Source organism: Apium graveolens, chromosome 2, assembly GCF_009905375.1.
Source record: "Apium graveolens cultivar Ventura chromosome 2, ASM990537v1, whole genome shotgun sequence".
Taxonomy (NCBI): Eukaryota; Viridiplantae; Streptophyta; class Magnoliopsida; order Apiales; family Apiaceae; genus Apium; species Apium graveolens.
Genome location: NC_133648.1, coordinates 68,801,258 through 68,873,346, shown reverse-complemented (window position 1 = coordinate 68,873,346; position 72,089 = coordinate 68,801,258). Strand labels below are relative to the sequence as shown.

Genomic DNA, 72,089 nt, shown 5'->3' with positions numbered 1-72,089 from the left:
CTCGACTGGGTCAGCTTATTCCTTGGAACTCTGAGAGCTTAGCGACTTAAAGGTCCTGAAAGAATTTCTCACCGCATTGTTTCCTCAGGGTGGTGGTTGGGGATAATAGTCTAAGTTCTGTCTAGAAAGGTCCATAAATTGTCGTATAGGAGTACCGTCTCGGGTCTCCTTTCCTTACTCGACTTCTGTTTCCTTAGTCTGAACATTCCCTCCTCCTCCCCATAATCGGGGTCATCCTACATGTTTTAAATCCTCATTTTCCACTTCATTATGTTATGGGTTCCTTCTATCTTGATGGCGACCTCCCTGACTATCACGTTCAGGGTTTGCTCTAAATCTTATTCCTCAAACTAGCTTTCATCTAAGATCTCATCTTTAAGCTCTTGAACATTTGGAACCCAAATTCTGTAGGAATACCTCATTATTCCCTTATCATCTTTCTCGGTATTAATCATTTATCTAATTGTTGGCTCTCTGCCTTCATTCATCACTTTTTCTGGCACAATATGTTCTTTTCTGATAATTCGGACTGTATTGCAATCTCAAACAGCTTTTTGGTACCGGCTTCGGTTACGTTCACTTCTATTTCCATTTTCTCAAAATCTCTACTCAACTCTCTTAGAGACAATATCATCTTGAGTTTCTCCTTTCTACTAAGGGCGTTAGCCACCATATTGGCTTTACCTAGCTGATAAATAATCTCATAATCATAATCCTTGATTAGCTCTAACCACCTCCTCTGGCGCATGTTGAGCTCTTCCTGCGTGAAAATGTACTAGAGCACTTATGGCTTATGTAAATCTCGCACTTCTCTCCATACAAGTAGTGCCTCAAATCGTTAGGGCAAAACTATTGCCACGAGCCCAAGCTCATGGGTGGGGATATCGAATTTTATATTCCCTTAATTGTCTTGATGCTTACGCGATTACCTTGACATGCTGTATAAGAAGCACCCTAATTCCTTATGTGAAGCGTCACTACACAACACAAAATCTCCTTTTCCATCCGGCAACGCCATCATAGGGGCCGTTACCAATCTTTGCTTCAGTTCTTAAAATCTGTTCTCGCATTTCTCTGTCCATTCGAACTTCTCAGTCTTATGAGTAGCCACGTTAAAGGGGCTACTATCTTTACAAACTTGAACGAACCTCCGGTAGTGACCGTCCAATCCTACCTCTGGTAGTCGCCCTAACCATGGTTATCAATTCCTCAGTGGTCCTTTATTCATTCTTGTCAGGATCCTCCACGGGATCCTCCTCAGCAACATTCCCTTCTAGGACAACATCCTCAACCGCTACATCCTCAATATGAACATCATCCGGTGCCTTGTTAGGACGCTCTATCGGATCCACAATCTGATCTCCAATAAGTAATAAAAAATCATCACGCTGTTGCTCCTCAACCTCAGGGTTCGGAGTCCCGCTACCATATACGATAACGAACTACGCTTCTATCACGATATTTATAAGGGTTCCCATAAGGGTTTTAACTATCAGTACTACGTCAGGTAGTCCGACTATGAACTTGGCAAGAGTCCTTATTATCTTAGTGAACTTATTATTTTAACGTCACATCATCTCTGAGGTTTATAACGCTTAGCTCTGATACCATTTCTGTAACACCCCCAAATCCGGGGTCGGGGATTCGGGTTGTCACGAGTTCCATTTCCCTTATCAATACTTAATCTTAACAGTCAACCAACTACTGCGTACTGTGACCCCCCAATATACACACACACACCACAAGTTATAGTCTCAGAGATGAATACCAAAAATAACACAAGTCATTTTATTCCACAATTATAAACCATTTCACCTTAAAAAGGGTTTCTAAATAGTTTACATTTCCTTGCCATTATTACAATTCATAAATATACATAAGTCCGGTACAACAAAAGTTGAAAGGCTAGCCTATTGGTATTTCCTACCTCAGCTACAACGACATCAACGCCTACAGGAAATTGCGGAACGTTTCCTATCCGCTCACGAATTGGGAGTTTGGTCATGTTCATCTTGTCTATCTGTTGTTGTGTGATGAAAGAAGAAAGCAAGGGTGAGCAACAAGCCCACCGAAATGATATGTATAATAATTAACAATATATGAGCATTCTCATAGTACTCATGAAAGTCTTGGTCAAAAGAAATGAACCAAGTTTGATATCTTAATACGATGAAGTCGCAAAATATTCAGTATATATATACATATATACTTTTCAAAATCTTGGAAGTCCTCTTCCATGCAAAATATACATAGAGTTCCAGTGTATAACTGTATAAAAATATCGTTGCAAGGTGATCTCATATATCTAACCTTGTCTCAACATTTTTCTGAAAATCTTTGTCATGCATCAGATAATCATTAACCAGATATAAGTTGAAAAGATGAAGTTATAATAGTTATAATAGTTTCAAAAGTTCATCACATAGATGAGACTACAAGACAAGATTTGAATAGATTCAATCTTTGAATATCATTATAAATAATGAAGTTACGAGATACTTCATTAAGTCCCGATATATATATACACCTATATATATACATTTCATACACTCCTTGAAAACCTCTGTTATGAAAATTATAAACAGAGTTGCAATATCCAATGAATTTGGAAAGGAGAAAACCTTGGCATAAACCTGATATCTTGCTGATCAGGCAAATATACCAATAAGTAACATTTTCTACTGTAGATGGATGAATTCCTCGCCGGTCATCACCCTGGCCACATTAGGACCTCGCGCTAGACCGTTACCCGGCCACTCACGCCTGGATGGACTGTCACCCAGCCTCTTACACCTTCATAGACCGTACCCCGGCCTTTCCCTTATGCCGACTCAATCAGATGGACTTACTTCCCGAACATTGGGCAAGTAATCAAATTGTTTTCTCAAAACAGCAACCATGTTGCGAATATAAAATACACCACAGAGCCGGATCCCTTAGATTTTTGAGCGAGTATTCAAGTCCCCTTTGAAAGGAAGAGCTTAAATTTGAAAACGAGTTTTGGGATCCGCTCTAACTTTTAAAATCATTTTGAAAACTCGAAAACATTTTTAAGAATGTTTGGAGTAATGCTGATTTAATAAAATAAATCAGTCCCAATATATTAGAAAATATCTGAATATTATAATTTAAATAATATTCCCATAAGGATAATCCTTATAAAAATAATTGAAGTAAAAGTTTTAAAACTCATAATTGAAATGGATAATAATCACCAAAGATATACTTATACGAAAGTACGATCTTTATTTGAATAATCGAAAATAAGTTTGATTATCGAAACATTATTCTTTAATAAAATAAAGAATATTAATTAGTAAATAAACGGAGTCATAAGTCCTCGAATAAATATTCAACTAATATTCATTAATTAAAATAAATGGAGTCTTAAGTCCTCGAATGAATATTCAAAATAATATTCATTAAATAATATATATATATATATATAAATAAAATAAAGTTATCGAATAAAACTTATTCGATTAATAGTTTTGAAAACTATATCAATATATATATATAAATATGTATATATATATATAATATACTCGGGAACATCGACTCCCGGTTTTAGAAAATGTTCACCCTTGGGTCCCCTATACTAAGGGTATACGCAACTACTGCTTATCTCTAGCATAGGTATTATGCAACTAATAAGCATTTGAATCAACAGATATATATCAAGATTACGAAACAGACATGCATATATACCATATCACATGCTCCAATATATCGCAAGATTTGCTAATTAACCATCATGCATCTATCACAAGATAATGCATATACATATGTATACATCACAACAACAGTATAACGGGTAGAAAACGTGCCTGAGTGTTCCGGGGTAGACTTAAGCTTAGAGTGGGTCCGATAACCTATGAACAACAACATAAGTCGGAATTAAACCCCGGTCGCTTAAGAAACTAGACTTTAACCAATTGAACCCTAACGTTCACTTATGGTAACTTATACGCTTAACGAATCACATAAGTCATTCGAGTACCCTCGGCTCCACCATTTTTAATAAATTAACCATTAAGAATTTTAAGGCGATTCTTTCGCGAGTAATCTACCAACTGCCTAATCCACTTTACATAATTGTTTCATACTCCAATTAGTCATTTAAGGGCCTTAACCAAGGTTTCAAAGTAAGGAGAGGGGTAATGGTTCGTTCGCGAAACGCCGTTACTTAAAACGGTCGTTTCTGCTAAACCGTACATCGGATTCAAGCGAACCACATATCAAAATGAAGTTCATAACATGAACTATCTAAACCTGGCAATGGTCAACACCTAACAGTGAGTTCACGGGTCCTGATGTTAAGAACAAAAATAGTCTAAGGTAAATCGGGCATTACGACGGCTATGTTTACGCGATTACCAAATTTTATACCACTCCAATCAATATCAAACCACCACCAATCATCACCATTCCACCATCATTCAACCTCAATACAATATCATTCAACCATAACTCAATATCTCAACTTATTCATCTAAACCAAGTCAAAAATGTGACCAAGAACTTTAAATCCAACAAGTATCACTCCTAACTCCAAAATCAACAAAACGACTTACTAAACAAAGCTCTAAACATGATTACACACCCATTACACTAACCCATCATCTAAACATTAGGAAATCCAAACAACAAAACTTAATACTAAGATCATGAAGAGTTATACCTTCCTTGAAGCTTTTAATCCATGAAAGATCCTTGGAATGCCCATTGAAGCCTTAATCTATCCTCCTACAAGCTTGATCTTTCAAAGAAATCAAGAACACAAAAATTAATTTCAAGAAAGTACTATTCACCATCTTCTTGAATGATTTATAGGAAATGCTAGGAAAGGATTTTGAAGCTAAGATTCCTAGGAAGTATGTAACTTAACTAGGAGAAGCTAGGATAATTACCTTGTAAATTAGCAAGTGTAGGAGTTTGGACTTCCCATTTCTTAAGAAAGAAGCCGAGAGCTTCTTGAAGAAAATGGGAGTCAAATTGTGTTTTTTGTGTTTTTGATTTGTTTGGCTTGGCTGATCCACTTTTGTTTTGATTTATTACCTTTTAACCATGGTGAATTTTTGTGTGGTTTATAATCAACCAACCTTCCTTCCTTTTTGTCATGCTTATGTCATCCTCCCATGTCATCCACCCACACTTTTCCTCTTCTTGTTGGTGTGGTGACATCATCATCAGTAACCTCTTTGATTAGCTCCTAATTACTTGGCTAATGACCGCTGATCTGTTATACGGTTCACTTAACTTTCGTTTTCGTTTATCGTTTGAGGGATCATACCCGGGATCTTATTACTTGGGTCTCCTTAACCTTTCTCAATACATTATATTCCTTTTATGATCCTCTCTTATAATCCTTGAATTTAAATCCTTTTAATCATGTTACCTTATACTCAATTCTTTCGGTATCTGGTGGAATTTCGGGAAAAATCAAAGTGTTTGGATTTGGATTCTGACGATCTTTACATACACTTATATACCACATAGAGTACTAATAATATCTCAGAAGAACAATAAAAGAACCCCTACATAGTGTGGCATGAAAAGTTTTCCTATTCAGCATAATCAGCAAATTCACTATTCATAAGGGTTTCAAAAAAATTCCAAAAATTGGGGTTATTACAGTAACCTTAATCTGTAATTCATACTTGTAACACTTAATGTCTGTAAAATGTAAATGGAGCAGACTGGAGCATTTTTCCCAAAATAGTGTCAAGCCTAAGAATTCTATCTAGAAGAAGATCAAGAAGGTCATGCCTCAGAAGAATTATGAAGAAGCTTGGAGTTGAATAATTCTATTTAGTGTTATAGAGAAGTCATTCGAGAACTCAGAAAGACCTATCGAGAACTCAGGAATTGCCTATCGAGAACTCAGGAATTGTCTATCGAGAACTCAGGAAATGCTATTGGAGATATCGATAAGTCAGATACCCATTCGAGAACTCAGAGATATCGACAAGTATACATTCATTAGAGAACTCTGAGTTATCGATAAGCCAAAGTCCATTAGAGAACTCTGAGTTATCGATAAACCAAAATTCACTCGAGAACTCAGAGTTGTCGATAAGTCAAGTCAACAATGAAGTTTCAGAGATATCGACAAGCCAACATGCCTATCGAAATGTCGAGTTCTCAACAGCTTAATTGGAGATCTCGAAGTGAAGAAATTTCTCTAAGTACGGAATTGCAGAACAGTTCAATATCCAAGGTTGCAAATCAATAAACAATTCACACAGCTGGATTGACAAGTCTACAAAAAGCAGCTTGAGAAATGTGCAAGATCAATGGCAAAGATTAACTGACAGAGAAGATTAAAGTAAACACGGGATGCTAAAGATATGCTAAGCCAGAAATGGAAAATTTGCTTTTCTATAAATATAAATGACAAGTGACAGTTTAGAAAATCTAATAGCATGTTTATTATCCTCTGTGTAAACCAGCAGTTAACTGAGTTATAAAGTTAACACTGGTCCTCTAGTCAGTTGTAACAATCTAGATAGAAAATCTTGTATTCTCTCTCAAGAAAGGAGCTTAAGTTCTAAAACAAGAACTTAGAGATTTTGTAGCAAAACATTGCTTGATTTTTAATATAAAATTAAGTGAGTTTTGAAGATCTTTGTTTTACATATTTATATTGTTAGTTATGTTTAACATCTATTCTACTAAATCATTGATAACAACCAACTGCTAAAGCCAAAGTCGATCAAAAGGTAAACATTTAAGCCAAAACACATTCACCCCCCCCCCCTCTGTGTTGTATTCATACCTAACAAGCGGTTTCAGAGAAAAATCTGAAAGTAAACAGATTAGATCTTGAAAAAATGAATACACAGAAAATCAGTAGTATCAAGATTCCTCCCTTTGATAAGGCCAACTACACTTTATGGAAAAAGAAAATGTTGCTGTTTATAAGAATGGCCAATCACCTTTACATTCAGATCCTCAAGAATGGGCCCTTCACTCCTATGGTTAGAGTTGATGAAACCACAGATGGTGACATGGTTATTCCAGCTCATTTTGCTCCCAAGGATCCCTCTGAGTATACTGATATTGAAAGAGGGGAAGTTTCCCTAGATAGTGCTTTGCAACTGATACTAATTGAGTCACTTGACAATGTAATGTATAATAACATTATCAACTATGACACTGCTAAACAGATCTGGGAAAAGATTGAGATACTCTGTGAAGGAACTGAGGAGGTTAGGTCAAATCAAAGAAGGATATTGATTTCTCAGTATGAGGGTTTTATGGCTAAACCAAAGGAGGGTATTACTGATGTGTTTGAAAGGTTTAATAAGCTAATAAATGACTTGCAGCTTCATGATAAATTTTATGATGTTGAAGAAGTGAATTTGAAGTTCTTTCTTACTCTCCCTGATCATTTGGAACAAAAGATCTCTGCAATCAGAGAAGGAAGGGATTTGAGTAGAATCATACTGGAAGTGCTCTATGGGGTTCTGAAAACATATGAACTTGAAATGATTCAAAAGAAATCATTAAGGGCTGGTCAAGGATATGTACTTGAGGCTCAAGTGCACTGATTGTGAATGATGTCCAGACCTCTAATGATGAGCAAAGATCCCAAACTCCAGAAATTTCTACAAGTGAGAAAAGAGTCAATGACACTAAAGAGGAAGTCATACTGGAATTTGATGAAGAAGATGAGTTCTACACTCTTGATGAGCTTGATGAGCTAGACAAATCAATGGCTTACTTGGCTAGAAAATTCCCTAACATTAGAGTGAAGAAACCAAGATTTTTCAAGAGCAAATGACAGTCCTTCAACAAAGACAGCAGCTGGAAAGGAAAAGGGAAGTACACTCCTGATAGCAAAACTGGCTACAAAACTGGATCTGTTGATAGATCAAACATAAGGTGCTTTAACTGTGATGAGTTGGGCCATTTTGCTACCGAATATAGGAAACCCAAGAAGGCAAAGAAAGACAAAGCCTATCTTGAATTGGAAGCAAAGTATGATGCTCTTCTAAAGAAGCAACAAGGGAAAGCTTATATTGCTGAGGGCAAGAGCTGGGATGATTCAGATAATGATGAGGATGAAGAAGTTGGAAACTATACACTCATGGCCTTCGAGCAAGGAGACTCTTCATCATATAAATCACAGGTACTAACTCTTACCACAATTGATTTAAATGTGAGTCAATATAAGGAAACTGTTGAAAAGATGAGCACAGAAATGTTCCACATTCATACAAGCATGGTTGCTGCAAATGAAGAAGTTAGCAGATTGAAAAAGATCAATGAAAAACTTGATAGTGAAAAACAAGAGACTGAATTGTTGCTGGTTGAGCTTGATACTGCTAAACAAGAAAATGCATACTTAAAGAACAAATTAAAGTGTGCAACTGAAATTAAAGCAGTATTGAGAGAAAGGTTGGAGAAGAATGAAGTGAAACTAAAATCCTTCAAAAATGCTTCTGAGTTGATTGGCCAATATCATGAAAAGAACAAGCCATGTGCAAATATTGCCATTGGTCTTGATTATAAGGGTTTTAACAACAAAAAGAAGTCTGTCAGTGACAAAGGAAAATCAACTGAAACTGAGGATGTTCCAATTATTTTGAAGAAAGTTGAATCACCTTTGTTCAAGGCATGTGAGGTGAACTTCAGTGAAGAGGAGTTGATCATCAAATAGGAGATAGCTGATGAGGACAAGGAAAAGAAAAATGATGAGACAACTCAGTCTTCAATCTCTGTTAAAACACCAAAAGCCAATCAAGAAACTAAGGAGCCTGTGAAGAAAATTAAAGTTGAACAGGTCAAAAAGAAAAAGAAGAATAGAAATGGAAAGATTGGGATAAACAAAAGCAATAATTTTTCTTATGATACAGATGCTCCTAGAAAGAGGTGTGAAAAATTGTGGATCAATGAATCACCTAACTCATCTTTGTAGAAAGATTGTTAGCAATCCACCTGAAGGAGTCTGCAAGTACAATGAAGCTAAGGCTAATGATCCATATTCCTTCTGTGACAAGTTTGACTACATTTCCTGCAACATGAAAGTGATGAAGAGTTGCCACAAATTGAGAATTGACCTCATAGAATCAAAAATTGGTTTGATATCTGAAAGGGAAAATGCTCAACAGTCTATGAATTCCATTTTATCTCAAAATTCTCATTCTACTTCTGTAAAATCAGTTAACAAGAAGAAAGTGCCCAACACAGCTTGGGTAGCTAAACACACTTAATCCTCATTGTGTGCAGGGCAAAGGAAAGAAGGTCATATGGATCATTGATAGTGGATGTTCCAGGCATATGACAGGTGATAAGGCCATGCTATCATAATTTGAGGAGATGGCTGGCCCCTTGGTGACCTTTGGAGACAACAGCAAAGGCTTCACAATGGGATATGGCAAGATTGTTTCTGGAAATATTGTCATTGAAGATGTAGCACTAGTTGCTGGATTAGAAGTAAATCTTCTAAGTGTTAGTCAATTTGCAGACAGAGGTTTTCAAGTTGTTTTCAACAAAGAAGATTGTGCTTTTATTAGAAAAAAGACTGGTGAAATTGCTCTTAAAGGAGTAAGAAAGGGAAGCTTGTTTGTTGTAGACTTAGACTCAACAAATAAGGATGGAGTGTATTGTTTCTACACCAAGGCATCAGAAGAGCAAAGCAAATTATGGCATAAGAAGCTATCTCACTTGAATTTCAAAGCAATCAACACCTTAGTCAAGAAGGAGCTAGTGAGAGACATGCCCAATCTGGAATTTGCTCAACTGGAAGTTTCTGAAGCTTGTCAGAAAGGAAAAATGAAAAGATCAAGTCACAAGTCAAAATCTGTGAATTCTATAATTGCACCTCTGCAACTTATTCACATGGACTTATTTGGTCCAGTAAATGTCTTGTCCATTTCAAGGAACAAATATGCCCTTGTCATGGTTGATGATTTTTCAAGATACACTTGGGTTGAGTTCATGTACTCTAAAGATGAAACTCCAACCATTATAATTGAGCACATCAAGAAAATTGAGAAGCAAGCTGAAGGAAAAGTTAGTGTGAAAAGATTGAGGAGTGATAATGGAACAGAATTCAGAAACTCAACATTAAGTGAATTCTGCAAAAGCAAAGGCATTGTTCAAGAATTTTCAGCAGCTAGAACACCTCAACAGAATGGAGTAGTTGAAAGGAAAAATAGAACATTGGTTAAAGCTGCTAGAACCTTGCTACAAGATGCTCAGTTGCCAACTAGTTTTTGGGAAGAGGCTGTTAATACTGCATGCTACACTCAAAATAGATATCTCATCAACAAAGCTCATGGTAAATCACCTTACTCAATCATGTCTAACAGGAAGCCTACAGTGAAGCATCTACATGTGTTTGGAAGCAAGTGTTATATTCTAAAAGACAACTCTGAATATGTGGGAAAATTTGACTCCAAAGTTTTTGAAGCAATTTTTCTGGGATATTCATTGGAAAGAACAGCCTACAAAGTTTATGTGATTGATCAAAAGAAAATTATGGAAAGCACGGATGTGACTTTTGATGATGACAAGTGTCTAGGCTTGGAATGCCTTGATGTAAATGATGTTGAAGCCCTTGCATTTGAGAATCTAACCATTGATAGTGATTCTGATGAGGAAGATGAAGTTGTGGCACAACAAGTGACAAATGAAGAGACCTCTGAACAAAATCATGGGAATGAAAGCTCTCTTCAGACAGCAGAATTTGATGGCACAAACTCAGGGGGAGAAGAAGAGAATGGAAATGACAGTCATGGTAATACTGAAGAAAATGATGAAGGCACTAGTCAACAGACACACACTAGAAAATGGGATAGGAGTCATATAGTAGAAGCTATTATTGGTGATCCATCAGCTGGTGTGAGAACTAGAAGTGCAACTGCTAATGAATGCCTACATGCATGTTTTCTATCTCAAGTAGAGCCCAAGAAAACTGAAGAAGCCCTATTGGATCCTGATTGGATATGTGCTATGCAGGAGGAGCTGAATCAGTTTGAGAGAAACAAAGTTTGGAAATTAGTCCCTGCACCAAAGAACAGAAGCATAATTGGAACTAAGTGGGTGTACAGGAACAAAATGGATGAAAATGGAATTGTTACTAGAAACAAAGCAAGGCTGGTTGCTAAAGGCTACTCACAAGAAGAGGGAATTGACTATGATGAGACTTTTGCTCCTGTTGCAAGACTAGAAGCAATAAGAATTTTTCTGGCATTTGCTGCACACTCAAATTTCAAGGTGTATCAAATGGATGTCAAGAGTGCTTTTCTTAATGGTGAATTAGAAGAAGAAGTTTATGTGCAACAGCCACATGGCTTTGAAGATCCAGAATTTCCTAACTTTGTTTACAAATTACTCAAGGCTCTATATGGATTGAAACAGGCACCTAGAGCCTGGTATGACACACTGTCAGAATTCCTACCCAAACATGGTTTAACCAGAGGTACTATTGATAAGACTCTCTTCTACAAGAAACATGGTGAAGATATGATCCTAGTTCAAATCTATGTGGATGATATCATCTTTGGATCTACAAATGAAAAGCTTTGTCAAAGATTCTCTAGGCTAATGCAGAGTGAGTATGAAATGAACATGATGGGAGAATTGAGTTACTTCCTTGGCCTTCAAGTTAGTCAAAGAAGTGATGGTATTTTCATTAGCCAAACCAAATATGTGAATGACTTATTGAAGAAATTTGGTATGGTGGATAGCTCACCTGCATCTACACCAATGTCTACTGCAACCAAGTTGGATGAAGATAAGAAAGGCAAGAGTGTGGATATTTCAAGCTACAGAGGGATGATTGGATCATTGCTTTATTTGACTGCTAGTAGACCAGACATCATGTTTGCAACTTGTCTATGTGCCAGATTTCAAGCCAATCCAAAGGAATCACATTTGATGGCTGTAAAAAGGATTTTCAGATACTTAAAGGGAACTCCAAACTTGAGATTATGGTATCCTAAGGGTACTGGTTTTGAAGCTGTTGGATACACAGATGCAAATTTTGCTGGATGCAGGGTTGATAGGAAAAGTACTAGTGGAAGCTGTCAATTTCTTGGTCAAAGACTTGTATCCTGGTATAGTAAGAAACAACAATCTGTGTCAACTTCCACAGCTGAAGTTGAATATATAGCTGCTGGAAGTTGTTGTGCTCAGGTGCTTTGGATTAGAAATCAGCTAATGGACTATGGTCTAGTGTTACACAAAATTCCTATTATGTGTGACAATACTAGTGCCATATCTATAGTAGCTAATCCAGTTAATTAATTTTAGAACAAAGCACATTGATGTTAGGTACCATTTTATCAGGGAACATGCTGCAAATGGTACCATTGAGCTTATTTTTGTTCCAACAGAGAAATAATTAGCTGACATTTTTACTAAACCTTTGGATGAAGCAACCTTCACTAGACTTGTGAGTGAAATTGGAATGCTCAATTCTTCATCCTAAGGCAAGAACTCAGCTAATGTGTTGCAGCAGATTAATTTCTAATAAATCAACCTAGTTTGATTTAATTGGAAATTAACTGAAATATGAATTATGAATATTTCAGAATCTCTGTATATTTATTTTTCTTAAAAAACTCAAAAATTAACTTAGAATATTTCAAATTCTAAGTACACTGCTTAGTTGTTAATTTACATCTTAAATGTGTAAAATTAACACAAGGCAGAATAACAGTACTCAAAGGTATAGAGAACTGAGTTCTCGATAAGTCAAAATGACTTATCGACAAGTCATTTTAGAGTTCTCGAGTGAGTCCTCGATAAGTCTATTTACAGACTTCTCGAATGACTTCTCGATAAGCTTTATTATGACTTATCGATAAGACCATGCAGAGTTCTCTAATAGTGTTAATTCACAGAGTTCTCGACAAGGATATTTTGAGACTTACAAATAACTCAGAACTAAAATAATTTAATTCAATGAATTATTTTAGACAAATACTTTTGGAAAATTTATTTTGATTTTAATTTGATTCAATTCAAATAAATTAGAATTATTTCAGTCCTTTTTGGACAAACTGGGCATTTATCAGAGTTCTCGATAAATCATTTCTTAGTTCTCGAAAAGAATTAATAAAATGACTTATCGAATGTACCTTTTTCAAATTCAAAATTACTTCTCGATAAGTTTAATATCAAACGTTTATTTGACTTCTCGATAAGTATTTTACTTTTTCTATAATACCCAGACTTTTCGATTAATTTGAACTTGGAATTTTTCAAAATTCTAAGTAAACTGAATATTTATTACTTCATATCTTCAGTATATGAACTTAATAAATAACAGATCAAAATAAGCAAAAAGTATGAAAAACTGAACAAATTTAATTCATAAATTATGTTCATAAAAATACTTTTGACATACTTTGTCTCTAATTTCTCTGACTTATTGACACATTTACATGCTTATATGATTTCTTGTTTACATGAAAATAAGTTAGTCCAATGTTAGTAGACTAGTACATTATCTGTGTTGTTTTGAGTATGCAGATAATGGTAAATTTGTTTGACTGATTACTGATAGGATGAGTTACTTTTTGTGTAGGGAGTACGTGCTTATTTGCATGGGGAATAGTCACTCTTTAAAGTAAACTAATATTCTTGAGTACTTGCATGGGGAATAGTAACTAGTCTTTTCTAGCTGTCAAGTATGCTTATGTGATTATTACTCTTATTATCCGGGCAACTCAAGAGTCTCTTGGTTTCTATCGTTACTCCCTCTATAAACTAAAACGCCTCACTCTTTATCATTTATCACTACTCTTATTCTCAACAAACATCTACTTTCAAACTCACATCATGTTCATCTCTCTCTCTCTCTCTCTCTCACTCAAATGGATGCCCCAGTCTTTTACAGACTTGTTCATGGAGTTTACCAACCGGTCCATCATTTGGATGATGACCTAGTTTATTTTGATCCTATCGGACTTCATGTCCGTCTCAAGGGGGTTGTTTACAGCCCCTTTGATATTCCACTTGAGGTCTTTTATGAACTCTCGTGGAATGATCAACTCAGCATTCTTTTCTTTGAAGAAGAAGTCTCTCTGGAGATGGAGAGACGTGCAAGGGTAGCTGAGCAGCAACGCCTTGCTGCTTTGAAGTTGCAGGAGAGGATCATCTCTCTTGCACACTCCATGTCCAGAGCTTACCAGAGCATGGCAAGGAGGTTGGAGGCCGAGAAGAAGGAGTCTAAAGTAGAGTAGTTAGGATTAGGATTTACTTGATGTATCTGAATCTTAATGTACTATGTGTTTAATATTAATGAAATTATCTTCTTCTTTATCAATTTGTTTTTGTTGCTTGATTGTTTATGTCATGGTTGCCTTGTGTTTACAAATTAATTAATTATTAGTTTTCCTGTCATAATGCTTGCAACTGTATGTCTCAATGGTTATGCCTAATCAAAACAGATAAATATGTTCAATGCATTACAGGTTCAACACAATCCACTCAGACAATAACAGGAGACTCAAAGTTTCAATCAACAGGTATTTGTGTTAAAATGCAGCTAAAACATCTCTAAACCAAGCTGCAGTAATCCCAAATGCAGCAACACAAACACAAACTCAAACACAATCTCACTCAGGTGACTCTCAAAAGCCACCTGTTTTACAAAAGGACAACAAGTTCATGATGTTCTTCAGATTGTTCTGTTGTTTGAGAAAAGAATCCACCAAACATGAAAATTTATCAGTTTACTGAATATTTCATGAGTATTCCTTATGCACCTTCATGTGTAAAACAGTCTTAACAGACTGAAAGGTTTGAGGGTAGTACTCCTGAGGGGGAGCTATTTAAATCATCTCCAATTCAATTGGAGGTTCCTCAAGAAGGAACAACTCCCCTCATAACTCTAGCAGAAGCTGTCTTAGCAGTCAAAGCTAGAAGAACAATTGCCTATGACAATGTCATAAGAAGGGCAATCTTAGCACATTCAAGTGCCAGTGTGTTGCAAGACACACAAGGGTTTGAGGCTGGAGCTAACAATGTCATTAACATGATGATGTCAAAGATTACTGATGCTGACAATGTCATTAGCAATCAGTTAAGTTTGGTGTCAACCCTAAAATTAGTTGTATTGTAACCTTAATTTGTAATTCATACTTGTAACACTTAATGTTTGTAAAATGTAAATGGAGCAGACTGGAGCATTTTTCCCTACACAGTGTCAAGCCTAAGAATTCAATCTGGAAGAAGATCAAGAAGGTCATGCCTCAGAAGAATTATGAAGAAGCTTGGAGTTGAATAATTCTGTTTGGTGAAAAATATTCTAAGTCAAGATCTCTACAAGTCACAGAATTAGTGTTATAGAGAAGTCATTCGAGAACTCAGAAAGACCTATCGAGAACTCAGGAATTGCCTATCGAGAACTCAGGAATTGTCTATCGAGAACTCAGGAAATGCTATTGGAGATATCGATAATTCAGATACCCATTCGAGAACTCAGAGATATCGACAAGTATACATTCATTAGAGAACTCTGAGTTATCGATAAGCCAAAGTCCATTAGAGAACTCTGAATTATCGATAAACCAAAATTCACTAGAGAACTCAGAGTTGTCGATAAGTCAAGTCAACAATGAAGTTTCAGAGATATCGACAAGCCAACATGCCTATCGAAATGTCGAGTTCTCTACAGCTTAATTGGAGATCTCGAAGTGAAGAAATTTATCTAAGTACAGAATTGCAGAACAGTTCAATATCCAAGGTTGCAAATCAACAAACAATTCACACAGCTGGATTGACAAGTCTATAAAAAGCAGCTTGAGAGATGTGCAAGATCAATGGAAAAGATTAACTTACAGAGGAGATTAAAGTAAACACGGGATGCTAAAGATATGCTAAGCCTGGAAGATTTGCTTTTCTATAAATAGAAATGACAAGTGACAGTTTAGAAAAGCTAATAGCATGTTCATTATCCTCTGTGTAAACCAGCAGTTAACTGAATTATAAAGTTAACACTGGTCATCTAGTCAGTTGTAACAATCTAGATAGAATATCTTGTATTCTCTCTCAAGAAAGGAGCTAAGTTCAAAAAAAAGAACTTAGAGTTTTTGTAGCAAAACACTGCTTGATTTTTAATTTTGAATATCTTTGTTTTACATATTTGCATTGTTATTTATGTTTAACATCTATTCTACTAAATCTTTGATAACAACCAACTGCTAAAGCCAAAGTCGATCAAAAGGTAAATATTTAAGCCAAAACACATTCACCCCCCCCCCTCTGTGTTGTATTCATACCTAACATTTTTCAACCTTCATCTTTATTCATCACCAAGCAGTTTATCTTCATTCTGAGGTAGGATCAGGCTTGATCTTCTTCCAAAGTTTTATTCCTAACTTGTTGGTTATTTACTGAAAAATACCCGAGTCTAGTCTACCTAAACATTTTTATAGACTCAAGAAACACCATTATAGATTACATAAAATTACATGTCAACTAAATATTAAGATTGTCAATGTGACTTAATCTTGTTATGTTAAGGCATGTCTTGCACAACACTCTCTTTATAATATCTCTTGTGTCTTAATTTTTACAATTAGACCCTTTATCAAAACCCTGGCCACCTAAAGAGAAGAGCGAGAGGAAGAATAAAATAATTTTGTGCTATTACATATCTGAGATTGTTATGAACCGTTATAACATGAAACTTTTATACCATTTTTGGGTTTGCTAATCAGACCCTAACAAATAATATGGGACAACTCCCAACAGGTGTCAACAAGTATCTTTTACAATTTTATTAGTAAACATATAGAGTCCGTGATAATTTTTTCAGGTTTTTCTACATGATGACTTCACGATATAAGTATCATAGTCTGGACTTTGTGACACACACTTCATACTTTGTGGCATGATCATTATCAGAGTTTATTGTATGATGGTTTAGCGACATAACTCATTAAAGTTTTATTTCATGATGATTTCACTACATAGAATTTCTAACCTGTGCGACAAATCTTTCTAGTCTTTTCTATATGACTTTCTAGACTTCTCGATACACACATTTATGGACTTATCGATATATGACCTAACATGTTTTCACCCAATACTATAAACTTAAGAACTGATAACAATTTCTTAAACATGATGCATATTCAATTTGATCTTCTATCAAGCCTTATTCCAAGACTTATTTACATCGAGATGATTACGAAATTTGGCTACTAATTAGGATTTAAACAATACAACAACAAAAGGTACCTCAGTTGACGGATCATGATGGGTCATGATAGGCTTGTTATTAGAGGTTTAAAGCATGTCCCAATATCCAAATTCATGCAATATCCAACTATAATATATTTTTTTTTAATCTCGAACATTAAATTAAATTCAATTAATTATAAAAATTAAAATTCTCAATAAAAATAAGAAATTTTAAAAATTTATTAATACTGAAAATATTGACTTTGACAGATTTTATAAATTAGTAAATATCAATAATTTTTTTGGATATTTTAAATTTTGAAATAAATTTAAAATAATTTAATAGATTTGTGACAAATTCAACGTAACTGATCTGAAACGCATGTTATGTCATGTAACGTACGTATTATAATTAATATAAAATAAATCTATGCATTTATATCATTTGAACCAACATCATATCCAACTCACAAATTTCTTTTTATCGAACTCGCTCGTTATCGTCGTTATCCTTCACTTCTCAGATTTTCGCAATCCTTCATTTCTCATATCGTCGTCGTGCTCTCTGTATCTATCTTCCGATACACTGCTTTATTTTAGTAAGTTTATATAATCTTATATGTAAATGTATGTAAATTTATACAACGAATATATAATTATATTAATTGTCATCTTTCATTTCTCAGATCGTGACCATCCTTCATTTCTCAGATCGTCGTTGTGCTCATTGTCTTCGATCTAGTGCTTCGTATTAGTAAGTTTATATAATCTTTCATATAAATATATGTAAACTTGTATAATATGTATACAATTATTTGTGAGTCTGTATATGTTTTTTCGATTTTGCAATTGTATGTAAATTTTGTGATTTTGTCGTATGTTTTAGCATTTTTTTATTTCAATATTTAACTTTTCAATTTTATTTCAATTTTATTATTTGAGTTTGTACGGCTTATTTTTCCTAGGAATTTTAAATCATATACCCAAGTAAATTCTTTTACGATATTTTTAATTTGTAGATTAATTGAATTTTTTTAACATCAACTAAAATATTCCTATATGATTTAGTTTTACAGTTTATTTCTAAATTTTGTTGTATATTTCTAGAATGATGTACAAAAATATTCTGTAAAATAATCAAAATGTTCCTAAAGGCTCCTGCCATGACCACATCTCACTTGGTGGGCTGCTTTCTTGAGAAATGTAATAGACCGTAAGTCTTGTTTTCTTGAGAAATGTAAATGGGATGAGTACTTTTGGGCCTATTAATTAATAATGAGTTGGTATAAAGTTTTTTTTTTTTGAAACAAAGACTTGGTATAAAGTTACTCATGTGTATACCCACTATCTCATTATTATGTTCAAATTTAATCAAATATTATTTTTTACTTATTTTTATGTAAACAGCAGTAATCTTGGAGTCTTTACAGTAATTTATTTCTATTTTTATATAAAACAATGTTTTCTGAAATTTGGAAGTTACGATAAATAATAAGGTTAGTGACATTTTTTTCTTCCTAAAATTTTTTTGATTAATTAAATTATTTTAAGAAGGACCAAAACAACAAAAGATAAATGTACATACTAGAGAGGACTATTTTTTTTATTAATAAATTATTTAAATATTTGTTTGTTGTGACCAGTTTCCTTTCATAAAAAACTACAACTCAGAAATAATTTATCAAAATATTTTTGGCTGGCACTCAAGTTTTTTTTTTTAATAATATAAACAATTTTCTTTTCAAATCTTTGATATTTAAATTTAGGAATATCTCTTAAATTTTTCCTAAATTAGTAAAAACAATCATTTTAACGTTACTATAAACTATAATTTCATAATTTATTTATTTATAAAATTTTCCTTTTAGCCCCTATAATCATCATACGAGGCATGTGCCAATAAAATTTTGGACCAAACGCGCCACAATGTTTACTGATTGGATTATTGAAGTGATTTTGTGATTATCCAAGCCTTGTTAATTGTTATGAATATCCAAGTAAATAAAGATGTTTAATTCATAGGTAAGTATTTGGTAGTTGCTGCTTGTTTAGTGGAGTTGTTTTGTTTCCAAGTTTAATTGCTGCCCTAATATCTTGATTAGTATATTTACATATGTTTCCCAAATTTTAATATATGTAGCTTATACAGTTATACTTGTCTTTGGGACTCTGGATGAATTTTGGTTATGGTGTTTTTACCGTTTTGAAATGCTAACATTAGTCCATATGGCATTCAGAAAGTAAAATGGACGCCCGGAGAAAGCAAAATGGCAACAAAGTTCACGTACTAAACAAGGCATCCTCCTATTCCAACTATAGGAACTTGGGGAAGAGCCAGCTAGGAGGCGTAATCTTTGGTTGCAAGACTGCATCGATTGATGAATGTCTCAACATTCAACTGTTTGGTCAGTCCTATCTCTTAGTAGTTAGGGTTTTACCATAATCTGTTTGTTATATATACTTGCTGCTTACAAACTCTTCTTCTTTACCTCTAACAGGGTTACCAGGTAATCACATGGCCTATGTCAAGAATATCGAACCTGGCTTGCCGCTGTTTTTGTTCAATTACAGTACCAGGAGGCTTCATGGCATTTTTGAAGCTGCTAGCCCTGGTACACTCAACATTAATCCATATGCATGGACTGCTGATGGTTCAAATAGAACACGTTATCCTGCTCAGGTATATATATTTCTTTTATTTATATTTGTTGTTTGCATGCCTAATTTGAACTTATCAATGCTTATTAATACTTTTACAACTACGACTGCTACTATTGTTTGTTAAGTTTCATCAAGTTCTATCATGGTTAATCTGTGGTACTTGATAAATGTAGGTCCAGATACGTGTGCGTCTCCACTGTCAGTCAGTGGATGAAGAGCAGTTCAAGGCAATAATTCATGACAATTACTACAGTTCAAAGCATTTCTGGTTTGAGTTGGACCATGCTCAAACAGACGGATTATTATCTTTACTATCATCCGTTGTGATTGCTCCAAGTACATTTGTACCAAAACTCACTAAAGAAAGGAGAATTCCCTTAACTGCACAACGGAGGGAGTTGGAGAATGAAGGTGTTGACACTGCAGTTACAAATGTTGATTTTGCTCGTTTCTCTTCCTCAAATAGAAGTCTGGATAAATTGAATGTTGACAGTAATCGGTCATTTGAAACTTCCTCGGAGTGGAGAACTGAAGTGGAAAGTGAGAAGGACCTTATATACATGAAACTGAAAGAACTGGCCCTCAACCGGAAGAGATTAGACCAATCTTCATCGGTTGACAATAATGTTGTTGTAGATGGTGAGAACTTGGAGCAAGAAGGGTTGCTTCAAGTAACTGATGATCACTCCGGAATAGCTCATGTAATTGATGTTTACTAATCCATTATCTCTGTCTTTCTGAGTCTTGAGGGAGTAATGTTTTAACATGTATCATGTGCATAGATTTCTAATTATGCTTGTGTTTTTGTGCAGTTGAAAAAGAAGGTGGAAGAATTCAATACTTTCAAACCAGAGCAAAGTCAAAAGATGGAATATTTGCAGCAGAAGCTGGTAATTTTTTTGATGTTCCTGTTTTATACGCATCTAACTGTTACTCGTCATAATCAATTAGATGTCCAAGCATTTAGTTGTGGATTCAGATAGACTAACGAAAAAAGGGTAAGACCTAACATTCTGCTTTCCTCAAAGATTCAAGAAAATTTTATAACTCAAGATATTTCAGGAAAATTTTCAATCAAGATATTTCTGTCATAAAGTAATTAGATACCCAAATATGATACAATACATCCTTCATCCATCGTTTTACGTCATGCTTCTTTTATATTTAAAATTACAGTAAATCAAACATCGGAAAGTTTTCCATTTATGTCATGTAAACATCAAACATATTGTTGTGGTACATCCCTTGGAACACCTTGAAATATTTGCTTGTATGCCACAAAAACGGCTAACGTCGTATTCGTGTATTCAGGTATAATATTTGCTTATTATATTTTGGCATCTCACTTTGTACATCAGGTAGAAGCAGAAGCAGCAATTAAATGGCTGAAAGAGCGGTATATGATTTTAGAATCTCGATCCAGTTCTTATGTAACTACTGGCCATGAAACAGCAAGAGAAACTTTTACTGAGCTGAATTTTGATATAAACGAGTTTATGTATTTGATTGGAGGTTATGATGGAACCCAATCATTGTCATCTTTAGACTGCTACTCACCTTCACTGGATATTGTAAAGTCTTTGCAGCCAATGAGCTCTGCACGTTCTTACGCAGCTGTTGCAAAGTTAAATGGTGAGATTTACGTATTTGGTGGTGGAAATGGTTCTCTATGCTATAACACAGGTTGTTGCTCGTACTTCCTGCTTACAATCTCCATTTTCTCAATTACTAGATTTTATGTTATGCCACTAACTTTAGTCCTCAAACCTTCAGTTGAAGCATATAATCCAGCTAAAAACACATGGAATTCACGGCCTTCCCTGAACAGGCTGATGGGAAGTTTGGCTGGTGCTACTGTGAATGACAAAGTTTTTGCTCTGGGTGGTGGAAACGGGCATGAAAGTTTTTCAGAAGTTGAAATGTTGGATCTAGACGCAGGTCGCTGGATTCCAACACAGTCCATGCGACATAAGGTAATGTTTTTCTGTAGCTGTGTTTTTAGTAGGCCACTGCAATTTTATAAAATGTAGTGTGAAAGATTGTGAATAATTGAGTAAGTTGGATAGTAATGTTACCCACACACACAGAGACACATGTGCATAACAGATACTGTAATAATGAGGTTCCGGCAGGTGAGGGTGACAACTGTCACCCCACCAAGGTTAGTCAGTACATTCGAAACCAAGGAACTACACTCTAATTATGGAACTATGAACCCTTGGGATATTTTTTTTCTTAAATCAGATGCTTAGTCACCGACGAATTGAGTAGTCAATTAGACACTCAGTTCCCTTTTGGACCGTCCTCTAATTATTCTTCTGTTATACTTTCATTTTGTCCAGCGATTTGCTCTTGCTGCAGTGGAACATAATGGTGCCATCTATGCTGCTGGTGGATTTGATGGAAAAGGCTACTTGAAGTAAGTTAAACGTCACCTTTGAAATTGTCCATCTTGTAATTTGGCATGCTGAACATTCTCTCATGCTGCTGCACATAGAATGCATTAGTTCATGACTATTTACATTTTCTTTTTATAATATCAGCTAATGCGATACCAGTATTTCTTTACTTAATATCATGTAACGATATTTCTGTCCGACATTAGGTATTTTGAGGCTTTTTGCAGATGAAGATAATCTAGAAACATTCACAATAGTTATTTACTTATTTTGTGGGGATTGGTCCTAGTATGAAGAGGCCTGCGATCCTAATATTTTTTAGAACCATCCTCCTGAAAATTGCACTCTATTAAAACTCCAACTAGATGTCCGTGTTGTGCCATTAGTAATATTTCTGATTAATTTTAATTGCAATTGTCTACTTTCGCAGATCTGTTGAAAGACTTGACCCCAGAGAACACTCGTGGACCAAAGTTGCGAGCATGACCAGTCCGAGAAGTTGCCATTGTTTACTTGTTATGAACGAAAAATTGTAAGTTTATAATATTGTTTTAGGATAATTCTGTTGCTGTTTATGTATTTAGTTAGTCGTTAACTTGTGCTAAAAAAGTCTAAGAAAACTTATTACTGTTCTTTAGAGGAAAATTGAAAATACTTATTCGTCGTAAAAGTAATTGGACGAAATAATTTATAGGTGAAATGAAGTTCATAAATCTCAGCACCTTCTCGATTGTAATATGTGAATTCTCAACTGCAGATATGCTCTGGGTGGTTATGATGGGAAGGAAATGGTGACGAGTACTGAAATATATGATCCACGTGTTGGGTCATGGACGACTGGAGCTGCAATGAACACAAAAAGGGGATATGCTGCAGCTGCGTTATTGAAGAAATCTCTTTATATAATCGGAGGAGTCGAAAACACAGACAACCTCGCCGATACGGTAAGTTTCATTTTGAGATCTCGGATTATAATAGAAATCTATATTATGTTGGTCAACCATTACATCTTCCCCTTGTTTATTTGGCGGGCACAGATTGAATGCTACGAGGAGGGCCAGGGATGGAATCTAACAAACCTGAAAGCAGTTGGCCATAGGTGCTTTGCCTCAGCTGTTGTTTTTTAGTATGATCAGGATGGGACTTAGACTAGTGTATTTAGTTTGGAGCCAGTGTATGTTATTGTAATTTTGTGAGATAGATAATCTGTCAGGATCATCGGCTCTCCTGTGATTGTAGGATAGTAGTTGGTTCTGTTAATCGCTGAAATTTTCATACATATCCTCGTGGAAACGTCGACTATATATTTCAGATGTTTGCATGACACCTTCTTCCCCTCAATCTTCAACTTAATACAAGTTTCACAAATTTGTCATTTTAAGAGTTTAAAACCCTTTTTCGCATATTCGGGCACACAAATTTGATGCACTTTTCCATCGCCTTTTTTTTTTTTAGAAATCAGAGTAGGTGTGCTATCGGAGTATGGTTTATAAAATTTATCATTAGTTCAATTAGTATTTATATGTGTAGCATTGATGTATTCATCTTTCTTTTTTTTTACTTTTCGACGGTCTCGAGGATTAGTCAAGACCCACAGTTATTCAAAAATTCATGTTCGAACTCTAACAAACTTTACTAAATATTCTTGCTAGTTCTAATGCACATTAAATCGGGTTTATTGTTCATTTTACAAAAAAATTGACAAAAAAAACAACTTTATACTAGGTTGTATTTGGGAACTCACTTTGTTTTTGCACATAATTGTTTGAAATATCGTGCATTCTTTTATAATTGTATTTCCATTTTTGGTTCAGCTATGTTTTTTCCTACTATTAAATAGACCCGGCAATTTTGGACACGACTTACACGACACAAAAATTTAGTATTTGTGTTTACATTTTTAGTACACGAAAGTACACGGTCGAGATTTAGTGTCGGTTTTATATTTAAACTTCAAGTACACGACACGACACGAAGTATACGACTTAAATAAATATTATACTTGATATTTAATATTTTTTTAAAATATATGTAGAATTATAATAAATATATACTCCCTCGGCCTCTTCCAATTGTTTACATTTTTTAGGAAGTGTCCGGCACGCATTTTAAGGTGCATAAAAATTATAGTTATGTAACTTATTTTTACAATTTTCTTTTTCTGAATAAAAGTTGAATGTTTTAATTTTTATTCAGAAAAACAAAATTGTAAAAAAAATTTACAGAACTATACTTTATATGCACCTTAAAATGCGTGTCGAACACTCTTTGAAAAATATAAACAATTGAAAGGGACGGAGGGAGTACATATTTAATTTTAAAATATTATTTGATTTCATTTAATTGTATAGAATTAAGATCTAAATATATATTTTTCATATATTTTATAATTTTTTTACCTAAAAATCTTGTTTTTTAATTTATATTAAATTTAAATTTAATATATATTAATATTCAGCTAACACGACATACACGACACGAAACAGCACGAAACGAAAATACACGAACACGAATGTACACGAACTCTAAACATGTCAATTTTGTGTTTGCCATTCAAATACACGAAACACGAAAATACACGACACAAAAGTATACGACACAAACGAATTGTCAAGTCTGCTATTAAAAGAATAGGTACACATGAAGTATGAACGTCCAGGGCAAGGGGTGATAAGAGCGGACCAACACCTGTTCAATTGAATTTTTTCTCAGTGAGGCGGATCTGTTGATCCCCATTACTGTCATGACAACTTTAAGAATGCTACCAGTCAAACGCCCATATGTAAGAAGTAAACGTATAAACTGAAAGATGATCTACAATTACCTAAAAGATGCTCTACAATTTCATTTTTTAGCAATCAAGGGTTCAAATCCTAACAAGAAGAAAAAACAACTCAAGACTTGGGCACCTATCTCATAACTATAGTTTCATTTAAAAATAAAATAATTTCTGATGAGAATCAGAAGAAAAATATTACCAATATGATTAAAATGTGAGCTAGTACAAAACTAAGTTCAGTTTGACATAGAATTGAGAAATGCAACACTAATAGTTAATACATAGCCTTCGCAAACAACACATTTTTCTCACTGTTACAGCTACATTTTTACAAATTAAGAAACTGTTGCATTTGAGAGTTCAAGCTGAGCCTCTAATGTGCTGATAGCATTGATGACATCCAGCTTTCCACCGCTAACAGCTTCATCCACAGGAGTCTTCTCATGGCTACACAACTCAGGGTTGAAAGAAATCAATATATAGTGCCAATTAAATATTCATCATCTAATTTTATCGATCAATAATGGTCCCTCATAATATATTCATTATCTAAATTTAGAAATAACGAGGCAGATAATTAGAAACCTGTTTAAAAGTGATACACTTGCTCCGGATAGAATCAAACTCATGACCACCTGATAAAACAAAACATAATCGATTTAAGAACTCGGCAAAAAAATTGAGATACTTTATAGCGACTGCTACTGCAAATTGAGATGCAATTGCATTACCTCAATATGACCATTGAGGCAAGCCCAATGTAGAGGGGTATTTTTCTCCACATTAGTGGCGTTAACATCCTGCTTTGACAGAATTAAAATCATCAAGGTTTACAATAATGATAACTAATAACAGAAGGAAAGGAAAATACAAGACCATTTTCTAAAAAATAAAAATTACAACAATAGTTTCTAAGATGCCTGTGCTGCAATTTTCTAAATTATGCAGTAACATCGTAGTTCTGAAATAAATAAAATAGAAACCATTTAACTCATTTCTGTAAACTTATTCTTTAATTCTGTCTTTCATTGAATGAATCTGGAAGCAGATATACGCAAAAAAACATTTTATTCTACTTATGTATGTAACCAACTAGAGCATGTGAATTTTTACCAAAATTGGCCGAAAACGCATAAGCAGCCATTTCCATATGATTGACTAAAGTCTGGCATGCAATGCAGCAATAATAAAATCAAAAAGTCTTTATTGAAACTTCTATCAAGTCAAGATTGGTTTTGTTTCATTCTCATGCTACTTACTGAATCAGGGTTGAACCAATATGGATATGGATAAGTTCATTAAGTTGTAAGTTCACCTACGTAAACAAAGCGATACAGCAAGATTTATGGATTAAAAGGAGGTACTACAACAAGCATACCCCTTAACACACATCCAATCATGTCCATAGATACGCCATCTGATGTAATAAAGCAAAGAAGAATATAGTTTCAGAGTTAAAACTGAAATATTAAAGATCCCTCACCACTCTATTATTGATAAGATAGTTGACAATGTTCAAATGCCCATTAGCTGAAGCCATATGAAGTGCTGTAAAAAAAGCAAACAAAAACTTCATGAGATTGAACAATCAATCCTCGAGAAGAACTTTGTACAAGTACACTTTTGTCATACATGAAATGCGGTAATTTTTTTCTTAATGACAAAAAAGATTCCATAAAGCATATCATAGTATGAAGCAGTAATTTAGGGGCCATTTGATAATTATAAATCTAAATCATTATATTCTGGACGATTAAAATTCTGGACGAATGGTTATCTGAATGCTTCATGTATTGGGTAGTGTGATAAATTAGATATATGACATTTCTGATGAGTATCTAGTTATTTTTTTAACAAAATAACAATAATATATCTTAATATATTAATTTATTATTTTCTTGATACACACAAAAGATATTCAAATTGGAATATCATGAAGTAGAAAAGTACAAGCAAAAGCAAAATCCAGATCATACTCTTTACTCGTCTAATTCTTAAGCGACGTGCAATAACGAGGTCACCGAAACACGATTGTAAATTCTTTTTTTTGTTTTATGAACCAATTGATGGAAAATGCTCTAAGCAGACAATCATCAAGGTAAAGAAATGTTTTATTCGAATGATACAACCTATAAACAAAATGAGTTTTGCAGTTTGGGCAGGAGAAGTACTTCTGCAGTTTGGGCAGGAGAAGTACTATAAGCGTAAGGCATGCACTCCTTGTCCTTTGAGGAGCTCACTTTATTGAGATAAGGCATATACGTTGGGCTTGCTGAGCAGGCCTAACTCCACATTAGTATGATATTGCCCACTTTGGGCTGAGCCCGCACGGGTTTGTTTTTGGGCACCTCCCAAAAGGCCTCATACTAATTAGAGTTGTCTGGCTGCTTATATTCTAGCAAACTGCACCTCCCACAAACAATGTGGGACAACTCCTAACAATCTCCCCCTTCACACATCGGACCCGATACCTGTCGATTCTGCCTCGTGATTGTGAATCTGGCTCCCCCTTGACCCATATTGGAAGTCCATCTAGCTATCTGCTCCCCCTAGGCCCATACTGGAAGGACCACCTGTCTTTTCCTTGAGCCCATTCTGGGGCAAGCCCAACGGCCTCTTCCTAGGTCACTTCTGGAGCCCATCTGAGATTGTTATGGACCGTCACAACTTGTTGGGCTCTAATACCACTTGTTGGGCTTGCTAAGCAGGTCTAACTCCACATTAGTATGATATTGTCCGCTTTGGGCTGAGCCCGCACAGGTTTGTTTTTGGGCACCTCCCAAAAGGCCTCATACTAATTGAAGTTATCTGGCTGCCTATATTCTAGCAAACTGCCTCTCCCACAAACGATGTGGGACAACTCCTAACAATCTCCCCCTTCACACATCGGGCCCGACACCTGTCGATTCTGCCACCTGATTGTGAATCTGCTCCCCCTGGACCAATACTCCCATACTGAAAGTTCATCTGACTATCTGCTCCCCCTAGACCCATACTGGAAGGACCACCTGCCTTTTCCTTAAACCCATACTGGGTAGCCCATCTGCCTCCTCCTAAGTCCATTTTGGAGCCCACGTGAGATTGTTATGGACCGTTATAACCTGAAGCTCTGATACCACTTGTTGAGTATACAACAACGAAAGCAAAACCTAAAGCAAATAAACAAGAACAAGAAAATAAACGACAAAGACAAAGATTTACGTGGTTCGGAAATTCCTACTCCACAAGCCGCACTAATTTTGTATTGATCTCTCACAATTTGTTGTGTTATGATTTTACAATTACATGAGTATTTATAAGAGAAGAAACTAGGCCTCAATCAAAATTACAGTCCAAATCTGAAAAGTAGACTAATCCATAAACTAATCTGAATCTGAATAGTCTATTTTCATGGGCTTAATTAATAGACTCCACAAAACCCAACAATCTCCCACTTGGAGTCTGGCCAATCTTCACTTCACTCTTGTAAGTCTAGTAAAATCAATTCTTCAATCAATAACTCTAACTAGTGCAGCGCCTTCTCATCAATCAATTCTGAAGGCCAGTTGAAGCTACGCAAAGCTTCAACTTTTCATTCGTAACCACCTTAGTCAACATATCTGCAGGATTCTTTGAACCAAGGATTTTCTTTAAGGGCAAAGTACCATTGCTTATCAACTCTCTTGTAAAGTGATATCTCAGCTGAATATGCTTCGTCCTAGCATGAAACACGGGATTCTTCGCAAGATGAATAGCACTCTGACTGTCGCTATACAAAGCACTGTCCGCCTGTTTCTTTCCCAACTCCTCAAGAAAATTCTTCAACCAAATCATCTCCTTGCTAGCTTCAGAAATAGCCATATATTCTGCTTCTGTGGTTGAAAGAGCAACACTCTTTTGAAGTCGAGACATTCAACTAACTGCGGTGCCACCCAAAGTGAAAATATAACCCGTTGTACTTTTTCTTGTGTCCAAACATCCACCCAAATCTGCATCAGAAAACCCTTCCAATATAACATCTTTCTTACTGAAACATAGTGCAACCTTGGATGTGCCTTTCAAGTAGCGTAACAACCACTTGACTGCTTCCCAATGCTCTCTTCCTGGATTAGACATAAATCTGCTAACAACTCCCACTGCATGAGCAATGTCTGGCCTTGTACACACCATAGCATACATTGAACTGCCAACTGCAGATGCATAAGGAACTTTAGCCATATCTTTCTTGCCTTCATCCGTTTTAGGTGATTGCTTCTTTGTGAGATTAAAGTGACTCGCCAACGGTGTACTTCTGGTCTTCGCATCCTGGACACTGAATTTCTGTAACAATTTCTCAACATGCTTCTCTTGAGATAATTTTAAAGTACCTTCAGTTTTATCCCTTATTATGCTCAAACCAAGTATTTGTTTTGCCGCACCCATATCCTTCATCTCAAACTCCTCAGACATCTATCTCTTTAACCTGTTGATTTCCCTCATATTTGATCCTGCTATCAACATGTCATCAACATACAACAACAATATGATATAAGATGAATCAAACTGTTTAAAGAAACAACAATGATCCATAGCACTCCTCGTGTACCCATTCTTCATCATAAAGCTGTCAAACTTCAAGTACCATTGTCTCGGTGCTTGCTTTAAACCATACAAGCTTTTTATAAGCTTGCAAACAAGGTTTTCTTTCCCAGCTACCTGAAATCCCTCTGACTGAACCATGTAGATGTCTTCCTCAAGATCACCATGTAAGAACGCAGTCTTAACATCTAGTTGCTCTAGATGTAACTCTTCTGCAGCCACAATACTTAGCACAATTCTAACTGTAGTCATCTTAACAACGGGAGAAAATATATCGATATAGTCAATACCCTTTTTCTGTTGATAACCCTTGACTACTAACCTTGCCTTGTATATCTTGCTGCCATCATGTTCTTCTTTGATCCTGAACACCCACTTATTCTGTAAAGCCTTCTTTCCTACTGGTAACTCTATTAAAGACCAAGTCTCATTCTTCTCAAGAGAACTCATCTCCTCATCCATGGCTGATTTCCACTGAACTGAATCATCCACTTGTACTGCCTCTGAATAACACTGAGGCTCCCCGTCCTCGGTCAATAACATATAATATGCTGAAGGAGAATATCTTTGTGGTGGCCTCACACTTCTGCTAGATTTTCTTACCTCAGTTTGTGGAGTTACTGGAACCCTGTCATCAACATTCTTCGGACTATTTCCTGCAAGATCTATTTCTGTAATATCTTTAAGCACTGCTTCCTCTTTCTCAGGTTGTTCCTTTGTAAACTCAGAATCGACTACAAGCTTATCCTTATACACTACATTCTCATTAAAAGTAACATCTCTACTTCTAACGACCTTCTTAGTCAGCTCATCCCGGAAACGGTAACCCATATCATCTGAGCCATAACCAATAAAGATACACTTCTTTGCTTTCGGATCAAGCTTGTCCCTGTCAGAATCTTTAACACGCACATAAGAAACACAACCAAAAACTCAGAAGTGTGAAAGATTTACCTCTTTTTCCTGCCACTCTTCTTCAGGAATCTTGAACCCCAAAGGACTTGAAGGTCCTCTATTTATGAGATACGCAGCTGTGCTAACTGCATCAGCCCAAAACATTTTTGGCAACCCTGCATGTAATCTCATACTCTTGGCCCTCTCATTCAAGGTTCTATTCATGCGCTCTGTAACACCATTCTGTTGTGGTGTCTCTGGAATAGTTTTAATCATTCTAATCCCAAATTTCGTGCAATAACTTTTAAACTCATCACTACTGTATTCACCTCCATTATCTGACATCAAACTCTTCACTTTTAAACTGGTCTGATTTTCAACTTCAGTCTTCCACTTCTTGAAAGTAGCAAACACATCTGATTTATTCTTCAAAAAATAAACCCATATCTTTCTAGTGGAATCATCAATGAAAGTGACATAGTAGCGAGATCCACCCAACGACGCAACTGTTGTTGGACCATATACATCTGTATGAACTAGCTCTAACTTCTTAGCTTTGGGGGTCCTCCCTGATTTTACAAAAGTAACACGTTTCTGCTTTCCAAGAACACATGGCTCACAGAATCCAACTTCCACATTCTTCAACTCTGGAATCTTCCCCTTCGAAGTTAACAACTTCATACCTTTTTCACTCATATGACCAAGCCTTTGGTGCCACAAAGTTGAAGACTCAATCTCATCAGCAACTGCATTTGCTTCATAGCTAGATTGTTCAACAATGTATAAAGTCCCCTTTTTCTCTCCACGAGCAATGACTAGATTCCCCTTTATAACCTTCCACTGTCCGTCTCCGAAAGTAACTCGATACCCTTCCTTATCTAACTGACCCACAGATAACATCTTCTTCAGTCCAGGAATGTACCTTACATCTTTCAACGTCCAGCTAGTTCCCAAAGAGGTTCTGAGATTAATATCTCCCATGCCCGCAATATCCAAAGTCTCATCATCAGCAAGACGAACTTTACCAAAATTTCCAACTCTGAAATTTAACATTAAATCTTTGCAAGGGGTAGCATGGAATGATGCACCAGAATCCATAACCCATGATTCAACTGAACATTCAACACAACAAATCAAAGCATCATCATCCTCCACTTCTTCAACTACGTTAGCTGAATTATCCTCTTTACTCTTTCCTTTTGGAGCCGCGGGAGCCGTGTACTGAATCCTGAAGTGACCCTTCTTCTGATAATTCCAACAAACAATATCCTTGCGATCTTTGCATTGTCCTCTCTTCTGTGACTTCGATCTGCTACGCCCCTTATTCTGCCCCTTTTCGAACTTTCTACCTCTACTCTCAGCACTCAACAAGGAATCTGACGACTCTCCTGAGTTTCTCCTACGAATATCTTCTCCAAGAATCGAATCTCGAACTCCATCAAAAGTCATCTTACCGCTTCCAGATGAATTACTTATAGTAGTGACAAATCCTGACCAACTGTCTGGTAATGAGGATGCCAACAATAAGGCTTGTACTTCATCATCGAATTTAATATCCACCGATGCCAATCCTGCTAGGATAGAATTAAATTCGTTCACATGATCAGCAACACAATGGCCTTCATTCAATCTAGTGACTGATAACTCCGGTGAGAGGGCGGCTCCGTCCGACGTCGTTCCTGGACCTTCTGGGTATAAATGAGGTGTAGCTGCTGGTTGGGCGCCTGCAAAACAACACCGGAAGGGGGGTTTGGCTCCCACGGCGCCTCCGGTGTAAGAATAAGAACAGGGTTTTGGAGAAGATGAAGATGTATGTATGTAATGGAATGGTTGTTGTGTGTGTATGGGTGTGAGAGAGAGAGTGAGTGTGCAAGAGTTTGGATATTTTTCTAACCCCTAAACCCTTCAGCCTTGGGGGTATTTATAGTCCAAAGGTAGGGTTTAGGGGTTGTTACCTCTAAATCAGGGCCGTTGGATCTTGGAAGCAGAGGACGCCTGGCTTGGGGGGATTTCTTACACGTGTCCAGGGAAGGACCACCTCCAGGATGTCCTAACGGCCTTCTGACACGCGCCGTGCTTGTCTGGTGTGTTGGTTGTTGATAGCTATGATCGTCACGTGCCCATGTACCCTTCCTTGGCGGGTTGTGGGATGTGCATGTGTTTGCTGGGACCCCCCTCATGGTGGTCTTGGCCCCGATCCGGATCCAGGTAGGCAGATGGTCCAGGTCCAGGTCCCAGGTTGAATCCGGATCCGGGTCGTGGGATGGACCCGGGCCTGGTCTCTCCATTTGATTGTTCTGGGAGAGGGGGGTCTCGGTTCATCGATCAATCCTGATATCCTTTAGATACAGGTTGAATCCTAGCCGGGTCTCTTATACCCTATCATTTGCCCCCGACTCCCTTATGCAAGTTTTCTGTATGGGGGAGTAGAGTAGAATCACATAGTTGTTGCCTTAGGAGAAAAATTTCTGCTCCTGGTTGCCCCCAATCCGGATCTGGTGTAGTAGATGCCAATCCGGATTAAGGCAGAATAGTTGAATTAGAAAAATTTCTGCTCCTGGTTGCCCCTAATTCCGGATCTGGTGTAGTAGATGCCAGTCCGGATTAAGGTAGAATAGTTGACAAAAATTTATGCTCCTGGTTGCCCCCCAATCCGGATCTGGTGTAGTAAATGCCAATCCGGATTAAGGTAGAATAGTTGATGACAGAAAAATTTCTGCTCCTGGTTGCCCCTAATCTGGATCTGGTGTAGTAGATGCCAGTCCGGATTAAGGTAGAATAGTTGATGACTTAGAAAATCTGCTCCTGGTTGCCCCCAATGCGGATCTGGTGTAGTAGATACCAATCCGGATTAAGGTAGAGAAGGAATGTCTTGAGGAGATTTCTTGGATCTTTGATATCTCCCAGATCCGGATTCCTTCTTTCCGGGTAGGTCTTCATGATCCGGGTAGGGGGTTGCAGACCCTGGTAGATTGTGGAATTTGTAACGTTTTTTGGCTTTTTTCCCTCCAATGAATTTAAAATTTTGACAGTTATTCCCTTGAAAATCGGTCCATAATCATTGTGGGCTGTAAATGAGTTTAAATGTATAATATATATATATATCTATATATATATATAGATATATATATATATATATTTGCTTTTAAGTATTTCTGTAACTGCTTCTCGGGCCAATCATGTCCTGCCACGTGGCAGGGACTGCTCTGCTCCCTCTTGTGCCTATAAAAGGCTGAGCCCCTCTTTCATTTTCTTTTTTATTCTCTCCCAAAAACGAAAAGGCGCATCTTCTTTCTCTTTTCTCTCTTAATTTCCTTGGAAATCTTTCGGAGCTTTGGGGTTTTTGTTGGTTGATTTTTCATCGCTGTTCGGTCTTTCCTTGCTCTCGTCTTCGACCAATCTGTAAGCCTTCCTTCTTACCTTTTTATTTTCGGTTTTGTGCTTTTTCTTTGAATTGATGCATGCTCGAGTTTTGTTTGTCATTCACGAATTGTAGGTACAAGTTGGCCTCTTTAGTCTTTTTTTGTGGTGGGTATTGTTGTTTTGTGGTTTTTATGTTTAGATCTGTAGATTTTCTGTTTCGTTTGGTCCGATTTTGATTATTTTTGGTTGGATTTTTCTGGGTTCGCTATGCTGTTCTTCGCGTGTCTATGTGTGTATATATAAAAACTCATATGTTTTGGTATTTGATTCTTCAAGATGTTGTTTTTGGTTGAGGGTTTTTGCTTGGACCCGGGTAGGGGGTATCAGATCCGGATCCGGTTTAGTATACTTGGGTAGAATTGCATGCCTTAGGATTTGTAATTTGTGTTTGGTTGGTTTGGATCCGGGTCTGGGTGTTTGCCATGAGGATCCGGGTACATGGGTTTGGTTTTAAGTTTTTGGCTGCTATGGATCCGGATCTGGGTATTTGCCATCAAGATCCGGGTCCATGGTGGTTTGGTTTTTTGGATTGTAGTTAACATGATCCGGATCGTTGATGTTTTTCCGGGTTGGACTTGCATTGGTGGTCCGGATCATTAGGTTATGGTAGAACTAACATAACGTACCTGATCCGGACCGCTTAGTAAAACAAACAAAATCTGTAGGGTCCAGGCTTACTGACCTTCATTTTAATAGGTATATGGTCCGGACCAAGGAGCGGGCTAGGAGAGTCTATAACTGCTACCCCAACTTTTCTGACGAAGAGAGTGATCTGGATTCATCTGGTAGAGAACAGATCCGGGGCGAGATAGTGAGGAAAGGGTCCGGATCTGTGGGAACAATTACGAGCTTCCGGTTCAAGAGGCTTCCGGAGAACTCGGTTATCTTTACACCAGAAGGCCGTTGGTCGAACATCAAATACCACTTTGTGAGGAAACCTAACAAGTTCGACAATAGCATTTACTATGTCCGGGTCAGGTAAGAGAGGCATGAGGACGGTCACCCGGGAGTGTATGATCAGGGTGCCCTAGAAGATGCTTTTGCTTCGTTCGGGATTAGCCGAGATCATTACCAACTGAAGGACTTTTATGCGGAGGCTGACCCGGCCGACATGGATAAAGCAATCCGGGCCGCATTTCAGTTAACTCCTGATATTGCGTGGAGGTGGTCGGAACCTCATGAGAGGATTTTCCACCGACCCTCAGATGGCTTCGTTCCGGTTTGGTTGGAGCACTTAAGATCCGGGTGGAGCCCTCGCGGCCACATTTTTATCAAACATTTGTGCAAGTACGTCTTCAAAATATCCCCAATGCAAATAACCCCAAACGGAATTAAATCTATGACCTGGTTCATAGCTTGCTGCAACAAGGCCGGGCTCCTGCCCACTTTCAAATTGTTCCATCAGATTTTCTACCTTTCCCGATCAAGTCAGAAACCATTTTATGAGCTTAGTTCCGGGCAGCAGAATGTGGCTTTGGTCCGGGTAGGTCTAAACCGGTCATGCACCAGACCTCTTTAAAGCACTGGAACGGGGAGATCCTTATGTTAAAAGGCTTTGACTTAGAATTTCTCCCTTATTTTAAAACTGGGGAAGTCAACACAAAATTCAATTCGGAGATCTTAGAAGGGGAGGCGGTAGATCAAATGAGGAAGTTCTGTGATCGTCTCGGGTTCTAGCCAACCCGGGATACTTTTATGAATCATAAATTGCTTTTCCAACTTGGATGTAAGTTTTTCTTTAATCTATGCTGCCTGTGATCCAGGTCCCTCGCCCTGCTTGACGATCCGGATTATGTTTCTTTTTTCTTTTTACTTGTAGCTAGTTTTTATGGAATCCTTGCCTGGCCTTTGATCCGAGTCTCTTGTTTTGCCTGATGACCCGGATCAACGTCCAGTTTGCTTTTTTACTTGTAGCTTGTTTGATTGAAATGTTTTCCCATGATCCGGATCATAGTACATTTTGCTTTGTTGTCCCTTGACCCGGGTTTACTGTAGTATTTTCCTTCCGGTTTTGGTCGCTTTGTCCAGTATATTTATCCCGTCCTGATAGTTCTCTTCTCCCATTTTGCAGGTTTGCCGCATTACAACCCTTCATTCAGAGCGATAATGTCTACTTCAGCTTATGCAGCAGCTTTCAACTCTCTGGGATTGGCCTATAAGACAACAAAAGGGGCCCCTGGGACCGGATCCGGATCCGGATCTGCGGATGCCGAGGGTGGTGCCGAGTCTTCCGCCCCCCGGAACGTGCCCAGTCCGGGCGACGCGGCCTTGAACGAGGACCCGGATGTCCAGGAGATCTCTGAGGTCCCTCCTTCAAAGAAAAGGAAGTCCGCCCCGGGGAAGCCTCCCCGCGGAAAAGCTGTCGTCGCTGACCGGGTCATTTGTGATTCGGATGGGAAGGGCCCGGACGGGGGTCTTATCGAAATAGGGACAAAGAGCCTGATTGACCTAGCCGGGTTCATGTCTAGTATTCCTTCCCAAGATGACTATGAGGAGGTTGAGGGATACAGCATGACTGCTGCCTTGAAGAGGGTCACCGGGCAATGGGGGCAGGTATCCAAAATTTCCATGCTTTTGGTTCCGGGTTGTGCCCCCCATTTTGTTCTGTAGTTAGTTAATTTCTGTCTTTTTTCAGCTCGGTAGTGCCATATCTATCTGCTCAGATGTTGCCTATACGGAGGTCCGGGAGGCCAATAACCGGACCAATACCGAGAAGATACGGGCGGATACTCTGCAGGGAGAGCTGGAGGAAGCCCGGGAGGGATTCCGGGTGGTGGAATCCGGGTTAAACGAGAAACTGAAGGAGTCTGAGGACCAGGCTGAGGGGCTTGCCAAAGAAGTAGAGAGGCTCAAAGCCGAACTCGCTGCCAAGGAAAACTTGAACAAGGAGGCTATAATTGCCGAATTCAAGGCCAGTGATGTTTATGACTTTGAGGTTGCCCAGGCCGGGGTGCCCGAGGTCCGCAGATCCTGGGTCGTTGCCGAACGTCACATCAAGAACGACCCCTTGGCATCCTGGGAGAGCTTTATCCAGGAGTTCCTAGCTGCGAAGGCTGCAGTTGAGCAGGGTCAAGGGGAATCGGAACCCTATGACGGTCCAACCCCCAGCTTCCTTTAGATCCGGACCAGCATTGATAGGCTTCTCGGGCCCAGCCCTGTAATTTTACTTTTGCTAGGATTTGTGATTTTCGTACTTAAACTTGGGTTGTTTGTAATATTTGAATTTGTTCCGGATTGATGGCAATCCGGATCCTGCTTTTTAATTTTACTGTCGTTGCTTTGACCTTTTCTTCAATCAAAAAATATTTGCTTTTGTTTCCATCTGTAGTTTTCGTTTTTATGAGTTGTCTGGATCCTTGCACAAATGCTCTTGATCCGGGCTGTGGCTGAGGCCCCCAATCCGGATTGGTTTTATATCCGGGTTGTTCCGGGTATGAAGCCTTATCCGGGTTGACTTTGTTTTTGCTGTAGTATATCAATCCAGATTCGAATGCTTATCGTTTTTGATATTTGATTTTGAAATTGCTTTCGATCCGAGTATAATTCCCACCCGGGTTGATGTATGCTTGTTTGCTTTATGTACTTAGAAAATATGAATACATAATGGTTGTTTCCAATCCAGATTCGAATGCTTATCCGGGTTGGTTTTTGCTTTCAAATTCACTTGTAGTCCGGGTATGATACCAACCCGGTTTGATGTTTGCTTGTTTGCTTGTTTGCTTTGTGTACTTAGAAAATATGAGTACATAATGATTGTTACCAATCCGGATTCGAATGCTTATCCGGGTTGGTTTTTTGCTTTCAATCCGGGCATGATACCCGCCCGGGTTGATGATTGCTCTATTACTTAGATTTTTTCCAAGCAAATAGTGGTTGCTTTGTTTTTTGCTTTGAATCCGGTTATGAGACTATATCTGGATTGATTTTTGCTTTGTTTACTAGTAATTTAAAAGTAATAACTTTCTAAGAAAGGAAAATTCTTTTCATTGACTTGAAATTTTCTTCATACAAAATATGGGATCATAGGTTGGTTGCTTGCCGTAGGCTACAAGTTTTGGTTGCTTTTGGTTGCTTCTTCTTCTGGTAAAATTTTCTGAGCCTGAGTCCATGCCATGTATTTGGTATTTCAGACTCATCCATGTTCATGAGCTTGTATGTTCCTGGCCTTAGAACTTCCTTGACTTTGTATGGGCCTTCACACCTTGGCATTAGCTTCCCACTCTTTGTGGGATCTGAAGCTTTCGTGTTTCGAAGGACCAAGTCTCCAACTTGAAAGTTTTTGACCCGGGACTTCTTACTGAAGTGCTCTTTTGTTTTCTCCTTATACTTTTCCATTCTTGCCACCGCCTGGTCTCGGACTTCGTCAATTAGCTCAATATTTGTTCTGAGCCCCTCATTCGCTATCTCATCAAAATTGATTGCTCGATGGGATGGGGATCCTTCTTCAATTGGTAGCATAGCTTCAGTTCCATAGGCCAGTTTGAAGGGGGTTTCTCCTGTGCTTGTTCGGGGGCTTGTTCTGTATGCCCAGAGTACATTAGGCAATTCTTCCGGCCATTTGGTTTTGCTTTCCCTGAGCCTCTTCTCAATTCCCCTGAGAAGTATTCGATTGGTTACTTCCACTTGGCCATTCCCTTGAGGGTAGGCTACAGATGATTTCTTATGCCGGATGCCCCGTTCTTGAAGGTAGGATTCGAATTCTGAACCAACGAACTGTGGACCATTATTTGAAACCAGTACTCTCGGGATCTCGAACCTCATCAGAATGTCGTCCATGAATTTGATGTGATCTTGCTGGTTTATTGTTCTCATAGCCTTTGCTTCTACCCATTTTGTCATATAATCAATTGAGACTAGGAAGTACCTGAGGTCTCCTCTGGCCCTGGGGAATGGTCCCATGATATCAATGCCCCATACAGCAAATGGGATTGGTGACAAGACTGAAGAAGGTAGGACTGGGCTCATCCGGGTCACCAGTAGAATAATTGAACTAGAGAAACCATAACTGAAAAGCTGGCATTCCTTGCATTTTTTCACGAATTCTATTGCATCCTGGTGGATAGTAGGCCAGTAGTACCCTTGTCTTATGATTTTGTGAGCTAGGGCATTTGCGGACATATGATCCCTGCATATTCCTTCATGAACTTCCATGAGACAGTACTGTGCCTCTCCTGGGCCTATGCACTTCAGGATTGGGGAGGAGAAGGTCCGGCGATAGAGTATACCCTCTTCGATTAAAAATTTTGAAGCTTTGGCTTTTAACCTTTGAGCCTTCCCTTTATCTTCCGGGAGCTCTCCCGTCTCCAGGTAGTTAATAAATGGAGTCATCCAATTCGGACTGTTGTCTATTTCCATGACCACTTCAGCTTCTATGCTTGGTTTCTGCAATTCTTCGAAGTAGACGGAGCAATCCAGGTCTGTTGAATTTTGAATAAGTTTAGATAGTGTATCAGCTTCTGAATTCTCCTCTCTGCACATTTGGATGACTTGAGTTTTTGGTATCAAGGCGAGGTAGCTTTGGACCAGAGCCTGGTACTTGGCTAGAACTGGATCCTTGGCTATGTACTCGCCGTTTGTTTGCTTTACCACGATCTGGGAGTCGCTGTAGATTTTGAGATCCTGGATCCTGAGTGTTTTTGCTAGCTTCAACCCTGCAATCAAGGCCTCGTACTCTGCCTGGTTGTTTGTTGCTGAGAAGCCAAAGGAGATTGCTGTTTGGATTGTGAATCCTTCTGGGCTCTTTAGGATGAGTCTGGCTCCTGATCTTTCATTTGTTGAAGAACCATCAACTTTGAGAGCCCAGGCTCCTACGTCTTGATCAGTGTTTCTCTCAGGGTCAATGCTCATGGGCACAGTCTCTTCTTCCGGGAAATTACATTCTATGATGAAATCAGCTAGAGCCTGGGCTTTGATTGCTGTTCTTGGAATGAAACTCAAGTTGAACTGACTCAGCTCGACTGCCCAATTTACCAATCTTCCTGAGATATTTGGCTTGTGTATTATCTTCCTTAAGGGTTGGTTAGTTACAACCCGTATCTCCCTTCCCTGGAAGTAGTGCCTGAGCTTCCTGGATGTTGTGACCAAGGCAAAAGCAAACTTTTCTAGCCTCGGGTACCAGGTCTCCGCATCTTTTAGCACTTGCCTCACATAATAAACTGGTTGCTGTTTGCCATTATCTTCCCTGATCAAGGTTGCTCCAACTGCCAGGGCCCCTGCTGATAGGTAAAGGGATATGGGCTCCCCGGGTTGGGCTTTGGTTAACACAGGGGGTTGAGAAAGGTACCTTTCGATTTCTTCAAATGCGCTTTGGCATTCTGGGCTCCAATTAACTTCTCTCTTGTTGGTTGCTCCTTTTAACAGGTCAAAGAAGGGTAGGCATCTCTCGGCTAACTTTGAGATGAATCTTCTGAGTGCAGCCAGTGACCCTGCTAGCTTCTGCACATCTTTTTGTGTTCTGGGAGGTTTCATTTTCTGGATTGCCTTTATCTTTTCTGGGTTGGCTTCAATTCCTCGGTTGCTTATCATGAATCCAAGGAATTTTCCTGCCCCTACTCCGAATGTGCACTTTTCTGGATTGAGCCTGAGTGAGTATTTTCTCAAGTTGTCGAAGCATTCTCTCAGGTCTCCTATGTGCCCGGGGATGCTTATAGACTTTGCAATCATGTCGTCGACATATGATTCCAGGTTCTTTCCAATCTGGTGTTTGAAGATTTTATTCATTGCTCTTAGATATGTTGTTCCTGCATTAGTCAATCCGAAAGGCAGCATCACATAGGCATAAACCGCCCTGTGGGTGATGAAGGCTGTCTTTAGGATATCCTTGGGATTCATCTTTATCTGGTTGTACCCCGAGTAGGCGTCCATGAAACTTAGCATTACGTTCCCGGATGTTGCGTCGATCAATTGATCAATGTTTGGCAAGGGGTAGGGGTCTTTGGGGCATGCACTGTTCAAGTCTATGTAGTCGATACACATTCTCCATTTCCCGTTTGCTTTTTTCACCATCACAACATTTGCCAACCATTCTGGGTACTTAACTCCGCATATTATCCCTGTTTTAAGTAGTTTTTCAATTTCCTCATTTATTGCTTTCTGCCTCTCTGGGGCAAAATTTCTTCTCTTTTGCTTGACTGGTTTCCTCTCTGGGTTGACGTCTAAGCTGTGCATTGCTATGGATTCATCCAACCCGGGCATGTCTCTTGGGGTCCAAGCAAATATATCAGAGTACCCTTGTAGTAGTGATACCAGGTCTTTTCTGAAATTAGCCTCGAGCCCGGACCCTATCTTTATCCTCTTGGAAGGATCGCTTGCATTGATCAGAATTGTTTCCGTTTCTACAGCGGCCTCTATCTTGGATTGGTCCATATTTGATACCAACTGCTGGATCCGGGCCTCTGTGTTCTTCTTCATATAGATTTGACCCTGGGCTATCATCTCTTTTTGGTTGCTTTCCCCTACTTCAATTTTTTCAGGGTTGGTTTCTTGCACAGTAGGGTTGGGTTGGCCAAGGCTTAGGCTCAATTCAATCTCTTCTGTGACTTGGTTGCTTTTTTGCTCTTCTGAGCTTGGTTTGGTTGCTTTTGGATCTGAGAGGGACTCTATGATCTGAACTTCTTTTCTCGCATCATCCCTTGAGTGGGGGCGATGTTTCTTAATACTTTGCTGTTTCCGGAGTACCACGGCATTTCTCTTGTTGTCTTGATGGGTTTCAGCTATTAGCAGAGCCTGGCTATAACATCTTTCAGCTACCTCATAGTCTCCTTTGATTTCTCCTACCCCGGTTGGAGTTGGGAATTTGATTTTCAAGTGTAATATGGAGGTGATTGCTTGGATCCTCGTCAGGGCTGAGCGGCCTATTATGCCGTTGTAGGAAGGGGGAGTATTGATCACGTAGAACTTTATCACATGGGTAACTTGGTTTGGGGCCGATCCGAATATGACCGGCAGGTATAAGGTTCCCTGGATCGGGACCAAGTTGTTCCCGAACCCATACAGAGGGTCCTATTGGCATTCATTGGAGCGTACGCTCCCAAGCTTCATCCTGTCCACAATATGCTTGAAGAGTATGTTTACTGAAGATCCATTGTCTATCAGCATCCTTCTTACTTCGTTGTCAAAAATATCAAGTGTTACCACCAAGGCTTCGGTGTGATTCGGGTTAACCCCTTCATAATTCTTGCTGCTGAATGAGATCATCATCTCCGGGTAGGATTGGACGGAGAACACTTCATCTCCTGAGCCCGGGCTCCTAGGGGGAGAGTGTGACCCTCCTAGGACCACATTTACTACATTCTTACCTTTTCTTTGCCTTTCTTCTCTCTGATTTGTCTCCCTTGAGATGTATTGATTCAGGTTGCCTTTCTTGACTTGATCTTCAATGAAGTATTTTAAAGAGAGACAATTTTCAGTTTTGTGCCCATGGGTTTCATGATAGTCGCACTGCCTGTTGTAAGGCCTGCTTTCCGGGGGAGTCTGCATTGGCTTTGGAGGATAATAGAATGGCTTTCCCTTGATCTCCTTCAGTATTTCTTCCCGGATCCTGTTTAATGGTGTCCACTCTGGCTCTTGCCTAGGCTCTCTTGCTTGCCTAGGTGGACCGGGATCGCTTTTGGATTCCGTCTTAGGACCCAACCTTTGAAATATTGGAGTGTTTTGTACAACATTTGTCTGTTGGGTTTGGTTGCTTTGTTTGAACTTTTTCTCCTGATGGTACCCCTTTCGGTCGGTCATCAGAAGATTTGTTCCTGGTTCCTCCATTCCGAGTCATTCTCATCGCCTGGAGAACGTCTGTTTCTTTTATGAACCGGGCTGCCATGAGTAGGCAGCGGTCAGGCTTTGTGGCTCTTTGTTTATCAACTCTACAATGTACCTCTCATTGTGTTCTGGATCCAGGTTCCTTCGAAATATGCTTAGAGCCTCCCTTTCATCTAGATTCGAGACTTTGTTGATGGCTTCCTGGAATCTCCGCATATAAGTTGAGAGTGCTTCATTATCATACTGGCGGATTGTTTCCAGGTGACACATGTGCATTTCATGTGTCTTATTGGCTCTGAATCTTCTAAGGAAGGCTCCTCTGAATTCTTTCCAGGAGTGAATGCTTCTTGATGGGATCCTGCTGAACCATCTTTGAGCCCCCCTTTTGAGGGTCGAGGCGAAAAATCTGGATTTGGTTAAGTCGTTGTAATAATATATCTGAGCTATCTGTTCAAAGTAGTTGAGGTGCTCTTCCGGATCCCCCAATCCATCGAAAGAGTCGAAGTTGTAATGCTTGAGATTTTTCTGTCGAGGGATGGCTTTTAGGGAGTGGCTGAAGGGTGTGAGGGTCTCCCCAACTTCCAACCCGGAATCTTTCTCCATTTTTCTCTGGAGCTCATAAATCATGTCTTTAAGATCCTTCTGGCCCCCCTCTTCGTCGTCAGAAATGAGCTCGGGGGTAGGGTCCCTCCGAGTTCTTTTGCCTTTTGTTTTAGCTTAGGAGTCTCTCCTCCAGCTGCATTCTTTTCTGAATTTTTTGCTCCAGCTTGGCCTCTTCTTCCTTTCTTATCTGTTCTCTGATTTCTTCTAACTTTTTCTTTCTGGTTGCTTCTGTCTCCTTCTTACTAGGCTCTTTCTGACTCTTTTTTTCCTTGGCCCCAATTCGGTCGAAGACAGATCTCCTGGATTGCTGAGAATCCCCGGACTCTTCTTGCTCTTCATCTTGCTCATATTTTATCTGGAGCCGGGCTTGTTCATCTCTGTAGAGCCTGATTGCTTCAGCAAGTTCATTGCTTGTTAAGTTAGCCATGTGCTCCTCTGCAATTGGAACATTGGTGTACTTGTACTGATTGAGCTCCATGACATTTCTGGCATCCCGGGGTGTCACTAGCCTTTCCAAGACCGGGGTGTGTTGTGTCAATGGTTGCTCCTGGAGGGTCTCTCGATCTCCCCCAGGTTCATGAGCTTGAGAGTGGTCCTGATCCTGGACCTGGGTACTGGCGGAGGGCCTACAAGCCGTACTTTTTCCTGCTCTTGCCATTACCACAATTGTACAAACAACTGACCAAGATTTGAGGATACAAATGTGGATCTGAGGTTGATTTTTTGAAGATTACAAAAAAAATCCAGAATAACAGCAAACAAACTTTTTGGGCTCTGCTAACAATAATACTAAACAAGAATAGCAGGCTCTAGGACACAAAAGAAAATATGCAAGTTAAAACAGTTCTGGGTTTTAAAATTATCAAGACTATTAAACCCCAGGCTTCAAGACTATCAAGATTATCAAACCCTAAACAACCAAAATTTAACAAACAAGAGCGGGCTCACACAAACGTGGCCTAAAGTAACGAGCTCACACAAACGTGGCTAAAATGAACATTCATATCCAAGAAAGGGTATGGTTGTTTGTGTTCTTATAGGCTTAAAAGTGGACTCTCTTAAGAGTTTGCTGATGAAGATGAATACAGGGGCACCGAGGCCCAAGGATGGAGCGCCCTCCTTCTAGCGCCAAATGATAACTCCGGTGAGCGGGCGGCTCCGTCCGACGCCGTTCCTGGACCTTTTGGGTATAAATGAGGTGTAGCTGCTGGTTGGGCGCCAGCAAAACAACACCGGAAGGGGGGTTTGGCTCCCACGGCGCCTCCGGTGTAAGAATAAGAACAGGGTTTTGGAGAAGATGAAGATGTATGTATGTAATGGAAAGGTTGATGTGTGTGTATGGGTGTGAGAGAGAGAGTGAGTGTGCAAGAGTGTGGATATTTTTCTAACCCCTAAACCCTTCAGCCTTGGGGGTATTTATAGTCCAAAGGTAGGGTTTAGGGGTTGTTACCTCTAAATCAGGGCCGTTGGATCTTGGAAGCAGAGGACGCCTGGCTTGGGGGGATTGCTTACACGTGTCCAGGGAAGGACCACCTCCACGATGTCCTAACGGCCTTCTGACACGCGTCGTGCTTGTCTGGTGTGTTGGTTGTTAATAGCTGTGACCGTCACGTGCCCACGTACCCTTCCTTGGCGGGTTGTGGGATGTGCATGTGTTTGCTGGGGCCCCCCTCATGGTGGTCTTGGCCCCGATCCGGATCCAAGTAGGCAGATGGTCCAGGTCCCGGGTTGAATCCGGATACGGGTCATGGGATGGACCCGGGCCTGGTCTCTCCATTTGATTGTTCTGGGAGAGGGGGGTCTCGGTTCATCGATCGAGCCTGATATCTTTTAGATCCAGGTTGAATCCTAGCCGGGTCTCTTATACCCTATCAGTGGCAATTAACAAGCGAATCAAATACACCTTATTTGCAGCAGACGGCTTCTCATACATGTTTGACAAAGCCTTGATCAAACCATAAGCAGCCAGACAAATCCAATTAGAACAAGGCTTTTTGGGAGGTGCCCAAAAACAAATCTGTGCGGGCTCGGCCCAAAGCGGACAATATCATACTAATGTGGAGTTAGGCGTGCTTAGCAAGCCCAACCAGTGGTATCAGAGCTTCAGGTTGTAACGGTCCTGAACAATCTCAGTTGGGCTTCCAGAATGGGCCTAAAAGGAGGCAGATGGGCTACCCAGAATGGGCTCAAGGAAAAGGCAGACGGGCCTTCCAGTATAGGCCTAGGGGGAGCAGATAGCCAGATGGACTTTCAGTATGGGTCGAGGGGGAGCCTGGTCACACTATCGGGAGGCAGATCCGACAGGTGTCGGGCCCGATGTGTGAAGGGGGAGATTGTTAGGAGTTGTCCCACATCGTTTGTGGGAGGGACAGTTTGCTAGAATATAAGCAGTCAGACAACTCCAATTAGGATGAGGCCTTTTGGGAGGTGCCCAAAAACAAACCCGTGCGGGCTCGGCCCAAAGCGGACAATATCATACTAATGTGGAGTTAGGCCTGCTCAGCAAGCCCAACAATATACTCATCTAAATTACTAACAATAATCAATACTAGTTGTTGAGTGCAACATTGTAAGGTTTAGAATTGGAAAAGGGAAAAATAAACAAATATTAAAAAAGAAAGACCAAAGTCATATAAGAGTTTTAATCAAACCACCCTAAACTTTTTAGTTGCAGCTATCGATCTTTTGTGAAATATTGCCTCTATTTGTTGGTGCAAAACCCTCCAAGCTCCAACAACCTCTCCATTGCATAAATCCTTTTCTCAGTTTAGCCTGTGTCAAACTCTCTATTATATCAAATTGGTTAATGTCTATTTTTCCTTGTTTATTCCAAGTGGCACTGAGTAATACATATAACGAAGTTTAAGGACTATGTATTATATAATAGAGTGAAATATGAATTTAATTGCAAAGGATAATACTCCCTCTGTTATGATAAAATGATATATTTGTCTTCTTTGCATATGTTCTTCGCTTGAATTTCTTTACAATGGTCATCTATGTTTCCGAAGCAAGTATCTTATCTATGGTTTACTCCTTGTTCTCCCACTTATTCTTTATATTAAATTAACTACAACTAGGTATTATTAATTGTTCACTGATGATAAAAAATGTGAAATATAATATTTATCTATGATATAAATTGGAAACTGTAGTAGATTTAAAATTTAAATATAAGTTAGTGTTGCAATTTCATGATAATTATTAAGTGTCCAAGTATTCAGAATAACACGTACTAGAATGCATAATGCTAGCTAATAATAACTCATGTAAATTGTAAAAACTAAAGAGTCACGTCAAAAAATAAAACTACACAACTACCAAAAAAGCATAATAACTACAATTCTTAATTTATGTACAAAACATAAAATCGGCAATTGTAGATGAATGGAGGGAGTCCATGAATTAGTGTGCATTCAGTAAATCAAGATTTCATACAACCTGCATGGCGCATTTTAGTATGTTGCTGCTTACTCGCAAATGTTAGTACTTGCCTAACTATTTAAATCTTTGTAATATTATGAAAACTTGCTTCCATCAACCATGCCGAGAGTCATGACTCACAGCATGGAATATTAAAAGGTGGCAAAAGGGGCATCATAGGCATGAATAGAACACATAACAATCATTTATCAAGTACAGTATTCATGCATAATACTAATATACTTATCTTTTTAGGAATATTAACTTGCTCCAAAATTGTGATAGATGGAAAATAAAGATGCAAATGAGGCATCGAAAGATTTGTAGACAAATCATTTATCAAGTACAGTATTAGGGATAGTACATGAAATGCATTAGACAATAAAATATCAAATCAAAATTGATAATGCGACATATAAAAAGCAAATAATAATAGGGGAAGATACACTAATATGTTGAATTTTATGAAAATTGACCTGTTCTTCCTTCAGAATCCTTGGAATCAAGAGAGACTCCTGCTGAAGCTAGGGCTATCATATCGTCCATATCATCATATCTTGCAGCCTAAAAACAAAAAATAATAATAGAATATTTGAACAAGCTAGCATTGAATTATGTTTCATTAATAACAATCAATAATATATATCTTGCAAGTTGCAACAATTATCTAAGGGTAATAACCATAATGCTCTTTTCCTAGACGTTATATGTATGTCAGCCGACACTAAAAATTTAAGCATTTCCTGTGTTGAAGGACAAAAATCAAAGAAGTTCGAAACAAGTTAAACAAAAAAACAATTTTAGGTTGATTAAGAGTAAAAATCTACTAGACCTCCACTAGACCTAGGGTGACTCAACAGCATAAGAACTACCAACTCTAGGATTTCTTAACCACCGATGAGAGAAATATGTTTGGATCACGACCTATTATAAGAGAAAAACTCATACTTGATAAAAAAAGTCTGAACATTTAAATAAAATTATATCCCTTCTATATGAAGCTTGAACAAGTAAAATCTTATTGACAAGGAAATTAGTTTAACCGGTTTACTTTAAACTAATTACAAACACAAATAATCAAAGAACCCAACTTTTTTATGATTATGATACGATAAGCGAAAAAAAATCTAAAAATTATCTAATATATTAATACTCCTAATAAATTACAAAGTAGTGAAAAACTTTATATCTAAACTGTAACATGAAATATATCGAGTTAATTCTTTACTCCCCATCACTCATCCAAGAGTTTATTATTCCATTCCTCATTCTAATAGGAACAAGGATCATAAATGATCTGACAGTTCTATGTGACATTTGTTTTCCCATTTATATTTATTAGTATAGATAACGAGGTAAAAGAACACTGAGAGTTTTCCCTCGTTTATAAACTTTATATTTTAAGTTGTGAACAGTCTGAAGAAAGATTTCATTTGCAAGATAAGTTGTTCATGTCTACTTTCTCCTGGCCTAAATTTTCCTATATGTAAATTATAAAAATTTCTCCATCCATTTTACAATTATTGATGCCCTAAAATACGGAATCAAAATTGGTCATAGCCGCTTAATAATAAACTTGCAAACTTAGAGCTAAGAAACACATCACGTGTAAGAAGTACAGGAAGGCTTTCATTTAAATGGTGATTAAATCATTAAAATGTTGAAAAATTAATATAATATCTCATAAGGAGCAGTTCAGCAAATTGTTACTAGTTAGGTGTTTGGACACTAATCAACGTGACATTTACCAGAGTACGCAGAGTTAAACAGCAACATTATTTCAGAAATTAGTTATTAGTTGGGTGTTTGGGCACTAATCAAAATGAAATTTAGCAGAGTACGCAGAATTAAACAACAATATTAAGTCTAGCAAGTCAAAGAAATGGGCAGATACTAGGTTTAGGCAAACAACATCTCTCCAACTGCAAATCGGTTAAGGTTTGTGTAAATCTCATCCTCTCCTAAACTTAATTTTAAGTTTAACATGCAACAAGTTTGATATTTTCATATGTTGGATTTTGGCCAACTACTGCGCGAATTATTGATTTATTGTCAACTCGATTAGTTGGCTGCTTATTGCTTAATACAATTCTAAAATGAATGACATGTCTCAGATTGTGTATATCAGCTGTGTGTGTATGTGATAGGGAAGAAGAGAAAGGAAAGAAGAGCAGTAGTGTATGTAGTGATATATGTTGAAGAAGAGAAACTCAGAAACTGCTATGTATATATTAATATTGGTTGTAATTACAATGAGGGGCTGCTTTCCTTGCTGTCCTTACATAGGGAGTAAAACTTGGTCCCCAAGGTTGAAATAGTAAACCCTATCTAACGACATAAGCATGTTGACATCATGTTGCTTACATCATCTCTAACACTCCCTCTCAAGTTGGTGCATATATATCACTCATGCCCAACTTGCCAATGCCCAACTTGCCAATAAGAGGACTAAGCCTTTTTCCACTTAAACCCTTGGTCACAACATCAGCTAGTTGATCTTCTGATCTAACAAACTGAATACTGATGACATTATTATTGAAATTCTCTTTAATAAAGTGTTGATCAATCTCAATATGCTTCGTTCGATCATGTTAAACTTGATCATGTGCAATGGCAATAGCTGATTTGTTATCACAATGAAGCAGCTTCATTGGTGTGTCTGATGTAAGTCCTAACTCCGTTAGAAATAATCTAATCCATAGCAATTCACGTTCACCTCGAGCCATAACTCGGTACTCTGCTTCAGCACTACATAACACAACCACTGGTTGCTTCTTCGCCAAGTAACTAGATTGCCTCCAACAGATGTACAATATCCTGATGTGGAACGTCTATCATCTAGACATCCAGCCCAATCTGCATCTGTATAGCTCTCAACCCCGAGATGTTTGTTATTAGTAAACATCACCCCTTTCCCAGGAGCAGCTTTAAGATCCTTAGTATCATATAAACCGCGTCCAAATGGGGTTGACGAGGATACTGCATGTATCTACTTACAACTCCCCCGGCATATGCTATATCCGGTCTTGTGTGTGAGAGGTAGATTAGCCTTCCAACTAATCTTTGATATTGAATTCTATCAAGAGTGTCACCGGTATCTCCACAAAGCTTATGATTCGCTTCTATAGGAGAATCTGCAGGTCTACATCCCAACATACCTGTTTCATTTAACAAGTCAAGTGTATACATCCGTTGTGAAAGAAAGATACCACCCGGACTTCTAGAGACTTCAATTCCAAGGAAATACCGTAGTTTTCCCAAGTCCTTCATCTCGAATTCGGAGGCAAGTCTCCGTTTAATATCTGCAATCTCACATGTGTCATTGCCAATGATCACAATGTCATCGACATACACAATCAATACTGTGACCTTTTCACCTTTTCTTTTCACGAACATGGTGTGATCTGAATTGCCCTGTTTGTAGCCAAATCTGACTACAGCTCTCTGAAATTTGCCAAACCAAACCCTTGGAGACTGTTTCAATCCATATATAGTCTTTTTTAATCTCCATACTTTCCCAATGGTTGCTGCTGTAGAAACGCCAGGTGGAATGTCCATGTAGACCTCCTCTTTTAGGTCTCCATGCAAGAATGCATTTTTTACATCCAACTGTTAGAGTTCCCATCCAAGGTTTGCGGCACATGATATTAAGACTCGGATAGAGGCCATCTTCGCTACTAGGGCAAAAGTTTCTTGATAATCAATCCCGTAAGTTTGAGTATACCTTTTTGCCACAAGTCTTGCCTTGTATCTTTCAATCAACCCATTAGGTGTTTCACTGTGAACACCCATCTGCACCCTACTACCTTTCTTCCAGCGGGGAGAGTAGTTAACTCCCAAGTGTCATTATGTTTGAATGCATTCATTTCCTCTATCATGGCGGCTTCCATTTAGGATCACACAATGCATCCTGCCAAGTACGTGGAACAGAAACACTAGACAAAGATGTCACATGAGCAAGTGATGAAGGAGATAATGTATTATAGGAAACAAAATTTGAGATAGGATGGTTAGTACAAGAGCGCACACCCTTTCTAATAGCAATAGGAAGATTCAGAGTAGGATCAAGAGCGTTACCAATATCAGTCTCAATTATGGGAGTTGTAGGATCTGCCTCGAGGTCAGAGGTCTCTGGATGTGGTAAAGTGGCGGCATCATCATTTTTCCTCAGAGAAAATGTTATCAAATCTAGTTGGTCAAATATATTTAGATCATCCGACTCACTAAACACACGTGGGCGTGATGATGATGTGTTTGAACTAGTGTTTGGATTAGTGTTTGATGATAATGTGTTTGAACTAGTGTTTGGACTACGTACATCAGTGTTTAGGTTTGTGTTTGGGCTACGTACATTAATGAATGAAAGTGACTCCTCTGTAGCTTCACTATCAATACAATATCAATTTATCTCCCCCTGAAGCAAAGAGAAGGAGCCGGGGGAGAAATAAGAGATAGACTCCCAAAAGTTAACGTCATGATTGACAAATATTCGACGCGAAGGAGGATGATAACATTTGTAGCCCTTTTGAGTTGGTGAATAACCAATGAAAGCACATCGGAGAGCACGGGTTTCAAGTTTTTATCCCGAGATGGAGAATGATTGTGAATAAAACATACACTCCTAAATAATTGAAGTGGCAATGGATGAGAGGAAGGTGCATGGACAAAGGACAATGGTGTTCTGAGCTGTAAAACACTTGAAGGAAGACGGTTGATAAGATATGCAGCAGTCATGACTGCCTCGCCCCAAAGATATTTAGGGACATGCATAGTTACCATAAGAGACCGTGCTACATGTTGGAAGTGACCAATTTCCTTTCGGCTACCCCATTTTGTTGAGAGGTTTTCACACATGTGGTTTGATGAATAATACCACATGTATCCAAATAAGATGTAAATGGACCTTCATACTCGGTATCATTCGCGCTTCGAAGAATTTTAACAGAGGCGTTAAACTATGTTTGTATCATGTGATGAAAAGAATTAAAACATCCGAATACTTCACTTTTGTGTTTAAGAAGATAGACTCAACTAAGTCGAGAATGACAATCAACGAAAACAACAAACCACTTGTAGCCATCATGTGTAGGATGTTGAAATGGACCCCAAACATCCGTATGAATAGTAGAAAAAGAGTAGCACTTCTTTTATTTCTAGATGGATTAGATGACATTTTATGTTTGGCCAGTTCACATGGTTCACGGAAAAATTCTTCCTTAGTACATTGCTTTGTTAAATTAGGAAAGAGATGTGTTAGAACACCAAAAGATGGATGGCCTAACCGTATATGCCATTGATACAAAGACTCTAAGACAATACTAGATTTAGATGACACCTGATAACTTGTTAAAGGAGAAATATAAGTCCCTTCCATGACATAGAGACCATTCACCACTTTACCACTGCCACGGACCTTGCCCGTCGCCAGATCCTAAAATAAGCAGTGAGAGGTGAAAATATTACTGAACAATTGAGATTTTCAGTAATATGATGAACTGATAATAAGTTTGCAGTTAAAGAAGGAACATGCAAAACATCCGATAATGGTAATGATGATGAGAGACAAAGAGAAAGTGCCCCGTCCATGAACAGGTGCAAGAGCTCCATTAGCAACATAAACATTTCCTATTTCACTGTGATATGATTCTAGGAAACTAGAATTTTCAGTCATGTGTTGATGCTCCAAAATCAATAATCCATGATGTAGGACATCTATCGGAGATTAAGTGACAAGATGTACCTGCGTGGGCAGAATGAGCTGTAGGTGGAGTGGTGTTCAGTTGAGACATCAATTGACGGAAAATGTTTAGTTCTGAAGCAATCATCGCTCCTGTAGAAGACTCACATTCTGACACTATATGATGAGCATTAAAGGGAGTGCTTCCCGTGCCTCTAACCGGGCCTCTTCCAGATGAGACACCTCGATAACTTCCTCGGGTGCGTCCTCCTCTTCCCCGGATTCTTAGATGAGGGTGAATGATAAAGCAATTCTCACGAGTGTGGTACATCTTGCTGCAGTAGTCACACTGAGGAATAGATTTTTCACCCATTAGAGCCACTGGAACTTGTTCTGGTTTTCCCGTCTCAAGTTGTTGAACACTTCCTGTAAAGAGTGCAGATCGATCAGATAAAGTCGCCGGAGTCATACTTTGCTTTCGACTTTCCTCTAACTGGACACGTCCATATGCATCCTCCACAGTAGGAAAAGGAACATGCTTGATAAGTTGATTTTTAATCGAATCATATTCATCTGACAGTCCATCAAGAAATTTCATCACCCTTTATTCTGTCATCATCTTCTGATATTTTTCCTGATCTTCGGCATGTTTACACTCAAATATAGTGTAATGTCCCAACTCGCTCCATAGTGACGTAATTTCTGAGTAATATTGCGTAAGTGTTCGATTTCCTTGAACCAATGCCCACATCTTTCGGTTCACCTCGAATCGTTTGGCTAAATTTCCGTAGAGTTAAACAACCATTAACAAACCATGGCATTTTCAGAATCCCAATCATCAAAACCTGCATCGCTTTCCTCAGGTTGCTTGGATTTCCCATTGATATATTTCATCAATTTGTGGGATTTTAACGCCATTGTACAAGCTTTCGTCCATTCAAGAAAAAAAATCCGTCAAATTTAGGACTCACGTATGGAGTATTATGAAAGCCGGACTTACTGTTGCTTACAACAGTGTTGTCACTAGTGGCTGACACATTTACAACTTCTGCCATTTTAATGATTTAAATGACACACCCTCTATATAAAGTCGAGCCTTAACTCACGATATATATGAAGTGTAATCTGTTATAATAAATTATAAAGCAAAACATATAGTAGTAATGCAGATTGAGTAAATAGTCGAAAAGATATAAATGAGAGTTTCTCAGATTCAAAAGAGGGTACCACGTATGGATTCGAAATGGTCTGAGTAATAGCTTTCCCTGGAGACAACCTGCCAGAAAATGGCCAGAATTAATCCCACATGCCGGTGAGTGAGGCGTATGGTAGGTGTCAATGGCGCGTAGATCGGAGCGTGGCAGTGCGTACCTGAGCTTTTGAACGTCGGAAGAAAACAGTAAGGTTGTCTGGTAATCTTCTTCAACTGGTATGTGTCTGGACTTGGTTTAATCGAGTTTTTTTTAAAAAAAGAACTGGGAGTTTCAGAAGAAAAAAAAAGGCTGGCCTGACTTCGTTCTTCTTAAAGAACTGAAGCAGATGTTATGGATTGATATAATTTGGCCATTTACTTAATTACCATGCTCTGATACCATCTCAGATTGTGTATATCAGTTGCGTGTGTACGTGATAAAGGAAAGAAGAGAAAGGAAAGAAGAGCAGTAGTGTATGTAGATATATGTTCAAGAAGAGAAACTCTAGAAAGAAGAGAAACTCAGGAACTGCTATGTATATATTAATATTGCCTGAAATTACAATGAGGGGGCTGCTCTCCTTTTATATAGGGAGTAAAACTTGGTCCCCAAGGTTGGAATAGTAAACCCTATCTAATGACACAAGCATGCTGACATCATGTTGCTTAGTTGGTTGCTTATTGCTTAATACAATTCTAAAATGAATGACATATAACATATTGGAAAGTGTTACCTCGAGTAAAGCTTCAATTTGTTCAGTTGAGGTACAATTCAACTCCACTCCCATTCTGGACTGAGAGCCGCTGTGGTAAAAAGGACCAGAAAACTGCGACACACCGCTTATAAAGGGAAATTATTGGACCTAAATACATCACAAAAAAAAAATCAAGTTTACATCCTTTGAAATCTCAACACTAATTACAGCCCGTGTCGGCACGTGTCGGCACGTGACTGTATATTAATCACATTTTCTTTTATAATGTATTTTGTTAAAAAAAATTAACCCTAAATTATATATATGTATATATATTAAAGCTTCGATGTTCTCCTGCTGGGTTTGTTGGTTGCGGTACCTGGATGATGATGTCAGAGGTGATAATAAAATACCACATTCTAATGGCTAGTTAGTACCCGAACGATAATGTGGATATTGATAACATAACTTTAATACAAATAGTGGACTACTAAGTGTTGCGGGTAGGAGGGAAGCGCCCTTACTTATATTTTATATATTTGTTTGTGTGTGTTTGAGACAGAGAAGATGAAGAAAGATCGAGAGAATAAATTGTCACGGATGGAGGCGGATGGATCAGCAAAAGGAAGTCACTGATGGATAAGACTGTAAACTACATATATAGAACATATTCTTGGAAATACAAATTTGTATTAACACAAAATTTAACAAATAATTTACAAAAGACATTTATGGGACATTTTTAACATTATTTACAGTCAAATATTGCCTGAAAGCAATTTCTGGGTTAAAAGCTATAAATATCTAAGAAAACACTAGAAATTCATCCAAAAAAATGAATCTAACACATATATAGGTATTGTTGTATTTCAATCAGTTTTCGAAAAAAATAAAGTATTAGCTAAAAAAAAGGGTTTTCAGATGTAGTAGAAACAAAGGGGGCATTCCATACCCAAGAGAAGAAAGCGCCAAGTGATCTGAGAGATAGAAGCAGCAATAACTTGATTGAGACTAGGGCGTACTTCAATATACAGTGTAAAATTGTTGCTAAGTAGATCAGTTTTTGTACTTAACCGAAAATAACAGTGGACCTGATTATCATATGGTCCGAATTTTTTTGGTGGGAGTTGGTATATAAAATATTTGTATCTTTTGTATATTTATATGATTGGAATCCAGCCATACGAAAATAAAAAAATTCAAAACCAAAAAGTAATAACAATACAGCAGAAAAGGCAAATTAGCAATTCCCTGGCTTTTTTAAAAAAAACACAAGGCAAGTGTATGGCATTTTGTAGAGCCTAATTCACATTATTTTTAACCTGATTAATGGACAAGCTCACCTTCCTCAATTTTGAACTCCATGTTATCTGTAATCTCCCAGATCTCAACAGATTCTAAACCAACCGGAATAGAGTTGACAGCAACCTTTATGTAGATTTAAAGGGACTTTCGAAACACCTTGGGTTAAATTTATTTAAGTTTGAGACGTAAAGTAAACATCAAAGGTCAATTAGTACCCTACCTATGGCTTGTTTTGCTCTATGACAAAGTTGATCTAATTAAAGAAAATAGAACTATACACAATCGAGGAATTAAGTGTTTCAATTCATCATTTGTTGTGGAGAATCTTAGTCACCTTAAAAATCTTATGTGGATGTTTTCTTATGTAATAAACCTAAAATTTATATAAAACATACATTTAAAAGGTAAAAATTAGAAAATTTGATAAACAAAACTAGCTAATCTTCCTAGGGGGACCTTTTTGATGTATGTCTCAGAAACAATAATAACCTGTGACCTGATCCATAAACATTATGGCAGTGAGCATACTCAAATCTGAGATGCTTTAACGCAACATATTTAAGAGGTGTTACGAATTGCTGTTAAAGAATTCTTTTGTGCATACGTTGACAGTTACGTGCACTGGTAGTACAATGGGATGTGTATTATTAAATGATTAACTTCAAATGACTAAAGGTTCAAACCGTTCAAAAGTATTTACATATTGTACAATGGGGTGAACTAACACCCAATGTTGGCTTATACTTCAGTTCCCCTGCTATAAATTGTTCCGAAACATTTGTGTCTACCATAATAACCCTTTCTGTGGAGGATACAAGTGACAGTATAAGCACAGCAAGTGAGATTGTTTGCTCGAGGACTAAATTAAATAAACACAAAACTCAACAAATATTACACACCGGACTTTTATCAAACAGTTAACATCATTTAAAATTAAGCATTCAAAACCCGATTTGTGGGGTGTAAACTAAGCAAGAAAACACAATAAATTGATCCAGATAATGAAGAATCTAACACGTAATATAGGGCATGGTTGCGTTTAAACAAGAAGAAGAATAAATAGCCAAAGCGTTGTATACAGTTCTTACCCCAAGAGAGATAGAAGCAGCAACAATTTACCTTGGTTGAGATTACAAGGGCATATACATAGTTATACTTGTTATTAGGGTAGATTTTTTTTAATCCAAACTCAAAATAACAGAGCACTGTGCACCTGACTAGTCAGGGACAATCAATTTTTATACCACTCCACTGTTATGTTTACAGGACCAGACAAGCGCAGAAAAACCTCTAAACTATTATATATTTTCTTTTTGTCATGAACTATTATTTTTATCTTGTTGTCACTTGTCACTAACGTTATATGTTTATTTAACTTGAAATTATTCTGTTAATTTTGTCAAAAAAAACTTTTTATAATTGACTCCTTACGTTATATTTTCATTTAATTTGAAATTATTCTATTAATTTTGTCTAGAAAACTTTTATAACCACTCCTTGCTTGGACAAACTAATTGTAACAACCCGGGTCAAATTCCGAACCTTTTTTCGAAAAACAGATCAAATTCCGAGTCCGAAATAAGCCGAAAACTATTGTCCCAAATACAAACAACTTGGATATCCACATGCCCATCATAGGCCCCAAAAGATCATGATTTGTTGGTGCACATAACCGTAGTACTTTAGTAACACGGATTCGGGTTAAGTCCCGATTCCAAGTCCGAAATAAGCTGAAGCTTACCGTCCCAAATGCAACCAACTTAGGTAATCCACAAGTCCACACATGCCCCAAAAGATCATGATTTGCTTGCGCACCTAGTAATAGTACTTTGTCTTGTAAACTGAACAGAAGTTTCACATCTCATCGATGTAGACTTGAGGTGTTACACACTTACACTGCTAGACATGGTTCATAACTTGTAATGAGATATAACCCAACCCGTATTATTAAAAAAATCTCGCAAGTGTTATTGTTGTTCTTCAAGATCAAATTCAAATCTAAGGTGAATTTGGAGTTCAAATTCGGAGTTTAAGTAACCAAATCGATTATTATGAAACCTTCTACCTGATTTCATCAAGAAAGATGGGTTTTGGTAAATTTTCAATTTTGACCTAATAGAGGTTGTCATTTTGATTAATCCTTCGTATGTTTGAATTTATTAATGCATAAATTGTTCGATTTTTTACTTGTATGTATTTATTTCGGAATTTTTGGTTATGATTTTGCATTTACCGGAAAAGTGGTCGTTACTTGCTATTATAGTCAATCAATAACAATGTGATTTGTAGAAGTGGGGGTTGAATACAAATTAAAATTTTCTCAAATTTGAACTTTAATATTTACTAAATAGAAATAAAAATACCAGATATAAAAATTTCAGGTGGTTTGTTGTATAACCACTAAATGAGCTATATATATATATTGAAGAAATAATATGTGTAAATTACAAGATAATCTCACATCTGTTTTCACAGTGTTTCTCTCGGAAATATTGCTCTTAACTCACCTCTATGAAAAACTCTATAAACTTTATTTTGTTAGCTCCAAAGTATCGTAGAAGGGGGGTTGAATACGATACCTACAATTTCTTTCGATTCGTTTCAAGTTTATCGAAAAAGTACGGAATTAAAATAGGCATACAACAATTCGAAGAATATATTGTTTTATTAATATAAACCTTGAGGTTGCTACACTCTAATCAATTATGCTTAGCTACAATAAATTCGACAGCATAACAGTATGATTACAAGCTTAATAAATATGATCTTCTAAGGAGCTCTCGTAAAATATAGTTGATTGGTGAGGAAGATGAATGAATAATTCAATTCATTCACCTATTAAAGTGTAGACTTTCAATTCTATTTACATGTGGCTAAACTTAAACCACATGTTGGAAATGCTTCACAAATATAGCAGTTGATGAACCAAGTCCTTAGACGGCGACTTGAGTCTTCAAGGCGATACTAGCCCTTGAAGGCGATTGGAGCCCTGGACTATACCTTAGAAGGAGACATGCAACTTTTACTCAAGGCGACAGGACTTTGTTTAATCTTTCAGGAGGCTATAGGACTTTGTTTATTCTTTCCGAAGGCGACATGAATACTTACAAGGCGACAAGAGTTTAGTTCAGAAGGCGACATGGGTTGCCTTGTGCTGCAGAAGGCGACTAGGGCCTCCTTGAGCTAGAATGAGACTAGAGTTGATTCAAGGCAACAGGCGCCCGATCTATAAGGCGACAGAAATCCTTCTTGACTTAAAATATTTTATGATTAGATTATATGAATTTTACTCATGTTTGCTCTTCAACCAAATCATGTCATCATCTTGATTCTTTATTATGTTCAAAGTTTTCATTTCTTGATGTACTGACATCCAATGCACTGGTCAGGTTTACATATGACTAACACATATTTGACTACATTGATCTTCTATCAATTTTACAGCTGAAATCTCCTTAAACTGCTTTAATGCTTCATTTCACAGAAATCTCTGATCTTTAATATCAGAACTAATTAACTTCTTTAATGCAGAAAGCCCTTGGACATTTTATTCTTCATGAAGGCGTGATCATTGAATTGAACTTCTTATGACTTGGTTACGAACTTGGAGCTTTAATTTCATATTTTGATTCTTTGTATTTATCCAATCTTCATCTTCTGGATTATTGCATTTCACAATTAAAACTTTTTACTTGTTTATTTTCCATATTGAGTTATATTTCATCGGTTACATTACGTTACATCATATTTTATAATATCCCCTATTTGATTACACTATACCATAAATGTCCTATACCATATTTAAAGTTGATGTTGCCATTAGTTTTGTTTGATTTGCCATGCTTATTTTAATTAATCCAACATTATCATTTTTGTGTTGCCTCAAACATCAAAACTTTGTTGTTAAAGGTTAAAAATGTGGTTATGTTGTTGTAGCTTTGATAAAGTGTCGCCATATTTAAAATTTGGTTATGTTATTGTAACTTTGAGAAAGTGTTGCCATATTTTTGCATGCGTGAAGCTGTGTGGAGCCCACGGAGTTTGTTATTTCCTAACAATGCAACAACAGAATTATAGAAGGGGGGTTAAATAAAATTTTGGTTTCTTTTTATTTTATGAAAAACTATTTATAAAATACACAACTGTATTTTTGAATAAGCAAGAATCCAAATAAAGCTTTTGAAGTATTCTACTCACACAAAGTAAATAAACACAATGTTTAAAATCTTTCTGGTGGATTTGTCTTTCCACTAGAGATGTATATTTGAAGAAATCTTTGTGATACAAATTACACATATCAGCTGACAAGTATTTTCTTACAGCTTTGAACTTGAGAGTATTTTCTAAAGATACAGCTTGCTTAACTCTTGAGTTCTTACTTGTTATCTAGATACTTGCTACACTTGATTTTTATTGAACCAAGTTTTCATGTATAATAAAACAAGAATAATATTCCTAACAGCTAAGTCCATGCACATGCTTCTTCATTTCTCTGTCCAATGCAATCAAAGTAAGATATATTATCTTTTAATGTCCTTGTTTTGCATAGAAATGGAAATGCTTCATTTTTTCCAAAACTTGTAAGCAGGCTGCCATATTCCTTTTGTGCACTATCAACTCATGTGACTCTGACAGAGTTGAAGCTTCATTGTTGTCATCCGTTGACACTGTACTAGTGTCATCCGTTGAAACTTCATTGTTGTCATCCGTTGACACTATACTAGTGTCATCCGTTGAAGCTTTCTTGATAAAATCCGTTGAAGCTTTGTCTGATATCAGTTGAAGGTATATTGAGAACTACTCATGCTTATCGTGAAGTCAATTTAACTTATAGAGAAGTCAATTCTCTTTTAGAGAAGTCATCTCACTTATAGAGAAGTCACATTGCATATCGAGAAGTCAAAATGCATGTAGAGATGTGGAGATATCGATAAGTTAAAACACATGAAGAGAACTGGAGATACCGACAAGTCAAAATACATGTTGAGAAGTGGAGATATCGACAAGTCATTTACACATGTAGAGAAGTGGAGATATCGACAAGTTGTTTCCATATGTAGAGAAATGGAGATATCGATAAGTCATTTAAACATGTAGAGAAGTGGAGATATCAACAAGTCATTCTATAGCGCGATACAAACATCTCTATATACTTTGGAGATCTCGATAACAACTTCAATTACAGGATACAGCTTTCATGAAGATTGAAAGTTATCAGTCAATAAACTTTTTTATCATTAAAATGAAAAGTCTATAAATGCAGCTTGAAGAATGTAAGATCAAGGGCCAAGATGAACAGGACAAAGGAGTGTAGCAGACCTGAAAGATTGTATGCAGATTTGTAATAACCCCAAAAATTTTGGACTTTTTGTAATCCTTATGAATAGTGATTTTGCTGATTATGCTGATTAAGGAAATTTTTCATGCCACACTATGTAGGAGTTCTTTTATTGATATTCTGAGATCTTATTAGTACTCCATAAAGGATATGAGTCTATGTAAAGATCGTCAGAATCCAAATTTGAACACTTTGATTTTTTCCGAAAATCCACCAGATACCGAAATAATTGATTATAAGGTAACATGATAAAAGGATTTAAATTCAAGGATTATAAAAAAGGATCATAAAAGGAATATAAAATATTGAGAAAGGTTAGGGGAACCCAAGTAATAAAATCCCAGATATGATCTCTCAAACGACGAACGAGAACGAAAGTTAAGCGAACCGTATAATAGATAAGCGGTCATTAGCCGAGTAATTAAGGGTTAATCAAAAAGGTTAGTGGATGATGATGTCATCACACCACAAGGAAAAGACATGTGTTAAAAGATGACACAATCATGATGACATAAGCATAACAAGAAGATTTGTTTTGTTGGATGATTATTGGCCAAGTAAAATTTACCATGGTAAATTCTAAAAATTAGCCAATCCAAAAAGGGAAGCAACCAATCAAAAAAAATCATAACACAAAAAAATAGAAGCTGACTTGCTTTTCCAAGGACAAGCTCTCGGCCCCTTTGTTTCAAGAAAGAAGAAATTTGCAAACTCCAAGCTTCACTTCATAATTAAATCCAAGGTAATTATGTAAGCTTCCCTATGATTAGATAAGTATATCCTAGGAGTTTAAACTTCTAATTCCTTGTAAATCTCTTCCAATAAATCAAGGAAGGAGATGGTGAATAGTAACTTCTTGAAACTAATTTTTGTGTTCTTGATTTCTTTGAAAGATCAAGCTTGTAGGAGGTTAGATCAAGGCTCCTTAAGGCCTCCTAGCTACTTATCACTCACCAAGGAAGGTAAAACCTCATACCCTAGCTTCACTTTTAAGTATTTAGGAGTGGTTTTGATTGATATAGTTTATGAGAAGCATGATTCTTTTTTGTTTAAAGTTTGGTTGGATTTGTAGTGATTTTGAGTTATGAATCTTGGTTATTCGTTAATGAACCTTAAGTATAGTTAGTAGCTCATGTTTATGATTGAATGAGTTGGAAAATCTTGAGGTTATGGACTGATGTAGTAAGGTTTAGATGAATTTTGGTTGTATTGATGGTTATGAGTTGGTTTGTGGTTGATTAGAGTAGTATAAACATTGGTAATCGCGTAAACATAGCCGTCATATTGCCCGTTTTCATTCAACTGCTTGTTCTTAGTATTCGGGACAGAAAGCTAACTGACCAATATGTAACTTTTCCATGTTTATCTAGATCGTGTCATAAGCTTCATTTTGGTATGTGGTTCGCTTAGATCCGATGTACGGTTTCGGAGAAACGACCGTTTTAAGTAACGGCGTTTCGTGAGCAAACCATTACCCCTCACCTTACTTTGAAACCTTGGTTAAGGTCTTTAAATGACTAATTGGAGTATGAAACAATTATGTAAGATTAATTGGTTGGTTGGTAGAGTATTCGCGAAAGAGTTGCCTTAAAAAGTTAAACGGTTAATTTTATAAAAATGGTGGAGCCGAGGGTACTCGGGCGACTTATATGAATCGTTAAGCGCAAAAGCGAACGTTAGGGTCCAATTGGTTAAAGTCTAGTTTCTTAAGCGACCATGGTTTAACTCCAAATTATATGTTGTCTATAGGTTACCAGACTCACCCCAGGCCTTTTACCACCCCCAGTCGCTCGGGCAAGTTTTCTACTCGTTTAACTGTTGTTGTGATGTATATATGTATATGCATTATCTTGTGATAAGTGCATGATTGTTATTAGCAAATGTTGTGATATATTGGAGCATGTTGATATGATATATATGCATGCCTGTTTCGTAATCTTGATATTCTATTATCAATTCATATGCTTATAAACTGCATAATACATATGCTAGAGATAAGCAGTAGTTGCGTATACCCTTAGTATATGGGACCCGAAGGTGAACATTTTTCTAAACCGATAGTAGATGTTCCCGAGTATAATATATATATATATATATTTATATATATATAGTTTTCTATAACTATTAATCGAATAAGGTATATTCGATAGTTTTGAATAATAATCAAACTTATTTTCGATTATTCAAATAAAGATCGTACTTTCGTATAAGTATATCTTTTGTTATTTATTATTCGTTTCAAGTATGAGTTTTTAAAACTTCTACTTCAATTATTTTTATAAAGACTATCCTTATGGGAATATTATTTAAATAATAATATTCAGATATTTTCTAACATATCGGGACTGAATTATTTTATTAAATCATCATTACTCTAAACATTCTTAAAAATGTTTTCGAGTCTTCAAAATGATTTTAAAAGTTAAAGCGGATCCCAAAACTCATTTTCAGATTTTAGATCTTCCTTTCGAAGGGGATTTAAATACTTGCTCAAAACCTAAGGGATCCGGCTCAGTGGTGTATTTTTGGAGCAACGAAGTTGCTAACTTGATAAAAGACGTTGATTACTTGCCCAATATTCGGGAAGTAAGCCCAATCGTAATGCGTCAACATAAGCAACATGGGCTCAGTGGGAGTCCGTCAAAGTGTAAGTGGCTCAGTGGGAGTCCATCAATGCGTAAGTGGCTGAGTGGCAGTCCAACATAAGGTCCTAATGCGGCCAGGGTGATGACCAGTGGGGGATTCATCCATCTACTAGTAGAAAAGGTGACTTAATTGGTATCCTTCCCTGATCAGCAAGATATCAGTTTTATGCCAAAGTTTCTTCTTTCCAAAATTCTTGGGAATGACAACTCTGCTTATACTTTTCATAGCAGAAGAGTGTATGAGATGTATATATATAGGTATATATATATATATCTGGACTAATGAAGTATCTCATAACTTCATTCTTTCAACTGATATTTCAAAGATTGAATCTATTCAAGTCTTATCTTGTAGTCCCATCTATGTGACGAACTTCGAAAACTTACTATACTTTGAATAGTGGTAGTTCAAGTAGTTTTCTAAAATGATATAAGTATAGTGAAGTATTTGGTAACTTCATCTCCCTTTAAGTTTATATCCAGTAAGAAATTATCTTACACTTGATAAAGATTTCCAGTAAGTTATCTATTTATATACTTGCATTATTGATTAAACAATATATTATCTTGCGAGCTATAATGCTCACTCTTGCTTCATTTCTTCATCACAGAACAACAGTTAGGAAGGATGGCCAGACTCAAGCAGACCCAGCGCAAGAGCGTGGGAAGCGTCCCGCGTCTTCCCGTTGATATCATAGCTGCCATAGCTGCAGAGGTAGATCTATCTGTAGGCCAGGCATTCTACTTTTGGGAATCAATTATGTATAATTATAACTTGTGTTGGATAATGGCAATTAATTGTAAACTTATTAAGTAATCATTTTGGGTTGTAATAACTTTTAATTTATGGATTCAGGGACTTGTATTTATTTCAATTTCATCTCTGAGACTATAACGTGTTGTGGTGTGTGCTGTTGTAGGGTCACAGCATGAGGTTATTTATTTTTAATTAAGTTAAGTGATATTTATGGAAAGAAAGACCGTGACGACCCGGATTCCCGACCCCGGATCTGGGGGTGTTACAGAAATGGTATTAGAGCTAAGCGTTATAAACCTCAGAGATGATGCGACGATATAATAATAAACTCACAAAGATAATAAGAACTCTTGCCAAGTTCATGGTCGGACTACTTAAAGTAGCGCTGACAGTTAAAACCCTTACGAGAATTCTTATAAGTATCATGATAGTAACTTAGCTCGTTTAATGTGTATGCACATGAGATAGTGGACCTAGAGATGTTCGAGCGTGAGCATGATGAGGCACTGCTAGATGCCGAGGATGAGGAGGAGCCTGAGGAGGATGATACGGATGAGGAGGACCCCTCAGAGGAGTCAGAGACAGAGGTTATTGCGATTTCAGATGAGGAGGACCTGGATGAGGTCCCAGTAGCTGAGGAGCATGTCGGTGCTATCGTGGAGTATACTGGTACCCCCTATCCTCACTCCCCGTGGTTATAGCTCCTACCCCTCCACCACTATCTTAGAGACCCTGTGATGATAGCTCTAAGACCCATACTCCCGAGCCCAGGAAGACCGAGGAGGCACCCCCAGCGGATCCGGATTCTCCACCTCTCAACCCTGCCCATAGGCAGTCTTTGTTAGCTCACGGCTATTTTCTGGATGTTCTGAGGACTCGAGTGGCTGTTGCTGAGGCCCGACTGGATGAGGTCGGGAGAGAGTTAGATGCAGAGAGAGCTGGTAGATGTGCACGGGCTCATGAGGCTAGAGCTACCATACCCCGATCTCTGAGGAGAGAGCTGACTGAGATAGAGCTTATGGCACGTGCGAGACTCCGATCACTTCATGGAGACATACATGGCAGGATATCCAGGAGGGAGGCTGATTACATTTTCCATCGTGGGATGGAGAGAATGTGGGAGTTGACGCACTCTGGTGATTGATTCAGGTCCAGTGATGTGGTAGTCTAGTCGTCTAGTTAGTCGAGGCCATAGTAAGAGCCAGTTTTCCGGGATAGTTGACTTATATATAGTATCCCTTTCTCTGACTAGATAGATAGACTAATGTATTTCACTTTTGGGTAGATGACTGTAGCACTGTTGTACTTTTGACCAAATCGAACTATGTATTTCTCGCATTGTGTATATATTTGTTTCCTTTCAGTTCACTTCCTTAGTAACGAGATCACTATTTTTATCTTTATTATTATTGCGCTTCTTGTGATTAGAATTGTCATAATATAATAGAATTGCGAGATACGTTCTCCCCTTTATAGAAACTGTGCAAGGCACAATCTTATGTATGATTGTGACCTAACGTTGAATTTTCCCAAATTTATCAGTATCATGCCGCCAAGAAGGATTGGAACTAGGGCGAACCCTGGATTTGTGATAAGTGGAATTTTATACCACTTAGAACGTCTTATAATGGCTTGAATTGATGTCTTGAAATCAAGTATTTTGTGTATTTGATGCATTTTTCTAGTGTCTTTGCATTTCTGGGTATAACTTGCGAATTTAGGGAGATTTCATCATAATAAGCCTAGGGAAGTACTTGGAATCAGTTGTGGGGAGTTGTGCGAAGAAATCAGCAAAATCAGGAGCAAAAAGGTTGTTTTTCCAGAAGCTGTCCAGGCTCCCGCCTGGGATCTGGGGCAACCGCCTGGAGGTGCAGGCGCCCGCTTGGAATCTGGGGCGGCTGCCTGGGGTCGAGAAAATTAATTCTGGATTTTTAATTCATATTCTACTAGGCTTCTGATGGCGCTGTTTCTTGTGGACTCTTATATAAACCTACTTGGGAGACGTTTCACAATAACAAGCAACAAGGATCAAGTATCAATCAAGCAAGGAGTAAGGAGAGAAGATTAAGAAGACCGTTTTAGCACACCCAACGAAGAAGAGGAAGCATACGTTATCTTGTGATTCTTTTATTCGTTGTAACAGTGGATGCTAGTTTTCTTTACTTTGAACCTTAATACTCTTGTGACGTACTCTGGTTTTAATAAGTATTTTATTAGTTTATATTGTCGTGTTATTATCATGTTTTCATATGAACCCATGGTGACGATGAGTTCTATCATGGGCTAAGGGGTCGTAGCGGATTTACTATAGATTTCTTTAGTTAATTGTTTAATACCTTAGTATGTGATGATTGTATGATATCTAGTATAGGTTGTGCTTATTCGTCTTATGTGCGTCGTGAACATATAAGATAACCTGTTAATCTCTTTTGAAGCGAAAGTGAATCTTGAGATTTAGAACTTGCCATGCTAGCATAGGTTCATGTATTGTATGCATGATTAGTGGGTAACTCTAACCATTTTACTTGCCCTGTGTAATCATAATGAATAACTTGCACTTAAATCGTTATGTTGTCAAATTCTGTAGACATATAGGGTCTTAACATAATTGATGCCTATTCAACTTCTATCTTAATTGTGGATGCTTGGTAGAATGGTATTTGTGCAACGAAAGTTGGCTTTTATCAGTTTCGTGTTGTTCGATTAATATCATCACCGTTACATGCTAAGGGTAATAACAATGACTATTGAAGGAAGTAGTAATGAAGTTATGATCTCATGTGTGTTTAATATTGTTAATTCAAGTGTTATTTAAGTGTTTTATTCTCATAGTTAATCGTAGTTAATAATTAGTTAATCAACCTTAAGTGTTATTGTCTTGACATTGAGAAGTAATCATACATTGGTGAGTAAGTATTAATTAAATATAATTAGTCTGAGTCTCTGTGGGAACGAACTAGAAATTATTTTATATTACTTGCGAACGCGTATACTTGCGTGAATTATTAGTGCATGCTTTGTGCCTAACAAGTTTTTGGCGCCGCTGCCGGGGACTCGGTGTTAATTTGTTTAGTTTATGTACTTGCCATCAGTGGTCATTGGGACTCATTGATTAAGACTTTTTACTTATTATTTCTGGTTGTGTTTTAGGTACTCTAGCCAGCGTTTATGCAAACACGTTCTCGCACTCGCAAGAGGACTCTAGATACGGCTGAGGAGACAGACTCAGTTCTTGATATTCTAGAGAAGATAGATTTTGAGGATTCGGATAAAGAGAGTGAACAGAAAGAACCGGTAATCATGGGTGATCGTATAGTTCCAGCAGATCCAGCTCTTATGGACTTTTCTCGGCCTAAAATTGATGACATTCATTCAAGCATCATTCATCCGGCTATTCAGGCCAATACTTTCGAAATCAAGCCGGGCACTATTCAGATGGTGCAGAATTCTGTTTCTTTCGGAGGTGCTGCGACTGAAGATCCCAACATGCATATCAGGAATTTTATCGAGATCTGTAGTACTTTCAAATATAATGGTGTTACTGATGAGGCTATCAAGCTGAGGCTTTTCCCATTCTCTCTGATGGATAAAGCTAAGGACTGGTTACATTCTTTATCAGCTGGGTCCATCACTACTTGGGAAGATCTTGCGCAAAAGTTTCTGGTAAAGTTCTATCCAATGGCCAAGACCGCAGCTATGAGGAGTGCTCTTACTCAGTTTGCGCAGCAACCAACAGAATCTATGTGCAAAGCTTGGGAGCGTTATAAGGAGATGTTGAAAAAGTGTCAACGTCATGGTATGCTTGATTAGATGGTGATCACTGGGTTCTACAATGGTTTGGGGCCCAATTTCGGCGCATGCTCGATGCAGCAGCTGGAGGCGCCTTGTGGGCCAAAAGCTATACTGAAGCCTATAATCTTATTGAAACTATGGCTGCAAACGAGCATCAAAACCCAACTCAAAGGATGATTCCTGGGAAGGTAGCAGGTATTCTGGAAGTTGATGCAGCTACAGCTATTGCAGCGCAGCTCCAAGCGCTGTCTTTGAAGGTCGATTCTTTAGCCACCTATGGAGTTAATCAGATAGCTATGGTCTGTGAGCTTTGTGCAGGCTCTCATGCTACAGATCAGTGTTCTCTTGTTAATGAATCTATTCAGTATATGAATAATTATCAGCGACCGCAGCAGCCTGTACCAGCTACTTATCATCCTAATAACAGAAATCATCCCAATTTCAGTTGGAGCAATACTCAGAATACTGTTCAGCAACCATATCAGCAAGCTGTAAGTAAGCAGTTTACTCCACCTGGATTCCCGCAACCTCAGCAATATGCTCAAAGACAATCATACCCTCAACAAGGAGGTGCTGCTCCACCTTCTAGTGCTGATTTCGAGGAGCTAAAGTTGTTATGCAAAAGTCAGGCTGTTTCTATCAAGACCTTGGATAATCAAATCGGTCAAATAGCCAATACCGTGATCAATCGTCAACCTGGCACACTTCCCAGCGATACTGAAGTGCCAGGCAAGAAGGAAGATAAAGAGCAAGTCAAAGCTATTACCTTAAGGTCTGGAAAAGTTGCTGATGCTGAAAAAGCAAAAGATAGAGAAGCTGAAGTTGAAGATGGAGAAGAGAAGCAAAAGGAGAAAGAGGCGGAACCAAGGAAGACTACTGTTGAACACACTCTTCCTGAGGGTAATACAGGGGAGAAACAGCTCTATCCTCCACCGCCTTTTCCTAAACGATTGCAAAAACAAAAGCTGGATAAGCAATTTGGTAAGTTTCTGGAGGTGTTCAAGAAACTTCACATCTAAATACCTTTCGCTGAGGCTCTGGAGAAAATGCCTAGTTATGCGAAATTCATGAAAGGTATTCTTTCAAGGAAGGTGAAACTGGAAGATCTTGATACCGTTGCTCTAACGGAAGAGTGCAGTGTTGTGCTGCAACAAAAATTACCTCCAAAGCTTAAGAATCCAGGTAGCTTCACCATTCCTTGCACCATTGGCAAGTTGTCATTCGACAAGTGCCTTTGCGATTTGGGAGAAAGCATCAATCTGATGTCGTTGTCTATCTTCAAAAAGCTGAATTTGCCTAATCCAAAGCCCACCTATATGTCTCTACAATTGGCTGATCGTTCTATTACATACCCACGAAGCATCGTGGAGGACGTGTTAGTAAAGGTGGATAAGCTCATCTTTCCTGCAGACTTTGTCATTCTGGATTTCGAGGAAGATAAGAAGATTCCCATAATCTTGGGAAGACCTTTCTTGGCTACAGGTCGTACCTTGATAGATGTGCAAAAAGGTGAACTTACTATGAGGGTGCAAGATCAGGATGTAACATTCAATGTATTGCGATGAAATTCCCTACCGAAGATGAGGAGTGCTTCAAGGTGGATTTGATTGATTCTGCAGTAACTTCAGAACTCGATCATGTGCTAAGGTCTGATGCCTTAGAAAAGCCTTATTGGGGGAATTTGACAGTGAAGATGAGGAAGGCAATGAGCAACTACAATTTCTAAATGCTTCTCCTTGGAAGCGAAAGCTAAACATGCCATTTGAATCTCTTGGTAATACTAATCTCAAGAATGCTGAGGGAAAGCTCAAACCATCTATTGAGGAAGCACCTACTTTGGAGCTTAAACCATTGCCTGAACACTTGAGGTATGCTTTTTTAGGTGATGCATCTACTTTGCCTGTTATTATTGCATCTGACCCTTCAGGTAGTGAGGAGGACAAGCTCTTAAGGATCTTGAGAGAATTCAAATCGGTCATCGGATGGACTATAGCAGATATAAAAGGGATCAGCCCTTCGTATTACATGCATAAAATTCTGCTAGAAGAAGGTAGCAAGCCGACTGTTGAGCAATAACGAAGACTTAATCCTATCATGAAAGAAGTGGTGAAGAAAGAAATTCTAAAGTGGCTGGATGCAGGAATCATATATCCTATTTGTGACAGTTCTTGGGTGAGTCCCGTGCAATGTGTACCTAAGAAAGGAGGTATTACTGTGGCAGCAAATGAGAAGAACGAGCTCATCCCCACTCGAACAGTCACAGGATGGAGGGTATGCATGGACTACATAAAGTTGAACAAAGCCACGAGGAAGGATCACTTCCCTCTTCCATTTATGGATAAGATGCTTGACAGGTTGGATGGTCATGAGTATTATTGTCTTCTGGATGGCTATTTGGGTTACAATCAGATTTGCATTACACCAGAAGATCAAGAAAAGACTACTTTCACTTGTCCATTTGGCACGTTTGCTTTTCACAGAGTTTCTTTTAGCTTATGTGGTGAACCTGCCACTTTTCAGAGATGCATGATGGCAATATTCTCTGATATGATTGGAAATAATGTCAAAGTGTTCATGGACGACTTCTCCTTCTTTGGACATTCGTTTGATGAATGTTTGAATAATCTTCGTTCAGTGCTCAAAAGGTGTGTGGAAACTAATTTGGTGCTCAATTGGGAAAAATGTCACTTCATGGTGCAACAAGGCATACTTCTTGGGCATAAGGTCTCTAGTAAAGGTCTTGAGGTTAAAAAAGCAAGGTGGGAGTCATTGAAAATCTTCTGCCACCTATTTCTGTGAAAGGAATCCGTAGTTTTCTTGGTCATGCGGGTTTTTATCGGCATTTCATCAAGGACTTCTCTAAGATATCTAAGTCGTTGTGCAACTTGCTCAAGAAAGATGTGCCTTTCAAATTTGATGATAAATGCTTGGCAGCATTCGAGACTCTCAAGAAGAGTTTAATAACTGCACCAGTTATAACGGTACCTGATTGGACAGAACCTTTTGAGATGATGTGCGATGCAAGTGATTATGCGGTGGGCGCAGTTCTTGGGCAGCGCAAGAATAATCTCTTTCATGTGGTCTACTATGCTAGTAAGACGCTTAATGGATCTCAAATGAACTACACCACTACTGAGAAGGAGCTCTTGTCTATAGTTTTTGGTTTCGATCTTATCTACTTGGGACAAAGGTGACAGTATTCACTGATCACGCTACAATTCGCTATCTGGTCTCAAAGAAGGATTCGAAGCCTAGACTTATTCGTTGGGTGCTCTTGCTACAGGAATTTGAGTTAGAGATCAAGGATCGAAAAGGCACTGAAAATCAAGTAGCTGACCATTTCTCTAGACTGGAGAATCCCGATTCTACTTCACATGATAAGACATTGATCAACGAATCTTTTCCGGATGAGCAGTTGTTCGCAGTTCAGGAGGAAGAGCCATGGTTCGCAGATATTGTGAACTATCTTGTCAGCAATATAATGCCTCATAATATGAATGCGGCTCAAAAGAAGAAGTTTCTACATGAGGTGAAGTGGTACATGTGGGATGAACCATATTTATTTAGACAAGGAGCTTACCAGATCATCAGGAGATGTATTCCATTCTGTGAGATGGAGTGGATATTACGAGACTGTCATTCTACAGTTTATGGTGGACATTATGGTGGTGAAAAGACAGCAGCTCATATTCTTCAAGCATGTTTTTTCTGGCCTACATTATTTAAGGATGCACATCAGTTCGTTTTAAGGTGTGATCGTTGCCAAAGAGTTGGGAATTGTTAGGTCACACACACTGTAGAGGGGGTGAATACAGTGTAAAGTACAATCAAATCGAACTCTAAAAACTCAAGTAACAAAAAACAAACTTTATTGAAACAATAAACTCTGTTACAGTATGGAACTGTTACCTCTCAGTGATGAATAAATATCACGAGAGCTGCTAGGGTTACAATGAATAATCTTCTCAAATATGATAACACTTATAGTGTAAACCCTATGTCTGTGTTTATATACTACACAGTTACAAGATAATCGCTAATTGATAT

At 37.9% G+C, this 72,089-nt stretch overlaps 2 protein-coding genes across 3 annotated transcripts; one reads left to right on the top strand and one right to left on the bottom strand.

Moving 5' to 3' along the window:
- Positions 1-17,608: 17,608 nt before the first annotated feature.
- LOC141705973 (uncharacterized) lies at positions 17,609-23,587 on the top strand. Its single transcript, XM_074508827.1, has 12 exons — positions 17,609-17,747; positions 17,835-17,902; positions 19,386-19,553; positions 19,647-19,828; positions 19,983-20,510; positions 20,622-20,699; positions 21,168-21,492; positions 21,583-21,782; positions 22,152-22,228; positions 22,639-22,740; positions 22,966-23,152; positions 23,246-23,587. The coding sequence occupies exons 3-12, from the start codon at positions 19,394-19,396 to the stop codon at positions 23,333-23,335; spliced, it is 1,929 nt and encodes a 642-aa protein (XP_074364928.1). The 5' UTR covers positions 17,609-17,747; positions 17,835-17,902; positions 19,386-19,393; the 3' UTR covers positions 23,336-23,587.
- A 1,531-nt stretch (positions 23,588-25,118) lies between these two features.
- Positions 25,119-56,785, bottom strand: LOC141707506 (uncharacterized). Of its 2 annotated transcripts, none has more exons than XM_074510701.1 (7): positions 56,599-56,785; positions 54,245-54,373; positions 47,118-47,205; positions 26,471-26,535; positions 25,719-25,787; positions 25,573-25,622; positions 25,119-25,434 (listed from the first exon to the last, which is right to left on the bottom strand). In XM_074510701.1, the coding sequence occupies exons 2-7, from the start codon at positions 54,296-54,298 to the stop codon at positions 25,323-25,325; spliced, it is 438 nt and encodes a 145-aa protein (XP_074366802.1). In that variant the 5' UTR covers positions 54,299-54,373; positions 56,599-56,785; the 3' UTR covers positions 25,119-25,322. The 2 variants fall into 2 exon arrangements, with proteins under 2 accessions (XP_074366802.1, XP_074366803.1); XM_074510702.1 differs by having other exon boundaries at positions 56,630-56,782.
- Between the last annotated feature and the right edge of the window lie 15,304 nt (positions 56,786-72,089).

What these genes read in the sequence shown, in the direction of transcription:
- LOC141705973 (XM_074508827.1), top strand. Translation starts at nt 19,394, where the DNA reads ATGGACGCCCGGAGAAAGCAAAATGGCAACAAAGTTCACGTACTAAAC. An exon ending in CTTGTTATGAACGAAAAATT is followed by an intron (nt 22,741 to 22,965) that starts GTAAGTTTATAA and finishes TCTCAACTGCAG; the next exon opens with ATATGCTCTGGGTGGTTATG. An exon ending in CAGACAACCTCGCCGATACG is followed by an intron (nt 23,153 to 23,245) that starts GTAAGTTTCATT and finishes TGGCGGGCACAG; the next exon opens with ATTGAATGCTACGAGGAGGG.
- LOC141707506 (XM_074510701.1), bottom strand. Translation starts at nt 54,298, where the DNA reads ATGGGAGTGGAGTTGAATTGTACCTCAACTGAACAAATTGAAGCTTTA. An exon ending in ATCTTATCAATAATAGAGTG is followed by an intron (nt 25,788 to 26,470) that starts GTGAGGGATCTT and finishes CTGTCAAAGCAG; the next exon opens with GATGTTAACGCCACTAATGT. An exon ending in AGTGTATCACTTTTAAACAG is followed by an intron (nt 25,435 to 25,572) that starts GTTTCTAATTAT and finishes TGAGTTGTGTAG; the next exon opens with CCATGAGAAGACTCCTGTGG.